This window comes from Panulirus ornatus, chromosome 13, assembly GCF_036320965.1.
Source record: "Panulirus ornatus isolate Po-2019 chromosome 13, ASM3632096v1, whole genome shotgun sequence".
NCBI lineage: Eukaryota > Metazoa > Arthropoda > Malacostraca > Decapoda > Palinuridae > Panulirus > Panulirus ornatus.
This window is the reverse complement of record NC_092236.1, coordinates 4,278,863-4,350,951: the sequence shown is the minus strand read 5'-3', so window position 1 is coordinate 4,350,951 and position 72,089 is coordinate 4,278,863. Positions and strand designations below refer to the sequence as shown.

The 72,089-nt window shown below is 43.9% G+C and overlaps 3 protein-coding genes across 6 annotated transcripts in view; all 3 read right to left on the bottom strand.

The window, feature by feature from the left end:
* The window catches only part of LOC139752682 (uncharacterized), a 128,747-nt gene extending 108,970 nt beyond the window's left edge, over positions 1 to 19,777 (bottom strand). For 2 of the 4 annotated variants that reach the window (XM_071668469.1, XM_071668472.1), the window contains exon 1: positions 19,445 to 19,777. The gene's annotated coding sequence lies outside the window, so the exon portion shown is untranslated. The remainder of the gene's footprint in view (positions 1 to 19,444) is intronic. The other 2 variants (XM_071668470.1, XM_071668471.1) reach the window with 1 other exon arrangement.
* A 23,920-nt stretch (positions 19,778 to 43,697) lies between these two features.
* On the bottom strand, positions 43,698 to 56,817 carry LOC139752681 (sodium/mannose cotransporter SLC5A10-like). Its single transcript, XM_071668468.1, has 10 exons — positions 56,692 to 56,817; positions 53,073 to 53,144; positions 50,685 to 50,789; positions 49,865 to 49,924; positions 48,745 to 48,849; positions 48,277 to 48,463; positions 47,030 to 47,235; positions 46,082 to 46,858; positions 45,660 to 45,777; positions 43,698 to 44,644 (listed from the first exon to the last, which is right to left on the bottom strand). The coding sequence occupies exons 1-10, from the start codon at positions 56,779 to 56,781 to the stop codon at positions 44,340 to 44,342; spliced, it is 2,025 nt and encodes a 674-aa protein (XP_071524569.1). The 5' UTR covers positions 56,782 to 56,817; the 3' UTR covers positions 43,698 to 44,339.
* A 9,117-nt stretch (positions 56,818 to 65,934) lies between these two features.
* LOC139752981 (uncharacterized) lies at positions 65,935 to 70,261 on the bottom strand. The gene is made up of 4 exons (XM_071669141.1): positions 70,131 to 70,261; positions 68,089 to 69,324; positions 67,621 to 67,950; positions 65,935 to 66,429 (listed from the first exon to the last, which is right to left on the bottom strand). The coding sequence occupies exons 1-4, from the start codon at positions 70,143 to 70,145 to the stop codon at positions 65,935 to 65,937; spliced, it is 2,076 nt and encodes a 691-aa protein (XP_071525242.1). The 5' UTR covers positions 70,146 to 70,261.
* Between the last annotated feature and the right edge of the window lie 1,828 nt (positions 70,262 to 72,089).

Here is a 72,089-nt window from a genome sequence, read left to right as displayed (position 1 = left end):
TCACAACAGATATATGATGTTTTACGGATGAACAGTACAAGGGCCGCCTTTCACGGTAATGCTATAAAACAATGTTATTTCCTGGTTGTAAAACGTACTGTGAAGTGTGGAGGACACTTTTTGATGGTAAACACTACCATCATGGGAGGGTCCTTCCGGTATGCAGATGATACGACAAGAGAAATCAATTAAAACGTTCAACTCCCGTGGGCATGGTCGAGGGGGGTTGAGGGTTGAGTTTGATGTCAGTGTCACTCTATAGTTTACAGACTCTCTCTCTCTCTCTCTCTCTCTCTCTCTCTCTCTCTCTCTCTCTCTCTCTCTCTCTCTCTCTCTCTCTCTCTCCCAAAAACAACACTATCCCCGACATAGGGAACCCATTATCCTAGCCACTGTGATGGGGTTATGTTCCATCCATTAGAATCCATTAACAGAGCTGGGGTTAATGCCACATGAAGAATGGTCGTCTCTAAAAGAGACTGAATATCGTCTCTCACACAACAATGCCACATTACCGGGCCTTTGTGCACGGCTAATCGCTCAACGCACCGCTTCACCCTAATGGCCATTAGGCTCCTAATTAGACCCAATTATTTTTTCTAAGCACAGAGGGGACAGAAAAGTCTGGCTTCTGGAATGTTTAGCTTCCCTGCGAGGGAGCACCTACAGATGAGGTTAATGACAAGCAAACGAAGCTAACAACCAACAAACAATGCTAATAACCCCTAAGCGTTGTACATCCATCAAACGAGGCCAATAACCTGCCAGTCTAACACTCTAGAAAATGTCGTGATCAGGAAGAAAACGAAAATAGAGGGCTAGAAAACAGAGCTGACGGTCTGCAAGTGAAGATAAAGACCAGCGGAGAAAACTAGAAACCTGTAAAACGAAGCAGACAGCCAACGAATCTAACAAGCTGATTGGTCATCTAACAATCTACAAACGAAGCTACCAAATCATCAAACAAAGGCAGGAAGGATGGCAAACAGACGTATATCACTGCACTAGTAATTCCTAACATCAGTCCAGTGTGGGTCTGAATGGCATTTTGTCCTGGACAATAACACGTTTAGAATCTCTACAACATGGAGCACAAGGGAGTACTAATGGTTGTGCGGCCAACAGAAAATTAGTACAGGTCCCATCCTATTGTTCTTACCAGGTTGTTGTCCTGAAACTTTTGGAACGAGAAGTACTGTTATTTGTTCCTGCAAGGTATTCTCCTGCTCTGGCGATGATACGAGATGGGTCAGGCCACAGATATACGAGTACTGTGGAAGTTTGTAGGGAATGGGTACTTCAGTCATGCCTGTATTGTGAACTTCAATATTAGAATAATGATTTCTACACAGAGATGAAATATTATCATTTCGACCTCGGAATAAGTGGTAGGATGAATGAACACACACACACACACACACACACACACACACACACACATATATATATATATATTGCGATAAATCTCAATGGTGCACGTGATTTAGTATCTGCTGATAACCGCGAGAAATTCCCAAGTGCACTTTCGTGTAATGATCACACCGTCAGGGGAGATCCGAGAATGAGATAGAAGACGTAGAACAATCGGTTGATATACAAAGAAGATACGTAGCTCAAACGTCATTGGTGTACAAGTCTCGCTGGCCTGGAATGGGCTCCGAAAATTCCCTTAGAGGCTTAGATGTTTCAACCAGTAGTACCGAATATCGGTGAAGGCTCCCGAGCTACTGGACGAACCAGTTTGATCGGGTGTGGTGTTCGAAGGTTTCACTTCGGAAACTGGTGCGTCGGCGGGGTAGTTGACCCTCACGCCACAACACGCGCGCTACATCCCGGACACGATTGTGAAGATATCAAGAAAACCTTGACGTAAACAGAGGATCTGAAACTGTGTGAGACGACCTCTTCTTTATCTGAGATTAGTCTCCTGGTATTGTGTGATTTTCCTTTTCGCTGTAAAAGACATTTTGGTTCAAGTTCGTATTATTTTTCTTTTAGTTCATTCATCTCTAAATTCATACACCAGCCATCTTTGGCCCATATCGGACGAGCCGTTACACTCCTCCAGGTTAATCCCGAACGAAACACTGCCTCTCACGCGCGTGGCACCACAAGAGAACTCGACCCAATGACCTCGCGACTACAGGTCTTTACCGGCATGTGCAAGGTCATGGAGGGGTCAACCCACTCACACTGTCGTGGTTAGTTTGGTGTACTACTAATAACCCCCCTCCCTCCCACGTGACCCCTTCCCTCAGGCCACCTTAAACCACCTGACCTCTTCCACCTTTTCCATGATTCTAAACTCCTTTTCCCTCGACCCACCCAACTCTCCCGACACACCACACTTTCCCCCTGCCACACCCTACTCACACTTCCCCTGCCACGCCCTACCCATCCGTTTCCCATACCTCACCTCACCCGACTCACACCTCCCATGCTACACCCCTAGGGCTATGAGGTTGTAGGACACACGAACTTCCTTGAGAACAGCCACAACCCAGGGTGTGGCCGGGTGTTGTGCGTATGAGGCGTGGGCTTGTGTGGCTACGCCTTCCGCTTGTTTTCTGGGCGGGTGTTGTCTTTTTAGCCTCTGTGGGTGTTGCCGAGGCCAAAGATGGCAACCCAGACCCTACTGTGTCAAGGGGAAGGTTATACACAAGCGGGAAAGGAAGGGGATGTGTTACCTGGTGTGTTGGGTACGATATTGCACCTGCAGACGACTCATGGGCGGAGCATCTGTCATCTAGATACCACATCTGGCCCTGAAATGCCATATCTGTCATCTTGATACCAAATCTCTTCTTCAGACACCACATTTGTTGGCTAGATACCATATCTATCGTCTAGATGCTATACCTGTCGTCTAGGTGATGTATTTTTCATCTTGATGCTATATGAATCCGTCATCTAGATGTCATATCTGTCAACTAGATACCACATTGTCTAGATATGACAGATGTCGCCTAAATCGAGGAGTGGATGACAAGATAACACAGCGGGTGTCTATACTGCGACATTTGTCTCCCGCAACTCCACACGGAGTGCCTCGGCTCGGCACAACACAAAGGCCTCTGGGATGGCGGCATAATAACACCGCCGGGCCGTGAGGATAGCGGCTAAGGGCGTACCGTGAGCGAGAGGTCACGGGGCGGGCCGGAGCGGGTCACGACGATGGGAACCCTGTGTTCCCGCACTCCGTCCTGAGACAGTTCCCATCCACCGCTAGCGGAACTCAGGCTTTCCTTCCCATGGGTTTTCTTCCTTACGCTGCATTCTCTACCGCTGGTCTCTTCTCTTCCGGCTTTTTCTTTCCGCGGGTTTTCTTCCTCTTAGGGCGTTTTCTACCAATGTTTTCTCCTGTTGTTATACTGCTCGACGTCAGTCACTCAGTATTTTCATGTTTTCTCTGTTCCCGTATGGATTTTCTTACAGGTTTCTCCCTCTCTGGTTTCTGTTTCTCCGTGTTTTATTCTCATTTTTTCCTCTATGTCTTTCCTGTTTTCTGTTTTCTACATCAGTGTTCTTAACATGCCATGTTTTGAGCCTTACGTTTTCTCCCTCTTCAGTTCCCCACATCCATGTTTTCCGCTTATCTCTCTGCCATTTCTTTTTTTTTTTTCCAAGTCTTTGTTCTCCTCAGGGTTTCCTTCCTCTGCTCTAGTCTCCTTGGTTCTTTTTCTTCCTTGTGTTATCAGACTCAGACATATACAAACACAGCCGCCTTTGTCCCAATACTCACCAGTGGTATCAAATTCTTTAAGACACTGGATCATGTTGCAGTATGTCTTCTCTTAATGGTGTTATAGATGCTCTTTAAAGCTCAACATTGGAACTGATTTGTACCCTGATATGCTGGTATCTCGTTATGCAAAATGAATAGCCAACAATCTTGAACGATGGTGAGGGGAACGTTCATATCAGTGAACGCTGACATAATGATCGTGGATGTTACACGGTCGTATATCGGTAATGAAGACACTTGCTAATTTGCACCCTCTGTTCAAGAGGGTCCGAGTAATAGGATTGGAACAATGAATATCACAATAGTATCTTGAAGTCTGATTGGTATCATTATCTTGATACTACGATGGATTTAAAGAGCTGGCTGGTGGACGGAAACATCTCGCTAGACATAAAAAAGTTGACTTAGATCCTCATGAGAACAAACGAGAGGGCGTGAGAAGCGTGGGAGCGCGACCCTCTATCACCGGGATGATGATATATGGAACACCAGCTGCCCTGAGACCCAGCCGAACCCAGACGGTGTGACCCAGATAACGATGTACAGGTTCACACTGTAGGGATGTACGTCCTTTGTAGAGGTTGTAGTACACTCGGCTGTACAAAAAAAGCCACGACTGTACAGCCAATGATTACATCCCGTAGAAGACAAGACAAGCACAAGACTCCTCTTTGCAGAGGGATCCGTGGATGGTGTGGCCTGGTGTCCCTCTGGTGGCGGGTCTTAAACTAAGTACGTACGAGGTTTGAAAGTACAGAAGATACAGAGATTACGTCGCGTTACAGGAAGTGCAAGTAGGGTACTGTCAGACCAGTTTGGTAGATACGGTGCAGTAATATGACCCTGGTACAGGAGTAGATTTGTGGTACAGCTTGTCACTGTGGCATAGTCTTATCATCATATCCAAGATAGACCACTCGAGTATAACGTATTATGTATGACATGTATCACAGTGACAGTCCAAGGATTGGCTCACAAATGACATATACATCAAGTCTCTCGAGGAAAGGTCATCTACAAGATGTTCCTGACATTATGGATCGTGTATTTTCAAGGACAAGGACCGAGGCCCAGCTTTGGATGCAGCAATGGAACTGTACGCCCCAAGGCTCATGTTGCCCATATAGCTTAGATCCTCCAGACACGTCTTATGTAATCTCCCAAGGCCCAGGGATGTATCCATCATGCATTCGTAACTCTTTCAGAATCTTGCAGAATATTTCTAACTCTCACAGTTCACTATTGAATCCCTTTCGTTGAGGGATCGAGAGAGAAAAAGCCAAAAACATTGACTCCTACGATGTGTGCCACTGTCTGGCCGATGTGGCAGGTCTTACATAGATTACACTTCTCGAAACAGGTATTAATTCTTTTTTATATATTTATGAAATTGTTCATTATATTCATGGTGAGTGAAGGGTGACGATGTGGGTGCTACATCATCGCTTAAGGTCCCCCAGTTGAAGCTGCTAGAGGAGGAGGAGGAGGAGGAGGAGGAGGAGTGGTCTGCCACCACCTGATGCAGAGATCACTATCTGGGGGCGCGTTGAGGTTACCTACATCGGGACGGTAGAGGGAGGATTGGAGAGTGAAGTTGGTGTTGTAGGTTGTGATGCCGGCAGCGGCGCTGTGGTCTGTGGTGGAGACGATGACCATGGTGGAGGTGATGGTACAGCAGCGTGGTCAAGATGATCGAAAAGGTGGACACACGATCGAAATGAAAATGGTGTTGGTGATGGTATGAGAAATGGCAATGACAATGATGAATGAGATAATGACCATTCTCGCGATGATGAGAAGGCTGATTTTACGGTCAACCTGAGTTCTGATGATGAGGATGATGATGCACATACGAATGGCATTGCCCATTGAGAGTGATAATGGAGACGATAATGGTACTGTTGATGATATATGTGTGATGAGTGATAAAGAAAATCGAGTGAAGAAAAATGCCATTAATTATAGATGATGAAGAGACAATAATGATGTATAGTATGATGATATCAGAATAATTCAAGAGATTATTGTTATGTAAAGATGACGTGAGAACAAGTGATGGTAATGGAACAACAGTTGATGAAGAGGGTACACAACAGGTGATGAGAGTACGGTAGGTTGAGACGACTGGTGATGACAGTACGTCGTGACAACGGTACAACAGACGACAACGGTACAAGATGCGTTTTGTAGGTGTTAACAGGAAAACAGGCAACGGTAGTGAAGCAAGAGGTGACTGTACAGTAGCAGATGGTGACGGTACAGTGGAAGGTGCGGTACAGTACGAGGGTACAGAGGGGCGTGGGTCTCTCAGATGGCAATGGTCCGCAAGAGAGACCAAGCTGTCGTCTCCACCCGCAGTTCACAGACGTAACTTTATCCCATCGTAAGAAGAGACGTCGCAACCTTCCCAATTCCTCTTTTATTATGAACGATCACTTTTCCAACTCCTCTTTTACATAGTCACTCATATCTAAGCCTCTCTCTCTCTCACAGAGACACTGAGTCCACAGTTCTTCTTTCATAAAGTTAGGGATTTCCTAGCTTCTCTTTTACCAATAACGAGGTAAAGATTTCCCAGAGTCTTACCTATTATCACTCACAGGTTTCTCAACTTTCACCACTGGTTTAGAGTTCTTCTAATGTTTACTCCATCAGTCATACTCAACGTACAGTCAAACACAGTAACACTTGTGGTAGAGGAAGTATAATTACTTGCTGATCTTCAGCCACTGTCAAGCAGAGTTCCTCGAGAAAATCTCAATACAAAAATCTTCAGAATAACAATGACCCAAGTCATCACGAACAGCTCCATGAAGGCTCAGGATTTTAGTCTTATTACAAAATTCTCCACAGGAACAATGCCTCATGAAGTTTTATTATGAGGCAAGACTCATATCCGACATGCATGTGTTGTTAAATCCGCAGCTCCCACAGTCCTGCACACAGTCCGTCCTCAGCTGACGACGAGTCCTTACAACACACATCAACACGAGGGAGCTTCATGCGACTTAGTAACGATGATTCCTGTAACATGTAGAAGTAGATTACCAAAATTCAGCAACAACACCAGCAGTAGGATGGGTAAAACTAGCCCCACGACGACTCTCATCATCATCCCCCACAACCATCACCAAGAACGCTACCTCAACCACGAACATTGCCTCAACCACGGCCACGCCCAGGTTTGCGGGTCGCACAGCGACGACGCCCCTCCAGGTCAGTCAAGCAAGGAGCCCAGGTCATGAGCCACTCCTGGTCACGGGCTCTGTCTGTGTGAATGACAGGTCTTTTCGTCAGCAGTGTGAATGTTGCTTCTTGAAAATTCTCTTATCTGTCGAGATGTTCAAATACCCGTCCAACATCGACGGAAAAGTTTAATAAAATAGATAGAAAAGTAAAGAAAAACATAGATGAATCAAAATATAGATAAATGATAGATGAGGTAATAGTCATATAAAGACGTAGATAGATATCTCAAGACAAGAATACGCAGATAAACAGACAGAGATGTATAATATTTCCTCAGTGTTGTTGCTCCGTTATGTTTGCCGATCCTCTGACGGTGCCTGCCGGGTTAACCCTCCTCCTCTGGCTGATCAAATTAACACGGTGAGTCGTCATGTCGTACTTCACTTCCTCGCCAAGTTGACGTTATCATTTCAAGTCTTCATTCTAATTCTCACTTCAAGTCTCTCACATTCTTCGTCGTTGCCTCTTACAGTGACAGATTCCTACGTACATAACGAGCCGGTAAGCCTTTTCTTACATCCCTTATCCTCACTGTTACACCAGCACGGGCCATAAGGTAACGGTATCTAATGACGAGATACGAAGCATGGGTGCCCTTTAGTGGTGGATCTACGATGATGCCTTCCTAACAACCATGAAAGTGGATAACCTCACGACCTCCTCCTCCTCCTCCATCAGCCTTTGAATTTCCGGCTGGGTCACTCTCCTTACCTCCCGAATGAGCATCTTCCTGACTTACGGCTTTCTCTTCCTTTCTCTACCTGCCTCTGCTCTCTCTCTCTACTTCCTCTTCCTGTATGCAGGGCACGCACGCGCCACTCTCCCTCTTCTCATTCTCTACAACGCCTACGTGCGTCCAGCCCTCACGATTCCGCACAACGGCATCCGATATGTAAATATATATATATATATATATATATATATATATATATATATATATATATATATATGTATATATATATATATATATATATATATATATATATATATATATATATATATATATATATATATATATATATAGCGTTCAGAAAGCTTCTGATTCTGCACCAAGAGGATGAATTATAAAAATTGTTTCAAGATTAATGGCTAATAAAAACAATAAAAACGTACTGATACACCCCAGATACGTGACGTAAACACACCTTTGGAAAATAGTAAACTGTTTGAACCAACCTGTTGCATGAAGGGCGGTAGTGTATCATCCACACCACAACTTATATCGTTGATAACTATTACGTAATTAGATGTATCTGCCACGGGGAGACGAGGGAAGAGGATTTTTCTGAAAGCAACTGAAATATGGGAGATAACGTTGAATGTGGGTAGACTGAGAATGAACAAGACGAAGTGTTTTTTTGAGGTTAAGAGATCAATACGTTTAAAACAAAACCGAATCAGCAGATATTCCCACAAACAAAAGAATTCAGATGCTATAAAGTCAAACCATCAGCCACGAGCGGGTATCCAAATAGAAATAAGCGACACGATGAAATAATACAGAACACAGTTATACACGTTGTCCCAATAATTATAATTGAAGGAGAATGATATTCCAAATAGAAGTTGAAACAGGGAAGTCACCTGCCTCTACTGATATATGTTGACTGATAAAGGCAGAAATAATGTCAATAAGAATAACCATGAACAAAATAATCTGGATGATGTGAAAAAATAAAGATAAGGAGAAAAATGTAATAGCCATCGTGCGAAGACTTGACCAAGAAAAGTTGATATACTTGAGACGTGAATGAGTCTCTGTTGATTCACTGGGACGCGACTGGAAGAGGAGGAGCAGACAGACCGAGAAGATGACAACCAGGAGGAACTTTTAACGAAATGCACAACTGGAAGGCTGGATGGGGTATAACTTCCCTTTGTAATGGCTCATTATACTGTAAGCATTCAGTCATATTTGCTTCTTACGTATGAAGTGGTTTCAAAACTAGGTTGGGGAGGGAGGCGTCTGGACATCTGCATACCCGATTACCTATACACGTATCCGTCTTTATCTCTGTCTACTTCCTTGTGTATCTATCTACCTACTTCCTTGTGTATCTATCCACCTACTTCCTTGTGTATCTATCTACCTACTTCCTCGTGTATCTATCTAGCTACTTTCTTGCTATTTATGTATATATAAGTCTAATCTATTCCTTTCCCTAACTTTGTCCGTCTTTAAACACCCATTAAACCCTGCCCCTCTCCCACCTCCCCTCCAGTATAGCACCCTCCCACGCTCAATAGGCACCCTCCCTCCCTCTCTCATACCGTTCTCTTCCTCCTTCCCCAGGTAAGTCGCGAAGCAGCTTCCGGTCTCCGCCCTCGATAACATTATGGTACTGAACACATATCGTGTTCCTCTCTCTCTCTCTCTCTCTCTCTCTCTCTCTCTCTCTCTCTCTCTCTCTCTCTCTCTCTCTCTCTCTCTCTCTCTCTTGTACTGTCCTCCAAATAACATCATCTTACTCGCCATTTTTGTCTTCATTTCATTATCTTTCCCTCTGTATTTTTTTACGAATTTTGAATACTTAGAGAATTTTTTGTGCGCATGGAGCGAAGCGTTCGTTGCCGGGACTTTTGAATACAGCCGTCGTAATATAAATTCAGACTTAATTTCAAGGTTATACATTTAAGGTGCAGCAAGCTCTGGGCTTACAACCTGACCTTTAACAACAAACACAGTAGTCAGATTGCATTAGTTGCTTGGTCACCTTCAGTAACGCGTAAGTCCTTTCTCCTAAATCTCCTTTGATATCTTCGTCTTGTAGCAACCACAGCGTCTGAGTCGTCTCTCATCAGACCACCGTTGTGAAATGCATTTCAAGACTTCTTTCTCATCGAGAAACCTCCCAGCAACCCATTAGAATCTGTAGTTTCTGATTTACTCTTCAAGAAGTACGTTCCAATGTCTCCTCCCTTCACTATTGCTTCCATTAGATTCACTGGTCTCTTCTAAATCTATCAGAACTGTGCTTATCTTCATTGGCTCTTCTCAGTCCTGATTCCCCTTTCTCATACGTTCCGCTTACCCCTGCTATCCTCAACCCTTGGCTGCTACCAGCTCGAAGCTGTCCCCTTCACCTTAGCAGCTTCAAGTTTTATCTTTCCATCTCGACACCCACTGCCCTGAGGGCCAACTTCCACCTAACTGCGCTCTCTCCGTGGCTACCCCTGTCCTCTGAGTTTGCCCCTCCTTCTAGCGGCCTTCCTCCCCTCTAGCTAAGTGGTGCGGAGGGTAGGCAGACTTGAGAGACAAGGGGTGCTCTAGGGGGTGCTGGCCTGCCCACTCACCCACCCATTACGGCTAAGGTTGTTGATCCTCTCACCTTGTACCTGGTCCCCGTGCTGAGCTCGGAGCGGTGCTCCTGGGGTGGTAGGGAGGCGGGTGCGACTGTGGTGGTGGAGGTGATGGTAGGAAGGTAGTGCTGCTGTCGCTATGACAGTATCTGTTGCTTGTGGTGACTGTGGGTAATGGGAGTGATCGTAGATGTCGTCGTAATGAGTGCTTATGGTCGTACTGGTAGTGATGGTCGTACTGGTAGTGATGGTAGTAGTGGCGATGGTAAAGCTAAGGACATAAAATCGGTTGGACTACCAGTAAAGAACATCTTGCTATGGCCAATGTAACAGATCTGGCTCAAACTGGTGATTGGTGTTGAAGCTGAGGAACAAATGAAGTAATAGACGACTGAGAAAATCCAACAGGATAGACGAGCGAGTAGTTAAAAGTGAACAGATCCGGTGACGTGAATTATTTCCTGCTGTATGGCTGGTGTGGGATGTGTCTGTGGTCGAGAATGGCTATGTGTTCCTCGTGCGACGATGATATTGATGTGGTTCGTCGGCAGATAATCGCCCAAGGTGATGTTTAGAGAGTCTTACGATGGTCGTCCGATAGCAGTAGTTATAGCGCTAAGTGGCAGTTGAATCTGACTTATGGCGCTGTTTGGAGTATTTCAAGCGGATGATACTGTCTGATGCTATTTGTGGCGTTGTGTTTGGTCACCTGGGGGTTACGAGAACATAAGTGTCAGGCTGGTTGGCCGGGGAGATGAAGAGGAGGAGGGTTGAGGGTACGGTCGCAAAACACAGACGCCATGGGCCCTGGTGGCTGAGGGAAGCAGTCGTCTGTAGCGTGTGGCCTGCAGTGAACTCCGTCATTTTGCGCAGGCGTCTGTCCTTGTCTCCTCCTCCCTTGTGTGATGCCTACAGCGCACTGGAAGATTGTGTAGGTATCTTCACAGGTGAGACAGAAGCTGTAGCATGGTAGCCAGTGGTACTAGAGGCGGACTGTATAAATCCTGAGGGAATGATCGTTCGGAAGGTGATGACGGTGGCAGTGACAGCGGTGAGAATGGTAGTGATGTTGTCGAGTGCAGTGACTGATAAGCATCTGGTGATGGCGACGGTGATTTCGGCTCGCTGGTGGTGGTGATTACGGGGACTGGTGTGGTGGAGGATGGTGTTGGTGTTGGTGAGTCTAGCGACTGATGGCGGTAGTGGTGGTGGTGGTGGTGGTGGTGGTGGTGGTGATGGTGGAGGTAGCCTCAAGAAGCGAGGGTCGTTCCCCCGGGCCATGAAGCGGTAATCGTCGTAGAGGAACGCTAATGAAGGGTCACGTGTCCGCGGGGGTGAGGCCCGGTTCTTCTGGGATAAAAATCTAACCAAGAAAACAAGAACTTCCGGTTATTGAGGATTATTACACAGTCTTTGCCAAAGGTACAGAACACAGGAGGAGCAGAGGAGCGTCCGAAGAGGCAGAAGGAGGAAGAGGAACGTCCAAAAGAGGCAAGAGGAGGAAGAGGAGCGTCCAGAAGAGGCAGGAGGAGGAATTCGGGAAGATAGAATGAAGGAGAAGAGAGAGAAGTAGGAAGAAGTCCAAGAAAAGAAGATAGACTCTGACTCGGTCACAGTTCTGACCACAGTAACTTCATCACTTCATCACCATCATCGTATCTCTGGTGGTAAAGTATTGTGTTTACACCTCCATAAGCCCGCACTCCCCTCAGCAAACATCGTCTACATCATCTCATTAACATCAATATCAGCATTATCTCTCCAACATTAATATCATCATTACACGTCTCCCTCACTCAAACCCCATCTTCGCTGTCCCTTCCACCAGCACTTTACGTCACATTTCCTCTCCCTCCCTCCTCTATCCAGCCCCGGGAGCTCTATCCGGTTCCCACAGACCTGAGGGCTGGTTGGAGGAACCTATCATACTGCCTATTCCTGCGTTATCACGATGCTCCTTCCACTTTTGCTACCCATTTGCCTCTGCCTCTTGCCTTCTGGGCTGTGTCCCTCTCTTTTTCTTTTCTGTTCCTCATTTCTAATCATTTCTGTTGTGAGCAGGTGAAGTGTAGCAGTACACGAAGCAGTTCAAGGAGCTGTTCATGTACGTGCATTTGTCATGTCTGTCTATGATGACGAAACAATGTTTTATTCTTTGCTTGTCATGCCTCAGGGAATGGCCGGTCACCGTCCGAATCCAGCAGGCGTAGCGTTCGTCCTTGGCTTCCAATCTTTTCTTATGATGAATCGAAACTCAAAAAACAAAGATTCCTTGTTCGTTTATTTCTCCAGTTTTCAAAACGCCCCCGACTCTCGATTCTGAAATATTTAGGTCATATCACTTCATAAAGGCGTAAAGTTCAGTCAATGCCGGTAAAAGTGGTTTCAACTCACGGATCCCAGTAAGACTGTTCAGTCCACAGGATCTGGAGAACTGAGGGGGGTAACTAGAGACAGCACCAGGTAGAATAACCTGGTGTTGGGGCAGACGACACCTTGACCCTGAGGTAACATGACAGCGACTGAGCAACTTGAACCTGCCTGCGACCAGCTCCTCCCCCCACAGAAATCAAGACACTCCCACGCAATCTGAATCCTTCTATCATTTCATTTCATTCAACTTTGTCCCATAGCTCTCTGTTCCTGTAATGGCCATAGGGAGATATTAGTAACTTCGAAGACTCGTCTTTCTTCCATCTTTTCCATCCACACTCACAGTAATGTAGTGTTGTAAATGGTTTACTCACAACAAGGTAGTGCTATAAATGGTTTACTCACAACAAGGTAGTGCTATAAATGGTTTACTCACAACAAGGTAGTGCTATAAATGGTTTACTCACAACAAGGTAGTGCTATAAATGGTTTACTCTCCTCAACAAGGTAGTGTTGTAAATGGTTTACTCTCAACAAGGTAGTGTTGTAAATGGTTTACTCTCAACAAGGTAGTGTTGTAAATGGTTTACTCGTCATGAGTACGTCACCGTAATGATGGTGTCAGTTCATGAAGGTGGACACACAAAGAGCTCCAAAATGCGCTTTTGCTCAGCCATAAATATCACCTTCACTTTCCTTATCACACATCAATTATCTCTGAGAGAACTTTCCAGGCTGTTGAGAGAGAGAAAAAAAAAAAGAAAACCGCTGTCGCGTCATTACCACCCAACACCGCCAAGATCCGCGACAAGTCTCCCTTTTAGCGATACTCGAACCTGTGTCTGTATTACCATCATTACTGACAAGACCATCAGCAGGCGATACAGGAACTACAGGAGGACACAGCTGATGTTCCTGTAGGAGAGGGGGTACCCTATGCTATGCCATCCTGCCTCCGTTTATATACAGAATAACTGAAGGATACTATTACGGTCCTCCAGCGGAGGACTTCGCCTCAGACTATCATCTCGTATGTTATCTGACCTCCCCCATGTAGCACTGCTCTTAACCCTACACCATTCCTCCAACCTGTATCACATCTCCCTCTCCTTCAGTGTCTTGGATCCCATTCCCTCCTATCCTTGCTTCAAAATCTCCTTCACTTCCCTTACCCGCCACTCTCGATTCTCGCTCTTTTACCGCACCAGAGCTACCATCTTCTCCATCAATTTTTGTATTACCGTCTTCTCCTTGAACGTTCTTTCCACCACCACCATCTCCTCCTCCAGCATTACCTCCATCAGCTCATCCTCCTCCTACCATCCTACCCACAGGGCCACCCACCCTCACAATCATGAGGAGCCAAATACTGTGATAAATGAGACAGATAATAACATTAATGCATCATAATGAAGAGCAGTTCGCACGAAATCCTTCAAGGATCTTCCTGTCACGTCAGAGTGTATAAATATCTCTCACGGCCAAGGAGTTAAATGATAGATAAATCATTTACATCATCTCTCCAGAGTCTGATTATAATCTCCCAATTAGGACCAGAAACCCACCCGAGTAATGATCGTGGTCATGGTTACGAAACGTATCAAGATTTACACAAAAATTTCTTAACTGTATAGAACCAGTTGCCGTAAGTCCGTGTGTCTATCATGAAGTAAAAGTCTATTACATCTCGTACGCTGGGGATGAAAGGAACTGCGTTACCTTGCCAGTTTTAACGACCGTGAGTTGTCTGACGAGCAGCGACCAATACTTCCCGCGATTTTCTCTTTAGATTATATTTAATGATATTTCCCTTTGGGTATAATTACTTGAGTCTATGATTACCATTTGTAATTACCTATATTTTTTTTTCAATGAGAGTAGGGGGAGGGGGGTTCTGAACGCGTGGGGCGCCCATCTCTTGAACTTTCTCTCCCGTCATGTAACTGTGAAAATTATGGTATACTTCCAACATGGACGGTACCATCACTTTGTTTCTTCCCTCAATTTACTACCCTTGTGTGTGTGTGTGTGTGTGTGTGTGTGTGTGTGTGTGTGTGTGTGTTTATGCGTGAATATATAAAGCCATCACCACAACCTCACCAGTGTGTCCACTACCACAAACACTCAGACTTTGACCGCTAACAGTGGTTCTCCCACCACAGCTACATCACCACCACCCTCAGGCAGAGACAGTCTGCGTTTAGAGAGTGTGTGGGTCGGGTGTGGTGCCTGTAGTGCCGTCCCCAGCAGCAGCTGTCGCCCGCCCGCCCGCCTGGGCACCTCGGCCCACGTCTGGGATTACTACTTGCTGCGCGTTGAAGTTTCCCCAAATTATACACGTAACCAGTGAACAATCTTCAGTGCTTTTTAAGTACACTTCTCTAAGAACACACACACACACACACACACACACACACACACACACACACACTGTGTGTATATATATATATATATATATATATATATATATATATATATATATATATATATATATATATATATAATAGAATCAGGGTGGGGAAATTTGTCTGACGTGGCTCACAAGAAGTGAGACACCTGCCACAGATTGAATCATCCATTGATGGTTAAAAAGAGATACACTATCTGGGCAGAGGTCTCGCCCACACGGAGCAACTCCACCAGGTCGGAGGGCAGAGAAACCACGGGGTAATTTTTGAACTGGGTTTCTGAGGAAAGCAATTGTATGAGCTTCTTCCCCCTGGCTCCGTGTGGGATTTCTTTACAACTGGGATCGCTGAGGGAGGGAAGTTATTCTTGTAATGCCAGTCTCTGTAGCCAGAGGCATAGTGGGGTGGTTGTGCTAAAAGGGGATTAGATTTTGCAACACTTTGCCTTTGAAGCAAATATGTCAAATATGTCATTGACTCTGACTCACTCTCTCTCTCTCTCTCTCTCTCTCTCTCTCTCTCTCTCTCTCTCTCTCTCTCTCTCTCTCTCTCTCTCTCTCTCTCTCTCTCTGAGTAGAAGGCAGAAATGCAATCTATCTAGATTATATCAGAACGCCACGAGACACTCAGAGATGACCTTCATCCTTCGCGACGTCAGAATATAAGAGTCGGACCAAAATACCCCGGATTTCTCAGCCTGCTTCAGTCTTGATGAACTCTTCATCGTAAGTGGTTCCTTCGAGTTGCGTTTTTTACCCTTTGATTCATCTTTTCTTTCATGTTTGATTGCTGACTTTACCGATACTTTGAAATCGGAGGGAAAACAGTTACAAGCCACACATGAACTTTTTTGACCTTAACAGCGATCGACCATATTTCTCGTGGTAGGCTGGGTGATCAAAATAGTCATCCCTGAACCATTTCCTCCAGAGATTTATTTCTTTTTCAGAATCTACTTTGCGTCTGGTCAAAATCTTAAAAGACACTCAATTAATACCAGCAGAGTTCTTAAGATCAATGTGTTTTGCTCGTCAATGAACGTTGCTTGATGATATTGATCACAATTTCAGCCTTCCGTACGTCTGTAAAATGGGGAATGATTTCAAAGAGAAGGGAAAAACACTTCCCAGGACGAAGTATCGCAAGGAATTCTTACTTGCACTGTTTCATTTTTTCTTCCAGGATGACCTTTACTTAGCCATCCGGATGGACACGCAATCTAAGATTTTGTCTGCATACATCACAGCCTCATACTTCTTCCAGGACGATTAGACTCGCTCCAGAAATTGAAACGCAATGTCTGAGGCAATGGCACATGTCTAAATACGCTGTATCTTTCCAGTGAAGAAAAGCAATATTACATGTCGTTATAAAGCGATAGTAAAGAACACCCAAAAGGTCTGATTTGGGCAGCTGGAGTTCCCAGATTTGGAAAATACATCAATAAACTTCTGTTTAGGAGTTTCCTCGCCCACGCTTCTCAGAAGTTACAAAGGAGTTCATGAGAAAACAAGAGAATGAGTGACCTGCTGGTCTGTGACTAGGTTATCTGTCAGAGGACATTACGTGGAGAAGCCAGATAACAGAAGACTTGCTGGTCTATTACTAGATTATCTGTTGGAAGACAGTACATGGAAAAGCTAGGTGACAAACGACCGGATGGTTCATGACGAGGTTAATCTGCTGGAGGACAATACATTTGAAGGACAGATAACAGAAAACCTGATGGTTCATGACGAGGTTATCTACTGAGGACAGCAATAGTGACATCATTTCTAATCAATATAGATGGAGATAGGATAGTAATGCAGACGACTCTTCATAAAACTAAGTTGTCACTATCATTCACTTGTGTTCACCCACTGTGGACATGTTATATTGTTCATTTGCATGCTTATATATTTCTGTGATTGAAGCCATTATGAAATCCATAGGTTTCCTGTACCTAAAGCATTGTAAATCTCGGCTGGTCTACATGTAATTCATATTGTTTTCCCATTACCTTCTTAAGCACAGACCTTGAAATGAATAATTCCTTATTCTACATTCTTCATTTACCTGATGACACTAAATCAAACCTTCCTCTCCATGTTTCTTCTATACTCTGGTAATTACCAGTCTTCCTCGTTTTCTTCGTGGCCTTCCCCTCACTACATTGTATTCAGGAAACAAATAATGAATGACTTGATGAAGTGTATGATTACAAACCTTCCGTTCCATCTTTAAAAACCATCAGTTTCTTCGGCTCATCTTATACACTTATCATCGTTCCTCTTGCTTTACCGTTCGCTTAGATAACGCCACATCCTCTGAAAGCCCCAGACAAGAAAAATTCATAAACTGTAATGATAATAATCTACGTGATGTATATGTTTATACACCATCAGAGATAAGAACTCTCGACCATCAGAGAGAGATAAGAACCCTCGTCAATCCAAGGTTGATGGTCGGGTTCATCAAATACGTCCCCACGAAAATGCCCTTTCGGTTGGATGATGCCCTTTCACGGAAAGGACGTGTCTCCTTCAAGGCTTTCTCCTTCTTGCCCTTTTTCTTCAGAGGTTGAACTAGAATTATCAGGCACACATTCCTCGTTCCTTCTATCCTCCTGTGATGATTACGGTACATATAGTTCAAGATCCTTAGTGCAAACACAGGGATTAAGGACACGATCCTCTGTACGTAGTGTTCATCTACGCTCAACAAAAGAGAATCTAACATGAGAAATGTTTGGGTTCGAAGCCACTTGCACATTTACAGTATCAATGAAATCTTTACAGTCATGTATTTTTCTTTTGCCCTCCGGTATTACATGATCCTGAAACTGGACACGGAACGCGATATGCCCTTCTTGGCCTTGTAGCACAAACACTGGGAATGGCGGACATGGCCATGTAATGCATGTTGTTATGGCGAGGGCCATTTTTTTTTTTATTGTAGTCTTTTACTTTCATTCTTTTCTTCTTCTACTTTACAGTTACTTTACCTTTTAGGTTCTGTATTTTCCACGTGTCTTTATTGTTTCATTTTGTGCGAGTTGAATTGTTTGCTTCTGCTGCATTTTACTGCATGTAGATCTGTCGTCAGTTGTTCGTGTTGATTCGTATCTTGCGCGAATCAAATGACAACTCGTTTCCATTGTTATTTTCTGGTCAGTGAAAACTGTAAAATTGTTTCTGATTTTTCCTCCTTCGCAGACCACTCGGTCCCTTCTCTCTCTCTCTCTCCTCTCTCTCTCTCTCTCTCTCTCTCTCTCTCTCTCTCTCTCTCCCGCGGCGCGCGCAAGCGTCAGTTCTCTCTCATTCCCATTATCATCACGCGTCTCCTTCCTCGCCTGTTCTGTAGCACCTCCGGTTCCTTGACTCCTTCCCTCCCTCCCTCGCCCCAACCACACTACTTCTCTCTTCCTGTGGTAACGAAGCGGATCACGAGACACACCTGCGGGTCGAGGAAGTTCGTGCTTCCTCACTTGACGAACGCTACCACCACACCGCCACCCGCCTCCTCCTGTCTTCACTCAAGCTGGACAATAGAACCTCCTAAACTATTGGAGGAGACAAGTGAGTCTTCCTCCACCCCAAAGCTTGCCTCGATGACGGCTCGATCTACAAACCAAACTTCTTTCACTCGACTTAACTAGATTTCACTCACTATCGGTAAAATATGACATCCATTAGATGATCGACAAGAATAGGAGACGGTATATGCAAAGGACACCATCATTCTTCCCTCAGTTTTTTTCAAAGACCTTTTCCATATCTGCTTGAAAACAGTATTGAATCCACGAAGCGAACTCATCTCCCATCATTCCTTCTTTCTCGGTGTTTACTCTGCAGGGTAACCCAAGCCACGGTGTCCGAGGCACCACGCAGAACAATCCCTCCTGAAGGAGGGAGGGTCTCGAGTCGCCGCTCCTTCAGGACCATGAACTCCTGACGAGGAAATTACACATTTTTTATGTTTCCGCGTCACCTGGGCACTTTTTCCCAGCTTCCTGTTTCCGACGTCGTCACGGAGCCGAAGGTACACACATCTGGAGTAATGATCTGTCTTAAGATTTTCGAGACTTTGGCCGACCATCCACCAAAAAGCTGATATGCTCAGAGAAATTTCTCTATTTAAGAGGTAGTGATAATGACCAGTAATAAGGTTTAAAGTTGGAGCGGAACATTTTGTGTTCTTCCTGCACACGAAAACTGTCTGGAAATCGTCCGTTGCTGGAAAACCCAGCTCAAGACACGAACGCGCACAACAAATCATAACTGAAACATTTAATTCCAGGTCACAATCCCGGCAGCTAGATGTTTAAAGATTATAGGATTACGGGCTTTTAACACCACTTAAAACTGATCCTGCAAAAGAAACTCACTTGTAATTGTCAGGTGTGTGGGGTAGGTGAGCTGAACAAGCGACCGTGTGGCCCGCCTTCCACTTGCCACTAACAAAAACTGACGAGTATTCACCTCAAACTCTTGTCCAGTCGCGGCTTAACTGAAACACTAGATTTATCTTGCTAATTTCTCACTTTTAAACTTTCGAGATGTCCCAGAGTATTCCTCCAGTCACTAGGCGCTTCCGTCATTTTCATCTAGACTGCAGTTTAATTCTTATATCAGTTAACAAGTCAAATTTCACTGATAAATGAGAAAAGGTCCGATACGGTCAAGCAGACGACCTCCCCCGCCACAGCCAGCTACAGACTGACTGGCTCGGGGAGACGAGCTCTCCCGCTACTACGAGCAACGCGAGTTGCTTAATCCCGCTTTTTTTTACGCTATATTTTTTGTAGGGTTTATAGTTGTCATAATCCATCAACATACAATGGTAAGATGACCTTATGGTAGACACAGTGGACAGGGATGATCAGGGAGACGTCCAATACAGAGCAAAATGTGATCTTCTCAGCTTTGAAAATCTTGTTCCAAACGGAAAATACGAAGTTCAGACCCCGTAGTTCCGTCCGGAGCGTATGACCCCGATACAGCGGCCACTGTGGGAATAAGCAGGTCCTTCCTAAATGTAATTCTTCTTGGGATTAGCAAGGGTTCGAATTACATACTCGTACGATGTCAAAGGATCAAGACAGGTTGATGTTTTCGAGGGTTTCCTATTCTCTCTCTCTCTCTCTCTCTCTCTCTCTCTCTCTCTCTCTCTCTCTCTCTCTCTCTCTCTCTCTCTCTCTCTCTCTATCTATCTATCTATCTATCTCTTCATCTATATATATATATATATATATATAATTTTTTTTTTTTGCCGCTGTCTCCCGCGTTTGCGAGGTAGCGCAAGGAAACAGACGAAAGAAATGGCCCAACCCACCCCCATACACAATGTATATACGTACACGTCCACACACGCAAATATACATACCTATACATCTCAATGTACACATATATATACACACACAGACACATACATATATACCCATGCACACAATTCACACTGTCTGCCTTTATTCATTCCCATCGCCACCTCGCCACACATGGAATATATATATATATATATATATATATATATATATATATATATATATATATATATATATATATATATATATATATATATATGTTTTTGTCGCTGTCTGCCGCGTTTGCGAGGTATATATATATATATATATATATATATATATATATATATATATATATATATATATATATATTATCCCTGGGGATAGGGGATTAAGAATACTTCCCACGTATTCCCTGCGTGTCGTAGAAGGCGACTAAAAGGGGAGGGAGCGGGGGGCTGGAAATCCTCCCCTCTCGTTTTTTTTTAATTTTCCAAAAGAAGGAACAGAGTGGGCCAGGTGAGGATATTCCGAAAAAGGCCCAGTCCTCTGTTCTTAACGCTACCTCGCTAATGCGGGAAATGGCGAATAGTTTGAAAAAAAAAAAAAAAAATATATATATATATATATATATATATATATATATATATATATATATATATATATATATATATATATATATATATGTTTGTGTGTGTGTGAGTGTGTAGCATCGCTTTGTATAAATTCGATTCTTGTAGTTGTGTCCATTTTGTGATCTGACTTACGTCACCTGTACGGTGACCTGTGCTGGTGGGTGGGAACCCTGACCCCTGGTCAGGTCAACATTTCGTATGTATGTAACGTGTCTTGCTCTTGGCTTGTTCAGCCCTGACGTAACACTTGATGATATGAACATCATGGAAGCTCTTGGTGTGATACAGATGTGTATTTTCACACACACACACACACACACACACACACACACACACACACACACAGAGGGAGTCACTGTCACCCATGTCTTATTTTGATCAATTCTCACAAAATCAGTAGAAAATATAGATATAATTGGTCATAAAGAACTCAAGGTATAAGTGATTTGAAAAATTCCCTCATATTCTGTCATGCACGTAAAATCTTATCATACATTTTTTTTTTTTTTCAGTCTTTCACATCAATAGTATTAAAAGAAACTTCGTAATTCCGGAAGAAGTATATTGAAAACATCTAAGAAGATCATTTATCTTAAGACATATATTCAAATGAGTGAGGTCAAGCATCCCATTATAATACAACACACATCAGTTATGTCAGAAATAACCAGCCGTCAGGCGTAACTTTGTCTATGAGTTATACAAACCTCAAAAAAAAACTGCGGTAACTAAACGATCATATTTCTATATAATTATAAACACAGAGGATTTACCTCATGATTTCCTACATACCATTACATCCCATGACCTGTATTGATAGTTATAAGAGTTCATAATGTTTTCCCGTAACTTCTATCGCCTAAGTTTTAGTGTTTAATAACACACTCGGACGTCGCTCATGTAGAGAAAAAGTTCGTCCCAGGCGAAGCTGCCGACGACCCGTCGCCTGAGGTGGGTGATGCCTCCCCCACCCGTCACAATGGCCTCGCCTCCAGACGGCTTCCTTAGCTGGGCTGGGTTTGGTGTGGGTTTCATTGTCACAGTTTCCCATGGATGCTGATGGTGACTTGTGCTTACATCAGACAGACATGTGTTTATCATATATATATATATATATATATATATATATATATATATATATATATATATATATATATATATATATATATATATATATATATAGTTATCGAATAGTCATGTCCCTATTACGAGCAGCAAAGCTGAGTAGTTAGTGTGTCCTGATGCCATACGAATGTTACGGGGTTTGATTCCTTGCTCTTGGAAGGCATTATATGTTCTCTGAGACTGTGCGTTCATTTGCACGACATTTGTGTGTGTTTGTGTGTGTGTGTGTGTGTGTGTGGATACACGTATATGTGTGCGCACGCGGAAGTATACGGGTGCATATTTAAGCATACTGTATATGTTTTCAAAATCATCATGTTTATGAGATCGTAAATCTAAGCATGGAATTTTGCATCTGCGAGTTTATTCCTCATATCACAAGAGATGCGCTACATTCGGTCTGTCTGTGTGTCTTTGTGTGTGTGTCTGTGTTTCCGAATTTCCTTTTGAGCCCCTTGGGGCATCTAGACGACCTTTGACCTACACATGTAAGCGAAGGCCACATTTATGTACACCTGTTCCCGTCTGTCTAACAAAGTTGCCACCATCCTCTTCCGGTTGTTTAACTTGGAGGGAGGTGTTTCCCTCGCTCCTCCTCCAGTGATGGCTTTTTGCCCACGTTTCATCAGGACATAACAAAAACCCCAGAGAGGAAATCTGAGGCCAGGATCGTGGAATGAGCTTCTTATGTTAAATTCTTGTCATGTTTATGATGTGTTGTTGTTACCTTCTCTGTTTATTTCTCGAATGTTGAGTCTGACGTCTACCAGAAGTTTTTTTCTTCGGAATTTTGACTTCTTTCAAAGTATGTTTGTGGAGATGGCTATTCAATTTTCTTTGAGTTTGCAGTTGAACTGATGGAATTGCTGTCTAGCCAGTAATTCATACATAAATATCTCGACTTCACTGATACTTTGTATCAGTTTCGTCGTCGTATTTCAAAAGAATTGAAAATATGGAACTTTTCCAATATCTTCACAGCTGTTCGGTCATCGTAACTTGATAAACAAATTTTTGAAGATAGTCCATCTTTTTCTTCAACAATTTCTTTACAAGGGAGAGTGATCATGGTAATTCAGATTTTATATGGACCTAAGTCGTATTTCTACCTCGTAAAAGTTAGCCATTGACGGATACATAAACCAACGTCTCTGGCGTTCTCTTCATCAACATCGTACCGTCCCAGGTAACCAGATACAAGTCACTACACATTAAAGAACTATATTCATACAAGTAGGAACACACATACACACACACATATGTATTATTATTGTTATATCCTATACTATGTTTCTGAGAAGAGGAAAGGGATGTTCTCAATTTCCCTTGGGAGTTCCCAGAATCTAACGTCCTGCCAGAATGTGTTCTTAGGCAAGCCGATGATTTCCTGCAGGATGTTTCTTTGTGTCCTTCCATTCCCACGAGGCTCATGAGAACTTCGTAAACAGCTCGGCACAAAATTTTTGGCCGTAAAAATTATTATTTGTGTGGACACTCTGCATATCCTGTTGGTGGATGAGGGAATCCTGTGAACATCTTAATTGCAGGAACTTTTTACAACTGAGAGAACACGAGATGGTCTGTGCTTTCACAGGTACGAGAACATAAGCCAATGCTTGTTCCTTCACCACAAGGAAAACATACGCGACTTCCTTTATCACAAGGAAAATGTTAGCCAGTGCTTGTCCTTCAGGACTGGGAGAACATAAACCAGGAGTTCTTCTGTCACCACAGGTGTGAAACTTAAACCAATGTCTTCTTTTCACCAGCGGGGGCATCATAAACCATTGGTTGTCACAACGAGGGGAAAATTAAACCAGTACCTTGTTTTTTCACAGCGAGGAAAACATAAACCAGTCGAGGACGAAAACATTTTCATCCATGTTCGAGCAGCTTTTTCGCGAGACCACAAGCAGTTTGGCTGGGGCACGAAGCGGACACTCTACACAATGGCGTGAAATCGTCTTTGAAAACTGGATACCACTGGATCTGAACATCTTGTTGTGACGCACATCAGAACGTACGAGAATCCGTCTATCCCGTAACCAATAATTGAAATTGAAGTGATTTATCTTTTTCCAGCATTGCCTTCAAGGTTTCTTGGTTCATCCGCCGTTATCCTGGGTTTTTTATTATAGTGTTCTGATGACTTCTTGGTCGATAATCATGGCTGGTATCCTGTGTTGTCAGTGTGGCCATATTAGTAATGGGGATTTGACGAGGACATCGAATGTGTGTGTGTGTGTGTGTGTGTGTGTGTGTGTGTATCCGTATATGTGTATGTGCGTGTAGGTATAGACGTACTTGTGTATGTGTGTATGTATGTTCGTGTCTTTATCTGTTTAATGATTATCTTTGTCTATTCTTCACTTCGTTAGGATGTGTATGTCTATTGAGTATAGGAATACATTTACTTTTCAAAGAAAGATATATGTATAAATCTAAGAATACATATATGTATGTATTAGAAGACAAGCATGTGTTTATACATGTATATGATGATGACACGTATGTTTACACGTGTACGCATCAAGGTATACACAGCATACGTACATACATAGTATATGTCCTCCTCCTAGGACACACCTTCCCCAGCTACCCTACCGTTGGACATTCCGATACCCATCCGACATCCATTCACTGAGGACTTCACCGAAGTTCTTACCTAATCTTTCTATTGCTTCTCTGCGTCAGGTGTGGACTCTAGGCGGATGAGAAGCAGCGAGAATCTCATCACAGGAAGGACGGAACGCCAGACACCTCAGAGTGAGTCGTCTGTCCGGCAGGAAACATTCATGGTCATGCCTCACCCATGTCCCCATCCTTACCTTGATCCTCGTCAAGTGATTCTCGGTGGCTTGGGAACCTTTCCAGACATTACGATCACGGTGGCGGTATCTTTAGTTACGTCACGATGCGTCAGCCATGGAAATTTCCTCGTGATTAAGAATGATTTTTAGGGATTGTCCTTCCTTCGTGTCCTACTCAGTACGGGCGCTGGAGTCTATCCCTCGAACACGACGGTACGATCCTTAGGCTAAGGGTCAAGTCAAGGGTCGCGTTATCATATCCTACGCTCAAAGACTGTACCATCGATCTCAAGGATCGTCCACGTCGTCCTGAGGAAGTTGACCACCTGAATATAAACGTTAGTCATGTGTGACTTACATTAACTCGGGGTCTGGTCCGTTGGCACTGAGGTGGGGAAAGGAAAATGTGATATCAAATCTAATTAACCTTCAACCCTGAGCGGACGACTGTTACAACTACATGGCTTCCATAGATACGATATCTGTGATATCTCAAGTGTTCGTCCACCACAGCCACTCACACCCAGCCTCACTCAGCCTTTACGAAAAAACACACAGTCCTAGATATATCCTGCAACAGTGTATTCCTTCACACCTCGCGGTATCAAAGGTCGAGAGATTTTACCCTGCTCGACCGACTCAGACAACAATCCTATTCCTCGTCTTCCTCCTCCTCGTCTTCCTCGTCCTCGTCTTCCTCCTCCTCGTCCTCCTCCTCCTCGTCCTCCTCCTCCTCGTCTTCCTCCTCCTCGTCTTCCTCCTCCTGGCCATCCTCCTCCTTCTCTTCGTTTCGTCTTAATTTCTCCCTTGAGTGAAAGCTCTTCACCACCCAGGTCGGGTTGCCTGTCGTGTTTGTTTCTGACGATCAGTGACGGTACCAACAGGCTCTTGTTCCTCCACCCTCCCTCCCCCAGCTGCGCTTTCTTCAGTACCAACAGGCTCTTATACCCCCCAGCTGCGCCTTCTTCAGTACCAATAGGTTCTTGCGCCCCACAGCTGCGCCTTCTTCAGTACCAGTAGGTTCTTGCGCCCCATAGCTGCGCCTTCTTTAGTACCAATAGTTTTTGGCGCCCCACAGCTGCGCCTTCTTCAGTACCAGTAGGTTCTTGCGCCCCACAGCTGCGCCTTTCCCAATACCTACAGTCTCTTGTGCCCTCAGGCTGCAACGTCTTCACTACTTCTAGGCTACACCGCTCCTTCCATGGTGCCCCGAGGCAGTACCATCTGCTCTACCAGGCTGTTTGACTCGCTTTCCGTCCAGGCATCGGGTAAGGAAGCAATTAAAGGGAATAGCTATGGAGGGGAGGCCATGTGGTCGTCCGCCGTTCCCCAGTAGGTGAACCTTAATAAGGGAGACAAATGGTCATGTTTAGGCAATAATGTGGTGACCGTACAAGGCGCTATGTTACGGTGAGGACCAATCACTGATGATTTCTTCCTGCTCGTTGTACTTTCTAGGGTTGTGATTAGTGGAATTTTCTGTCAGTCTTTCCCTGAAGGATTATGAGGAATAGATTTCACAATATCACGTAGAAAACACGGTCAGTAAAGTCTCCATTACACACATACACACACACACACACACACACACACACACACACACACACACACACACACACACACTAGACTCACTGCTTAGCTCACACGTTACATATCATAAGAGCAAGTGTATGAGGGTGATGGTAGGAGGACAAGGATGTGTTCTAATAAATACATATATTTTCCCACCACATGAATTGCTCTCGTTGAAAATGGAAATTCACTCCTTCAAATTGACCCACATCGTTGCCCTCAGTCGAATATGGTTGCTTTAGTGTCATATCTATTGTCTGTGGGTTATATTCTTCGCCACGTCTGTCTATCCATCTCGAGTGATATTATGAAATGTTTTAATCCTTTAGGTAGAATATTTCTGTATATAAAGATTACTGCACAGTATCTTTGGAATTAGTCATAGAATATTTGCTACTACATAAATTAAAAGTTATAGATCGACAGTATATACATAGATCAATTCATTTATTTATCCTTTATCACCACTCCAGCAGTAACATATTTCACCTGAGTATATCAAATGAAAACATGATGCTGAGTCTTCCTCAATTCACCCCAGTCAGTTTGCTTTAGTTATTATAACCTTTTTCTTTTTCATACATTAAAGCAAATTACTTTAATTTTTTTCGCATTTTATTGAAGAATTTCCGCTGACATTTTTCGTTTTCGATAAACGTATCTTATTTTCAATATATATTTTTCTCTTATTTCCATCATTCGTTATCCTTTAATCTTTCAAACGCAATCAAATGACGTAGGCTTTGTGACGAGATTAATGAGATTCATGTTATTACAAGGTTAGTGACGGAGATGTTGTATAAATGTGGTAGATGAGATGTTGTATTAATGTGGTAGATGTTGTACGAAGATTAACTGTGTCGCTTAAGTCTACGACACACGACCACTGTCGACCAGAGAACTTCCGAGATGATCAAAATGACGCGTTAGTTGCGTCACGACTGGCTGGCTGTGATAGTGATAGCTTTAAGAAAACGTAGGCTACCAGATCACCATCACCACCATCATCACCACCATCATCACCACCATCACCATCATCACCATCATCATCATCATCACTAGCACCATCACCACCATCATCATTAGGCTCTCAGATGCTTCCCTCCCTCCATCACTGGCCACACCCCGACCTTCAGCCACACTCACACGTCGGTCGGTTCTCTCCATCTTACCCCCCCCCCCCCCCCAAGTCATTTACTCTCAGTCTCCCAACCATCCATTAGGTCATCCAACTCCAGTCACTTGGCTTTCTTGTCGACGATAACACTGGCTGGTTCGGTCATATGACTTTCCCTCATGAGCCAAGCAGTGGGTGCCTGACTCCTCTCACTCTGTACACACCACCTTGCTCGTCTTGCGTACGCAGGTGAATCAAGTCAACGCAGAGAATCACACAGCGTATGAATGTGGATTATCCCCGTCTGTCCAGCTATAGCGGTACATAAGGAGACGCCACCATTACTGTAAACACTTAACGTAAGGCTCCACATACAAAGATGATCTTGTGACGTATAAGAAGATAATGTTTTCAAGACACAGTCGATTGAGCAGAATTTTTCCTCTCTCGTTCTAAGTTCAAGATGTAATCATAGGAGTGGATGTCAGTGCTTTAGAAAAAAAACACAGTTAAGTTTCAGGATATAAGTACGAGAGGGAGGAAGATTTCAGTAACATGATGGTTCAGAAAAAAAATATGTGACGAAAGGAAGAGGCTGAGGGGATGGAACTCCTGAATGAGAGAGAGAGAGAGAGAGAGAGAGAGAGAGAGAGAGAGAGAGAGAGAGAGAGAGAGAGAGAGAGAGAAGTCGTCGTGAGAGAAAGTAGAAAGAAATTCCAAAAAGGATGGTGGTAGTGGCAACAGGAGGAGTGAAAGGAGCGAAGAGTCTCAAAGGAATCAAGGTTGCAAGAATTAAAAGACAGACGAAAATATGAAGTGTTGAGAACACTGAACTATCGTGATGGCAGGTTCTCTGTACGGGTCGTACATGTCTGAACTAAACTTTATCTTAACACATGATGATCTAGGAAGACGCTGAAATGAACGTGGGGGTAATAGAAGCTTTCATGATGATGATGATACAGGTGTGGGTGATGATGATGATGATGATGATGATGATGATGATGCAGGTGTGAATGATGATGATGATACAGGTGTGGGTGATGATGATGATGATGATGCAGGTGTAGTTTCGATACTTTCGTTTTCTCTTAGATAGTAACGTATAGCCGTTGGGATCAGCCACTGAAGGGTGACAAGACTGGTCCTGGTTGGGACACGTTTGTGTGTTTTCATTAAACCTGTAACCGAAAGATACCAATCATAATGTATGACTTTACGGCGAGCGGTAAACGAAAGATGTGTCGCATGAATAATGATTTCGTTAACAAGTATCGAAGTGAAAGTCGAGGTGGTGCCAGGTGCATGTGAGACGTGATGTTTATTGCATGCGTCGCGCGGCGCGCGTCTCTCTCCTGGCCATGGTGAGCAGCAGCCTGGCTGGGGAACTGCGTCCAGGGGAACCGGAGTGAGTGTCGCTCTGGTCAGCAGACATGGGATGACATATGGACCACCTAAATTTTCCTTTTAACTCCTCTCATGTTCGTTAATAAGGAAGACTCACCTCCAACCCCAGTTGTGTTTTATCTTAACAATTCTGTTTTGTAAGGTTGTCTGCTACGGTCATTTATAGATTGCGACTTCGAGGTGTTTTTTACGCTACTATCAGCATTAACTAAACTAGGCAGAGACCATTTGTTTTTCTAGCATGGACCGTGTTCTCCTTAGCAGAGGCCATCATCTCCTCAAGGTGAGACGGGACAAATGTTGACAGCAATAAAAGAATATTTTTCACTTGTTCTCTGCTATGGATATTTAGTTTTCAAGTTCAGAGATCGAAATTTGTGGTAGATTCATTTTTTTTTTCAGTTTTTAGAGAACTTGAGACTTCATCATACCTCAGGTAGCTGGGTGTAGGTCGCGCCCCAGGCATACGTCAGGTACCACCAGGTGTGGCACAGCAACTGGGACCAGGTCATTCCTCAGGTACCACCAGGTGTGGCACAGCAACTGGGACCAGGTCATTATTCCTCAGGTACCACCAGGTGTGGCACAGCAAGTGGGACCTGGTTAGTAGAGCCTCGGACTCGCAGGTCGTTTACCTCGACCCCCCAGGGGATCCTGGCTCCTCCCCCTAGTGTGTAGGGAATGCGGACGGAGGTCAGAGAGGTGATACCTTACACATCGAGCGACGGGAGACTGAACCTGTCTGAGAGTGAATACAGAATCATAAAAGAACTAACCGGAATGCACAACAGGAGAATTGGAATACATAACAAACTAGATATCTCTCGAGGAGGAGGATGAAACACGACAGGTGATGTTCATAACTGTTTCGATATGTACCAGAACAGATGAAACTGAAATGGTAGCTTATATGGTATGGCAAGACCCTAGGAAACGTAGCAGCCACCATGACATTTGTATGGCTGTATGTAAACCTGAATTCATTCAAACATCACTTACAGCTTGTATCCATATAATCAGTGCAGTTAATATCTACAATCCACACAGTTGATATCCACAATCCACACGGTTTATGTCCACAATCTCACAGTTAATATCCACAATCAACGAAGTTAATCTTGAAGATTTACCAGAGTAACAGATGGTTCTAAGATCCCTGGTGTATACCACCTGCAACCCTGCAAGGACTGAGAGCCTAAGCAAGACTTAAGATAAATGTGTTGGTAATATGTCGTCTGATGGCACCTGCAACAGGTGAATTCCAACAGCAATAGACCATTGGGTCCTAACGAGGCTGTTTGTGATCGTGGGAAAGAGGAGAAACCTGCAGATCATTGTGGGAGGAGTAGAAAGACATACAGATGTTTTAAAGGGGAGGTCAAGTAAACTTATAGTGTAGCTACGGAAGTGCAAATAATGTCAGTCGTGGATTTAAAGCAAAATATGTATAATCTATGTTGAAATGAATCTATGGTTCTGCTTTTCATTGTTCTAATTGGTAAATCATTCTTGATGTTGACACTCCTGTTGGAGAAAAAGTTCTTCGCCTCATTCGAGGTGAGACATTTGTCACCGAGTTTATGTTCATTACTGAGAGTGAATCCAGACGAATCCCTCCGTAAGACGCTCGTAAGATCGAGGTTATCGAAGCCTCTAATGATTTTGAATAACTGTATATTCCTACACACACACACACACACACACACACACACACACACATCTGGAAGATCAAAACAAGTAGACATTAGCTCGAGAACAGCAGCTCACCACACGCTTACCACAAGATGTTTTCTCCACAGCAAAGTGTCCACAGGTCCAGTGAGAGTGTGTACAGGTTGTGATGACGTCGTATACCCTGGTGGATGTCTTGTGTGTCATATGATTTGAGTACGTCACTTGATACGGTCACTCCGGTAGGCGACCTCATCTGTAAGCGTCTGACGTGAAGGTGTGTCAAGCCCGACCTGAAGGGGTCACATATGACCTGGTGGAGACATATGTGACCTGTAAGCGTCATATTTGACCTGGGTGTGTCAGATCCTGACCAGAGGGCGTTATTGCTGTCTTGGAAGTATCTGACCTGGGGAGTCACCCTAGTGTGTCTTTCACACTGAAATTGTCAGCTGAATCTGCCATTTGAATATGTTCAAATTAAAGCTTGAAAGCCTTTCCTCTTACCCTCAGCCAGAAGCATTTGCATATGTGAAAACTCCTCCAAACCCTCTCAAGACACTCACTCAAACCTTATAAAAAGAAAAAGGATTCTCACAAGATGTCATCGTTGCCGAACATCTAGTTTCAGAATAACTTCACTGTCCTCAGAAGAATTATTGATTCCCATGTCACCATCAGGTGCTATAAATGCAGGACCCAAACGTCTTGGAACTAGGCTGACATCCAGTGTAACTTTAACTATTCATAACCTGTGGCATCCGAGTGTTCTGAATCCCTTTTAAAACTCTTTGATTGTTTATTCTTGGCCATTAGCTCGTGGTGGCTGGAGTATTCTAGACACTTGTGACGGAGTTCGTTTGTAGTGTCACCTTCTCAGAGATGTCTGTGTGTCTCACTTCGTCCTTCTCTCTGTCTCCAAGCCAGTTAATAAGACTTCGTTCTGATGATAAAGCATGCGTTTGTCTTATCCATGTGTTTTTTTCTGCATGAAACTCTTAACTATCAAACTAGCACTTATTTCCCTTTCTATATCTCTTTAAGAAGGTCACTAGCTTCATCCAGCATTGGTTCACTAGTTTACCCCAAACATCAACAGCTAGATTTCAGTTCTTCCCCTTTCCACACACCTTCCAGAGATGTTCCAGCCTTCATCAGTTACTCACTAGCTGCCTTCCTTCTCAGCATCAAATGGGGACCAAGTCCTCATTATCCCTTCTTGCCCTCACCATCGGCATGTGGGGACCAGGTCCTCACTCTCCTTGCCCTTACATCGTCAAGTGGGGACCAGGTCCTCACTCCCCCTCCTTGCTCTCACCATCGGCAAGTGGGGACCAAGTCCTCACTCTCCCTCCTTGCTCTCACCATCGGCAAGCGGTGACCAGATCCTCACTCTCCCTCCTTGCTCTCACCATTGGCAAGTGGTGACCAGATCCTCACTCTCTCTCCTCGCCCTCACCATCGTCAAGTGGGGACCAGGTCCTCACACTCTCTCTCCTCGCCCTCACCATGGTCAGGTCTGGGCTCACTCTCCCTCTCAACACACCCCCGGCAGTTCTGGTACGACGCTGCAGCAGACCCCTGCCCGGTGGTGGTCCCGGCACGCTTTCACTGTCTGCGCCATCGCCGCCGCCTGCCGCATGCCTCTCCCCGCCCAGGTTTCTAAACACCGCCGAAGGGGAGTATCATCTGGTCCCACGTGGGCGAGGCGCAGGCTGCTCTCTACTTAGTCCCCCTCAGGTTCCTCCTGCTGACATTAGAAACACGTCCCTCCCTCCGTCAGAGTACCTTAAATCTATGTCCACCTCTGTGTACTTGCAATAGCCTCCATGTTTGAGCTACGTCCAGGTCTTTATCATCTTCATCTGGCTAAAACTTCCAAAAAAGTATATTTGTATCAATGGACTCCATTATCCTGCTACTGACGTAACTGTGCCAACTCAGCGACCTCCTCAGTAGATCAGACATTCAAAGAAAAGTTGACAACGCGAGAATCATCGTCAAAAACACGACTTTCTGTATTTGCCGTACAGAACGAAAACCCTCACTATTCACTTTTTTTTCCATTAGCCTCTGTACCCTCTGCATGACCCTTTCTACCCTTTCCATTACCCTGAGTACCCTTTCCATGACCCTCTGTACCCCTTCCATTACCCACTGTACTTTCTCATGACCCACAGTGGGAAGCTCATGTCAAATTATGTTGATCTAAAAGTAATCTGGACAATGCAGTCCCATCTGTCCCTTTCCAGACGACATGAAATCAGATCAATCGTAATGAAAGCATTCAATCCATGTCAATTGCCCGTGACTGTTACAGGCCATCAAGGATAATAAGCTGACCATAAGCAAATTCCAAAATGATGATGATGATGATGACGCTGTTGAAAGTTAGGGAAACGTGCAGTGAATAACAAGGCACCCCACCTGTTGGAGAATCATTCACAAAGGAGTAAAAAAAAAATTCTCGTTGCAGATGAAAGAGGCAACATTGTTGTGTGTTGCTCAAGGAGAAAGTGAGGCCGTTCCCTTCCCTTAGCTTGGGGTAAACAAACGATCAATTCCCAGTTTTTTTTCTTTAATTTCTAATGCTTTATTTTATGTTTACCTTCCCTTTGTCCCGTCCCGTCTGTCAGTCAACCATCACGGGGGAAGGCAGGATATCGCCGTGTGTGGTGGAGAAGTCCACATGTCTTTGTTAGTTCTTGAGTCTCAGTCTTTCTCTCCCTCTCTCTTCAAACATTCCTCCTTCAGAAGAATGCCCATAGACCCTCAGTGAGAGTCAAGGACTTCCGCCATATTGTATTCCCACTGTCGTCAGTAACTTCATCTCCGTGAGAGTCGGGATTAAAGAATAACTTTCACATTCCATCTGCGATGATGAATTTTCACCAGCGTATACTTCCAGAGTCTTGAGGTGCTTGCATGACTGCCTGGAATGTTGGCTGCGCCCTCCGCAGGAGCTTCCAAGCCAGTGTATACAACATCTTCGTTATGTCATGTAACTCCCCAAGCAAACATCTCTGGGGAGAGAGGGAGATTTAGAACCTCAAGTCTGTGAGGAGCAACAGCAGACTCCTGATGTCTGTGAAGATGTCATTTAAGAGATGTAGAGGAGCGGGTGAGGTCTGTATCGCGCTGGGCATTGAGGAGGTGCCCCGTGGCTCGTGTGTGGGGGGGTCAGGCTTTCAGGTCATCGCCCAGGGACCTCCGTCAGGGTACTAGTGGTCGTCATCCTCGGGGTGATGGACCAACCACATTGTGGGATTAAACTCTTTCTCATCCAAGTATTGTTGTGTTTTGGTTTTATTGTCATTCTTCACTTGCGTACTTGGTGTTAGTGGGGTTTTTCTTGTATTTTAGATGATTTCTAGGAATACAGGAAAAGATAGAAGCGGAAACTATGATGATCAAGAACTACATCTACTGCAGAATTTACGAGTGCAACTGTTTTTTCTTACGATCCAGACTTGTAGAGGGATTCAACCCTCTCCTGAAATTGGTCTTCAGCAGATATCAGCTGTAAAACTGAGTCTTATTATGTTTTCCTTAAGTATCTCTATCCTACCTTCATCTCTCTATGAATCTCTACGTCCATGATCATACAACAGTGTCGGCCATCATTACAACAGTATCGGGTCTTCTGTTCTGTTCCAAGAACGGGAAGATATTAAGATATCTCTGAGAACTAGAATAAGAATCTCTTATCTTTTTTGTTACTGATCATCGATCAGTAACTTTGTAATTATCAAAAAAAAAGATAATGATTGATATTTTACATATTTGTGAGCACAAAAGCTTTATCATATTTTTTTTCCCCTTCAAAACAATCGCGAAGTCTTCTCCACACATCACATTACTAAAATGCTAAAATGATAAGGATCAAACTGCTGACAGCCTTTTCAAGAACGTGATATGAACTTCAAATTCCTTTAGTCTTCTTACAAATTTTCTGAACCGTAAAATATTGCAAGATCTTTCGCTGTGGATTTATTTTCAAAGCCGATTACAATACATGTTCTAGCTACGAAATGAAAATAGAACACAGATTTTCATATTCAAATTCATTTTGCATTATAGTCGGAAAAAATCCCAATTTCTCTGATATGATTTCAATATCAGTATTACCTTCACACCATATATGAAACATATAGTCACTCATGGTGACCAGGCCCTAACAACTGTAGTTACCCATTCTATTTCAGAATCATTATGTTCTTTCGAGTCACTAATCTATTCTTAGGCAATAGGATTCAAATATGGATTAGGAAACTCTTGAGATCCTCTTTACATGTTCGCACGACGTGGCTCTGGCTGGGATGATTCAAACTTCACTGAACTCCACCAAGACGCTGATCAGTTTGCCTGAAGTTAAACTCAATGAAGCGTTTGACACTGACCCTGCATACTAACGGGAGATATCACCAGAGGGACAGAAATCTTTGGACACACAGAGAGAAAAGGGAGATTTTTTTTTAATACTGTGTTGGGATGTTTGTTTGGTCTGTAGTTGCCTATCAGCTGCCGGGGTCATTAAAGTCGTCAAAGTTAAGTTATAAACACCAAACGAAAATCCTGAACATTTTCGTCAAGCGATCTAGATGAATTTCTAAGACGAAACGCGCTCTCGCTGCACACACACACACACACACACACACACATATATATATATATATATATATATATATATATATATATATATATATATATATATATATATATATCCCTTGTATTGTGTTGATATTTGCAGTTTCTCATTCTAGGTTAAATTCGATTTCTGGATGACAGTGATTCAACACGATCATCAAACATCATCATGAAGTCTGGCGCACCAGTCCGGATGACAAGAATTCCTTCATGTGAAATTCAAATTTCTTGCGAACGCACTTTTCAATGGGACTTTTTTTTTTTTCCTTTTTTTTTGAGAGACGTGATCAACTTCCTCAAGGGAAATTTTTTAAGGCTGGTTTTCACCTCCTTCGAGTGAATGGAATCTCTCCTTACGACGTAGCTACAGTGTGGAACTGGCATTGCTTAGGACCATATGAAGTTCCTCGCCTGAACCGGAGAATGAATCCAGGTGTTGAAACTCCCTGGACAATGTTGTATATGGAAATCTATTTATACTAACGAGTTAAATTTCTCTCGACGCATTCCAGACAGGTTTGGTCCCCACATGCCTCAGAAACTGACGATGAAAAAAGAAAGAAAAAAAACTGGTTTGTTTAATACTTTCCATTTTCGTGTGAGGAATGCACTCATCTCTCTCTCTCTCTCTCTCTCTCTCTCTCTCTCTCTCTCTCTCTCTCTCTCTCTCTCTCTCTCTCTCTCTCAGCACGGTACGTGCTAGAGACAAAATCGTGAGAGATTGACCAAAATGCGGCATCATTGTACCTTGCTGATAAAGAGTTGTGGTTGAGGACATGAGTGTTGCTCAGGCCTTCAGTGAAGATCATGACCGAAGCTCCAAACCCAGGTGAGCAGATGACGTATTATGGATGGAAAGTCTTAAAGGAACGTAAAAAAAAAAAAAGAAAAAAAATAGGTCGTCGTTTTCAAAAGGAATATTGAAAAAAAAAAAATCACGAGATAGAGAGAAGAGGATTTGTTTATATACGAGGAGTTGGTCTGCCTCTCCAGCGTTGAATGAGAGAAAAGCGATGGAGCAAATGACTTGAGCCAGGAGAAACTATGGGAGCCCCACAAGTCGACGCCATTTTTTATGCGAGTTTCACTTTTGCAGGGTTGTGTTGCTGGCCGGGTGGGTACCTTCACCAGCTGGGGCACCTGGTATTATACTGAGAGCCTCCCGTTCTCACCTGGTATTAAGGTATTCTGGTATTTTGCGTCGGAGTCTTACTAAGTAGCACCTGGCTGTCTGATGTAGTGGGAACGCAGGAGTGAGAGAATGTGGAGTCGCATGACGGAACGTAAGTAGGAATTAATATATGTCTGGACGTGAAGGAATGTTCCTCTTGCCCTCACATTCCTGGCTGCTGCTGCTGCTGCTGCTGTGTCCAGGCCTCCTCTTGCTTCAGTTGCCTCTGCCAGGATGCTGCTGCCTCCTCTCCTGCAAATTGCTCCTGCGGCTGAGTTTGTACGGCCAGTCAAACGGTCTGTATTGTATTAGTCAATATGACCTCTCTCTCTCTCTCTCTCTCTCTCTCTCTCTCTCTCTCTCTCTCTCTCTCTCTCTCTCTCTCTCTCTCCCATCATCATCATCAGCTTCCCACCATCACCTTTTCTGTCGTCTCCATCCCATCTCTCATCTCCGTATGTTCTTTCTCTCCTTCTCCACCTCTCCCAGCACCGAGCCCCTCTCCCTCACACCCCCAGTGAGGCCTGCTGAGGCATGAGCCACGCGCATCGAGCTGCCTTAACCACACAATGCGGGACAGGAACTTCGCTTATGACTGACGTCAATATTGCGTAGGTCGGTCGAGTCTTCGGTCCCCACCCGCCCGCCGATTTCTGCGCCTCCTCCCGCCGCTCTCCTGGCTCGCCTGGGGGAGGAACTGTACTGTATTTACTCACATTACCCACCTGCTTCAGGCTACCTTTGGGAAGGTCTGTGGGCTACGTTCAGGGGAGTCTTTTCTTTTCAATCGATCGTCATTGCTCCTCTGGTAATGGGGAAAATTGCAGGAAAGTTCAGTACTGTGCGCGGTTTAGAAAGTGGTCATTACAAGGGTAATTAGTTTAAGTATTCCAAGTCTAGTGGAAAGGAAACAATCATAGATATCACCATTCAGAGAAAATGCGCTACTGGTCATAGGTCTTGCAGTGAACATTATATATATATATATATATATATATATATATATCTATATATATATATATATATATATATATATATATATATATATATATATATATATATGTGTGTGTGTGTGTGTGTGTGTGTGTAGTAGTGTAACCTAGGGTCAGGTTTTCTCTAATGATCAAAAAGTGAATACGACAGCATCCTTACAGTTATTATTCTTTCTTTTTATGTTCTCTAGTTTTCTCAATATTTTTTGTTTACCATTAGGTGGGTGCTCAAACACAAATTGTCCAAAATGATTCTTCTTATTTTAATCAAGATTTCGCCTTCACACAGGCATCATCAAGAATCAACAAAAAGGAGAGAAAAACCGTGTCACAAAACTTGGATGTAAAACGCAGACATGTATATAAGAAACAAATCACAGTATATAGAACGTACAAAGTCCTTATAGTGTTTTTTTCCGTATATTCTACGTTGTGTGTACTGTGGTTTGTTATTTGAGTTTTACATTTTACATCTACCTTGTTAATGAGATGTTTTGTTAGGATGAAGAATCCCATTCGTTGTCGTCCCAGTTGAATCTCGGTCCGTACACACACGAACGTCCACTCTATTCCTAGACCAGAAGAAGAAACTCTCTTAATTACCCTGGAAGCGTAACACACTGGAAAAAAATTCCTGTTCAAAATTTTGATAATGGCAAAGGAAAACCTAAAGTCTTACATCACGACTTCTTCACTTGAAATCAGCTTGCCATACAACTGGCTCACGTTTATGAACAGTGCTTCACAGTCTGGCCAGAGAAGGTAAAGCTAAAAGCTAAAGCTATCAAAGAAGAGAATGGTTGAACCTTTCCTTACGCAGCAAAATGAATCAGCCTCACTATATGACCAAAACATGTCGCCAGTCTAACAATATTCCCCACCAAGAAATCAATCCAGAGCCGACATAGTTTGGTTACTCTTTATATCAGTGAAAAAAAAAATGTTTTGTGAAATATTGTGCCATTCAGGTTGGTGTTCGAGAACCTCCTTCTTCGGGCAGTTGAGAGACTATGACGGTTTTGTGTAAGGATGATGTGGACGCTCTGCCCCTCCCACCACAGCCTCCAGCTCCTGACCTTTACCCCCCCCCCCCCCCCCCGCATGACCTCTACTTTCACAAAAGAAAGAAGGAAGAGATAGATTCTCACCACAAGGGTCACACTTCCTCCCACGATTGCAGTTCAATTGCACGGGAGCAGAAGTCGTTTCGTGCTTTGCGGTTCGGCTGTTGATACGCCTCGACAGGAACCATTTCAACCCGTCTTTCAAGAAAAGAAACGCGTCTGTTCCTCGATTTTCTGGAGCATTTAGCACGTAAATGTTCTGATTAACAGCAGGTTTAGACATGGACACTCAACCTCAAGCGCGATGATCTGGTGGTCTTGTTTGGATGAAAACAATCACACGGAAGTGAAGCTGTTAAACAGATGAATGAGTTATGAAAATAATAATACAATTACTGTGAGGAACAATGCATGTATTGCAGGTCTGTGTGGTTGAACGAGGAGGCGGCACGGAAACTGGTCTCTTCAAACTTTGATAATGAAGTTGACAAACTAACAGATCACGAGAAGATAACCACAAGACTTGAATAACAATAAATTTTAGGAGCTCAGAAGTCGAAGGTCTCTCTGGGAACCGTTAGAAAATTTAGAGAAGCAGAGATTAATCGACTAGCGCATAAGATAGACGTTCTTCAACAATAACTTTTCTATGGCAATACGAGGATAAAACGTAAACAATGTTCAGACGGAACAAGAACACAAGACAATTTGAATATAAACCTGTCGTGGATTAATTCCTATCGTTAGACGAGGTTAGAGTTTCTGTGGACTCGAATTGTAGATGTCACTTGAGAATAAGAAGGAAAAGATCCTAAAAACAGTCACCAAAAGAATTAAATCTTCAGCTTCCTTTCTGTCTGTATGTGTGTTCATTATACATTTAAGGATGAAATATTTCCAAATTATTGAGTGTATTCCGACAGCCACGTTGTCACAGCCCTCATATTTACATATATTCATTCGTTACATTTCATGTTACATGAACTAAGTGTGAAGTCGGTAAGTCAGGCTCTGATATATGTAAGTGTTGCAGAATGTAAAGCTTGGCTGGCAACAGTAATGAAATACGAAGCAATCAGATTATTTAATAGAAAACGAGTCTGCCTTTTAGGTACCAGAGAAAACGTATTTTATTCTGGTTAACTTAGCTATATTGCCACTTCTTTCAAAATTTCATAATATTCAGAAAAGTGGCACGTTTATCATTTTTACCAATGACATAAATTTGCACGAGTGTTATATATACTGTATTTCTTGTGAATTAAAAACTCCCAGGCGTTTAATCTTTTGGTTATGAGTATCGTGAAGGAGGTGGCTTCATACAACCGCAACATCTATATATAGAAGCTTATCCCTGCTTCACACTTCAACATCATATGCCTACAGATGCCCTTTTCTTCCCCCACTCCCTCAAAAAGAACACGCAATGGAATGATTCCACAAACACAAAGCAACTGCCTTCCAAACCTAGCATTAAACTCGGCTCCACCACTCATACATCCAACTGAAACTTCACTCCCCCCAAAGCATGTATTTCCGTCTGCTGTCAGGACACATCACAGCATGACAAACACCCATTCAACATATCATAAGACCACCACCCCTCCCTCCTCTTGTGTGATATAAAACACAGATATATGAATATATAATCGCCATATTTCTTTGACTTGTGCTTCCGCCTAGTGGACGTGGCCACCTCCCCGCACGCTGCAGGAGTCCTACCCAACACGGATCCTGGAGCAAGAAGGTATCATAACCAAGAGATAAACATGAGATTTTGTTTAAAATAAGAGAATTTCAAACTGATTAGTAATGAGTTCAAATCATTTGTCAAAATATGAAGCCGAAATCAGCCCTTTGTAGTCTTTGGCGATAGCTTGTCCGGTTTTATAAGGAATGTACAGGTTTCTCGTACCGTAGAACATTGTTAGCATTATTTAGGTAATCAACTCGATGTAAAAGTTTGTATTTATATATCCATCTAACATTATGTAAGCACCTTCCGAGCGAGGATGACACAATCCAGCGAACAATGTTGGACATCTCGCCTACTGTAAAACGTTTCTATATCAAGCAGGAGGAAATACACGATGGAGAACGAGTCATTCCTATCATTTCAAAATGTTTGCCGTAGGTACAGTTGGACGATGATGATGATGATGATGATGAGGAGGAGGAGCAATTATTCGGTACATAGTAAGCAGCCAGCACACAGCACAGTGGAAGCTGGTTTCTCAGCAAGCAAGAGGACACACCACAGCGTCTAACCAATCGAACGCCATTTTCGTTGACGTGAAACATTCTCCTTTCATTTTGAACAATATCGATCGATCAAAATTCGTGATTTCTATCTCTTATCAACTGAAGGCGAATGCAATTTTATTTGTGATCCACGTCATCGCAATACGATCCTGATGATCATTAATCGCATTTGTCCTGATAACCTCATTGCACGTTACTGACCAGCGGCACAAGCTGCCTGGACCTGTGAGGCACGGTGGAAGCTCTGCATCCCCTTGTTGAGTCACTAGTGAGTTCCCTGATACACGTTACTTGGCAGTCTGCTGGAGAAGTCCTGCGCAGCCTGTACGCCAGTAACTGTATGCGTCACGGGCAAAACATGCTAGGAATTCTGTGCGTTATTTGCGGAGGATCGAGGCCATCGCCTTGGCATGATGTTAACGGGGGGGGGGGCGAGTTGTATTCTCCCAGGCGTCGTAACACCACGTGTGGGTCGCTGGATTAACGACCTGCTTACCTGAGAAGGTCATTAGGCCCGACCATATGTATTCTTACCTGCACGAGTTCCTCTCTCTCTCTCTCTCTCTGAACAATTGTAACTATGAACAACCATCTTATTGGAGGTTTTCGGCTGTGGTAGGTGTCATCTCCTACGTCATGTTATCATAGGGTCATAAAAAAAAATCGAAATAAACATTGTATTAAAAATCTATTAAGTAGAAAATACAATTTCTCGTATTACAGTCTTATGACCAATCAAGAGGTAGATTTAATGTTTGTTTTCTACAGATAATTCCGTAAACTGCTCTCATTTGATACGTGTGTGTGTGTGTGTGTGTGTGTGTGTGTGTGTGTGTGTGTGTGTGTGTGTGTGTGATATCGGACGAAGAGAAGTATGGTCTCGTTGACCAACTTCTTACTCCAAAGTTCTTCATTCTCCTGCTCCTGCCTAGATTAGGGATGATGGGGTTATAAGACATCATTATCTTATCATGTAACTCCTACTTGAAAAATTACATATGCATAAATATTTCAGTATGTCATTGTATAACAGATAATCGTGTACATCTTCCGTAGGTATTAATGAGAAAAGTCTTATTACCCGTAACTCTATAATCTATAGATAATTGCCCATATCTGTATGTAGTTAAGTATGCAAAAAGCCATGTGCAACATTTGTACACTACTGACGGACAGAACGAAGACAAGGGAATTAAAAAGACTGTCCAGCAACGTCTGTTGAGGAATATGTGGTCAAAAATGGTCATAACTGCAATGGTATATATATATATATATATATATATATATATATATATATATATATATATATATATATGTGTGTGTGTGTGTGTGTGTGTGTGTGTGTGTGCACTCCTAATGGACCGCAAAATATTTTAAGAACATCAGTGTAAGTAAGGCTTCACCTCCTAATATCTTGTACATAGAGTTAAGCCTTTATATACATATTGCGCACATACATAATACAATATGTGGATTTCTTAAGCTTCATGGCATCAGTTTTACTTAAGAGATATACAGAAAAAAGAATTCTCAGAACAACCACACAGCTTGTACATCAAAACTTGTAAATCAGAAAAAAAAAAAAAAAAAGGCCATACAAAATACTGTTACAGAATCTATGCTCGATTTTCCCCGTCTGACTATTCGATATTTTTCGGTTGAATATATATCTCAGGTTGAATGTCCTGCACACAAGGGGCAACGTACCGTTGCTGTACTGAACCAGAGGATATGAAGCAGCTTGGGTGGGTAGACGCCACGTCTGAGGGGCCTGGTCGTGCACAGGGGGTGCTGTGGTTTCGGTGCATTACACATGACAGATTATACGACCGAGTACGCGCGAACGAGGCCTTTCCTTCGTCTGTTCCCAGCGCTACTTCGCTGATAAGGGAAACTGCGAAACAGGTATAAAAGAAGGAAAACAATGCGCTATACTTCTGGCAAAGTTGTAAAACTGAAACGATTACTCCTTGTAAGTCTGAAAAGAATTTTCACGCGTCCTTGAACAGAATTTAAAGTATGGCTTCAGATATGATTACATTGGCTTCAGATATAATTACATTGGCTGCAGATATGATTATACTGGCTGCAGATATGATTATACTGGCTGCAGATATGATTATACTGGCTGCAGATATGATCACATTAGCTTACCAATTCGACAGTAAACCTGAGGATGAATGAGATCAAAGAATTCTTTGAAGATTCCTGAGGCTGTCCACAACTATTATACTCAAACTATTATTCTCAAGAGTTCACCCCAACCAATAATGTGAATCATGTTCGTTTCTCGCTTCAGACATTCATAATTGGTCCCTAGCATTAAAGATCACGAGTTTTAAGCTGTACGCCACTCAGTCAACATCTCTATGACAGACGAGAAAGAAATAAAGAAGGTATTAATAGGTTTGGAAAATCTGCGGAATGATTCGTACGTGTCAGATGCTCCGAATGAAACTGTTTCAAATGAACTTTGAACTTGCGACCTGGTCTGTATCCGTACATGGAAAGATTTATCACTGTATTGAGTTCATTTGTGAATAAGGCTACCTCGCTCAAGTGGGAATGGCAACTGAGTAAATACTTAAAAAATCAACTTATTATGAAATACAATTGTCTGCTAAACTAACTTAATAATCAAAAGTGTAGCTCCCAGAACCAGCCACTTACATTTGTACTTCTAATTTTCCATAAATCAGTTGGTTCACAACGTAGTACTTTTTTGTATTAAATTTCATAAAATTATTCATTCTTGATAACAATAAACTTAAGCAGCTTTCTATGTAGCTTCCGTTGGTTTTACTTCGTTGTGTTGATCAGTTTTGCAAACATGATCTTAGCTATTTTTAATCATTTTTTTGATCATTTTCAGAGCAAGCTAAGCATTTAATCAGCAAGTACTTTTTTCCCCCATTAGTACGAAAACGCTGCAATAATACTTTTAAAGTGGAGAATCTGGACACTTACATGCCCTCTTTTACAAGCCAAGCAAAGCAAGGCACAGAAATATCTTACGAACTATGGAATATTGAGAATAACTTGGATTATATACCTTGATTAAAGGTCTTAAAAATCATTTAAAATCGCGTTGAGATAAACCTGAGGAAGTCTGGGAAGAACGCTTTAAGTTAGCGATTTAGCCTTCACGAATGCAAAGATCTTCCCCAAGACTTTAGCATAACTCGTACAATAGTGTTTCCCCAGAACCATCTCGAGAAACACCTTATTCTCTAGATACAGGGTCAAAGGTTACATCCAATGCAGTTTCCTCCGTAAGATGTTACCGTAACAATACGGGTAACGGGAAATCAAAGAGCAGTTGATGTGCTTTGGCTACCAACACAAGCCTCACCTCGACAATCGGGATACTGCTTCTGATGTAACAATATCCACAGCACGCTTATTATGGTCTCCTAAATCTAATAGCTAAAGTGGAAGCTTGCAATACTGCAACTGAAGCCTCGGAAACGCTTCAGTTAGGAACATAAGGACCGATCCCAAAGATGGCTATCCACTCGCCCTGGCGGTGTAGTTCCTGGGGTCGAAACCCTCGGGGAAGGGGTCGACGGTGAAGTAAGCAAAGAGGCCGATGCCCACGGCTACCACCAAGACCAGGTTGATGCGAAGGATCATCTTGGTTCGAGGATCTTCATCCAAGGAGGCCATGCCGGAGAGGTGTTCCTCCTTGGTCTTTGGCGATGAGGTCTGGGAGGCCGTCTCCAGGCCACACAGCCACGAGAGGGACTTCTTCGTACACCGCAAGCAGCTGTTTTCTTCACTTTCCGCCCTGGTTTCTTCTCCCACGCCATTCTCTGGAAAACAGATTCTGGATTTATTCCAGTTGATGCAAGATCTCGAACCGTACCTGAATATCAAAAGTAGTTAACTAAAATTCTTGTCAGTGTTTCCCGAGAGTTCACCTTCTGTCATATGGAAACGTTATTGTTGAAGTATGAATTATAATAAATTGTCACTGGACACACGAGAATCAGAGGAGCAGCTAAATCATTATTACTGAATAAAATCTTCACACAGAGTAGCACGGAAAAAAAGAAATATGAACGATGGCATCAACCTTAATCATGAGGTTCAAGTCTGTGGTCCATGAAGAAATAACAAAAGAAATCATTAAGATATCCAAATGAAATGAGATGCATGGAAGGAAAACCTTACAGAGACGAACAATTTCTCTAAGAACATAAAAGAAGGACGTGGAATGAACAGCTAAATTACGGAACAATGTTACGAGACGTTGCATAAAGTCCGTAATAAGGAAGTCAGCAGACTGATACCAGTGGCGGAAAACTGAGGAAGAGGGACAGATAAAAGAGACGTGGTTTAGTAAGAGATGTTCAATGGCAACAGAAATTTGAAACATTCTGATAAAGATACCGACAGCAGGTGGCAGCCAGATACCATTTGAAAGTTATAAGATGATAAAGAACGAGTAAAGTAGAGACAGAAATGAAAAAGAAGAATGATCTTAAAAGGAAACATTTTGGATAAGGCAAGCAGCTATCAAAATGTTCCTAAATCTATGAAAAACAAGCTGCCAAAGAGCTTTTTAAGTGCGTGGAGGTCTCAAAGGCAAGAGTAGTTGAAGCAGGTAAGGACATATGTGAGGAACTGAATGACAAGTTCCAAAGTGTATTCAGTTTCGAGGGCTCGTTGCCTTCAACACAAAGTAAATGACATGGGAAAGAGAAGTCCCTGAAAGCACAAGATACAAGTAGGTTCACGAATGTTCTATATGCATGTTCCTATGACCTGGCACTTATGTAATGTGTGGGTAAGCAAGTTGTATACACTGTATGTATGTAGGCTCACCTCGGGGAGAAACATTTTGCATGAGTGTGTCGAGCCGGATATCCCCGTGACTCTTCGTATCCCTCTCATCTTCCCGTTCTCTTACATCAAAGCGGCTCCAGTAAGTCGTTCGGATCAGCTGAAACAGAGGGATGAATTAGGATTTTGAGTACCTGAATGGTAAAGGAGATTAGTGCCTTCAACGTACATAGGTAACATTGCTCATTACGCCTATTTACACCACAGTAGCACATCTTAAGCAGCTGAGCCAGTCTGTGGGAAAAGGATGACATGACTATACAAGTGAAGTAACCCAAGATTTCCACGATGTCACTGAAGCAGTTGCTCTTGTGTTCCCTCTGAATGTGCCAGTAATCACATTCTTCAATGATTTAACGAATAATTAAACGTAGAGCTTTCACCTCACCACACGCCTGGCTTACCTTGTAGCTCTCGGGGGGTTGGGTGACGAGCGAGACGACCACAGCAGTGAGGACAGTGAGCCAGAACAGCAACACAGCGAAGTACATGAAATTCAGCTGAACAACGAGAGGTCGGTACTCGTCCTCCCAACAGGCCGGAGGTGGGTAGGAGAAGTCGAGGACCATCCGTATGACCCCGACGAACAGACCCGCCATCAGTGCCCAGAATGCCCCCTGCTCGTTCGTCCGCCGCCAGAGGACAGCCAGGGCGTACACTCCTGCGATGGGCGGTGACAGGTAAGCCCCAATCTTCTGAATGTAGATGAACAGTTGTCCACCTTGGATCGCCTCGATAATGGGCACCCACGCTATAGACACGGCAACCAGGAGCACGATGAACACTTTGCCTACGATCAGCAGCTCGCGGGTCTTGGCTCTGGGGCGTAAGCGAGGCCACAGGTCCAAGGTGAACATGGTCGAGGCAGAATTGAAGATGGAGGTGAGATCGCTGACTAGCGCGGCGAGCATCACCGCCAGCACGAAGCCCTTGAGTCCGGGAGGCATGATACCCACCACCAGGCGGGGGTAGGCTGAGTTGTAACACGAGTACCTGGAACCACAAGCACGCATGCACTCCTCAGGCAGCACACAAGCAACATCCCCTGGGAAAAGAGCCCGGGAGATCATGCCAGGCAGGATAATGAAGAAGAACGGCAAGATCTTGATGTAGGCGGCAAACACTGTCGCACCTTTGGCATGGGACAGGGACTTGGCTGCTAATGCTCGCTGGATCATCATCTGCAATACATAAACAAATGTATTTCCTGACTGAAACCTCCAGACTTCGCATCAGTGTATTACACATTGCATCTGCTCATCACCACACTTCAAAGTACATGGAATGAGTTCGTTAAAGCCATATATAAAGATATATATATATATATACATATATATGAAGTGGAGTCATACCTGATCGGCACACCAGTACCAGATAGAGGCAGGTGTCTGACCCAGCAGAAAGGCTGGCCAGGGAAGGTCGGAGTTGACTGGATCTCTGAGCATGATCCAGGCGTCGGCCCGTGGCACCCCACAGGAGGTGTTCTCATACGTCATGTTGGGAACAGCTTGCATGTACCTGTACTGCAGGGCTTCGTAACCACCCACTGCCTGGAAGGCTGCAAGAGATACTTTATGAGTCGTGATCCAGCAAGATAAATAAAATGACATTGAGCTTTAAAAGCCATACAAAGATCCCGGTCATTATTATAGGTTAAAAAAGCAAAATGTTAAACTAGTGACGTTTATGTCTATTACCCGTTTAATTGTGAGCTTGGCTGTCTGACCTCTGACGCTAAATGGGGATCGGTATTTCCAGTACAACACAGTGACAGTATTCATTCCAGTAAAAGTGATGGAAAGTATGGAAGCTTGACCTAAGTGAACCATTGATGATCTGGCTGAATCAAAACTCCAAGGAATAAAGAATTCACTTATGGATAAGTTCAGTAAGTGTTTTGCGAGTTTTTATGCAAGAGATCGAATGTTCGCCCTCAGATATCGGAATACAAAAGTTAATTCTTTGAATGTTGCCATTTTACATTTACATTCTATATACTTACATCTTTTAACTTCATTTAGTTGTATCGTAATTTGCTCTCTTGCTATGTACTTATATCTTGCCAGTCAGTCTATACCCTTACATCATAGTGTTGTATTTCTTTGGAGTTATATCATGGTATGTTACCTTCTGAGTACTTATATTGTAGCGCTAAATTATTCTATGAAGTCATACATAACATGTTATTCTTTGCTGCCATATTTCGTGGTATGTTGCCATTATGTGCAAGATGTGTTGCCGTCAGATGCATCTTTTGAGCTATTTCATGAATGTTATAAATCAAATTACTGAGTAAATATCTACAACACACATAGAAACTGTTCTCTGTATACTCAAAATGTACTTTATATAACAATATACCTGTTAAAAAGAATCAACACTTCTAATATTTATGACAGGCGTAAAAGAAAACGTTATTTCAAAAAAGAAGTCATTTGACAAACTCATCTCTGAATGTAAGGTTTCCACTTTGAAAAAAAAAAAAGAGGGAAAGGCAATGAGTCGTAAAGCCTCATCATAAATGGAGCTCCAGCAGCCTTTGAAGCAGACATAGAGCAGATTAACCGACAACCCCTGACAAAGAGACCAGCCAGCCAACCTTTGAACATGACGACGAGGGAGCCGCTAATCATGATGAAAAACTGCAGCGTATCGGTGTAAATGACGGCGGCCAGGCCCCCCGTCGTGGTGAAGAGAGCAGTCATCACAAGTAAGGCCAGCATAGAGCCGTAGATGTTCCAGTGGAGAGCCTGGTTGATGAAGAGAGCGCCCGAGTACAGGTCTACCTGCAGGGAACGATGAATAAGTGCGATGATGATGGAGGAGGAGGAGGAGGAGGAAGAGAAGAGGAGAGTTGAGTCAAGGGTAAAATCATCGTATGATACGGGTTATCGTATCTTACCAAGTGATGTTATCATACTCTTGTGTTACACTACATCATGATGACAATTTCTCAGTGTAAAACTTGGACATTTTAGCTTCAAAGAATATTTCGTTTTCACCTTAGATAACAAAGATGATACAAAATACAGGAAGTTGCAAGGATTAAACTGGGGCGGAGGCTTACCGAGATCTTGGTAAAGATGTAGAGAACGAGAGACAGCAGCGCCAGGTACGTCTGTATACGCTGCCCTCCGAACCTCTTGCTCATGTACTCCGGCACGGTGCAAACCTAGGGAGTGGGAGGGAGGACATGTGGCGGGCGCAATGCTGACCGCGCATGTTATACATTACAAAAAAGAGCGGGAAGTACCCATGCTACCAGATGCGTCTCGACAAAGAAGGTGGAAGGGATCCACAAGGTACTGGATCACCTTATCAACAACTTCAAAGACGGGCACCATACTGGTGAACACCCCTGTGGTAAACATATGACATGAACTACACACCGTGATACTGTGAGATCCAGGACTGCAATGGCATGCAAATATAGCTTTCAAACCGAATGCGATCCTAGCGGAGATTGTTGTGTGATGCATCACTTTAAATATTTCACGATCACTGACGTAAGAGAGTGATGTCCTTCTCCTGAAACTGGACTCTGAAAGTCCATGGTCTTCATTTATGAAACTGTTACATGTATACCATCCCACAATATGTCAGTGGCCCAATGTAGTGTTTTCCTGTCAGTGTATGAGTGTCTGCTGACCCAGACTATGAGTGTGTGTATTTAAGTATTCGTTAAATGAGGCCTTCATCCCACACATATAACTTTAGTGTTTATTTACTGAATACAGAGACCTAACTCTGGTCTGTCAAGTGCTGCAATGTCTTCCCCAACACATAGCATGTACAGTGGTAAATAAAGTGATTTAATCCAAGAAACTATACATACTTGTAAGAGATCAGACCACTGTGTGTAACTCGTACCTTTAGGAAGGAATTTCTTAACACGATGATATACCATCTGCACTCACAGTATGATAAAGACTCCGAAGGAATTATGCTCTTAAAAGAAGCCTTTAATTTAGCCTTTAGATCAAGTCAACCCTTCCAGTATCAGAATGAAATACTATTCCTTATGATTCCCCAAGACTTCCTTACAGAGAGAGAGAGAGAGAGAGAGAGAGAGAGAGAGAGAGAGAGAGAGAGAGAGAGAGAGAAAGCCAAGGTTCTTTACTGTATTCTTGGCTTGCTCCATGGTGGAGGTCTGGGAACATAACGATGAATAAGAAGGTCTGACTCACCCCGCTGGCAATGAACACCGGGAGGAAGACCCACGCCATCAGCTGCAGCAGGACGATCGACTGCGGACGACACCAGAGGATAAACTTCGAAGTAATAGCAATCAGAATGATTCTGGGAACTTCTGTGGTTTTGGGGACAAGGAATGTTCGGGAACTCTGAGAGTGCTGAGGAATTGCGACCACAAAGGTGGCGAGATGAAGGTTGGCTTGGAAGAAGCTGAATACTGGGATCTGTGGGAGGTGGATCAGAGAAGTGTTGCAGGTTTGGCAGGTCTTCATAACTACAGTCATAGAGCACTGAGTTCGAAGCACTCGGGAGAAGGAGGCGATGAGGTTTAGCCATGTTCTCGGGGATGAGAACCAGGTAGTGACTTGATTCGTACTGGGGACTTGAGAGTTGCTGGAGTCTAAGGAAACACGGGGGAATAACGGGATGATATGTGGAGGGTGAGTACGTACAGAGGACCTACAAGATGGAGGAGTTCAGCATCTTCCCCCCGCCACACAACCCCCAGCACCTTCCAACCACGAAAGGTCTAGGGATCAGGGGCAAAAACTGGGGACTAAGAAAGAGATGGTGGACCAGGGGAAAACTGAAAATCAGGAAGACACCGAGAGGAAATGGAGTCCTGAGATGCTTAGTCCTCGGGACATACTGTAACCAGGCTAGAGAACTCGGCAGGTGTTAGGGGAAGAGGCAGAGGTTGGGATCTTTAGTGACCTTTTGTTATGAACATATTCAGCATCACTAACCTTCATGACTTTATGATTCCATATGACACAGTCGTGCACATCGTGCTGGTGGAGGGTTTGAACTCACGTTAAAGTTGAAGGCACCCACACCGATGCCGCCAGCCGCCCCCGACCCAGCCATGCCAATGAAGTGCTCAGACCCGATGTTGCTGGCGAAAAGCGACGCGCCCACCTGCAAACGATCGTAGTTGTGAACTCATTCTCTCTGTTTGATGTCGTTTGACGTCGTGTGCCCAAGGAAGCTATCCTCTAACCTCTGGCGACCTCCCTTTCCCGACGGGTGACATGTAGTACGCACCGGTGACACCGATGGCCAAGACCCATCCTCTAATGGAGAAGCCACGTCCGTACCCCCAACCCGTCCCTCTCGTGTATACTTGGTACGGCACACATACCCTGAATCCTTGAACTCTAACACAACCTACTGAAACTAAGTAGACAGTCTCCGGTCTCTCCTTCCCTTTATCTTAAGGCTCCCCCACACCCCTCCGGTCACTATCATCCCTCCTCTCCCGTCACACACACACACACACACACACACACACACACACACACACACACACACACCTGAGTGCGCCGCATGCTGCATATTTATATACTCGAATTGTAACAATAACTTAGACTGTAACTACGTAAAGCTAAGAGTGGCTCATCCTGTGGCTGTGTCCGCGAGCGAACACCCATCATCTTGAGCGGCCATCGAGTGGCAACGTCGACATAAATCAATATATCATGTGATCGTGCAAGCGAGAACGGTATGAGGAATAATAACACGGGGCTTTAATAAGGTAGCCCCCTCCACCCGACCATGCCACACCGGGTGCTAACAGTGCATACACAACCTGATCCTCTGCTGTCGGTGACTGGAAACTACTTACGGGCGCATACACAGAGTCCAACAGATATGGCATCAGCCAAACGAATACTAATCTGAATACACCCGAGTAGATTCAATGGGTACTTCAAAACTCCCTTGAGGACGGCGATGTTACGCTTACAAATCGGTGCTTTGTCGTGTTTCCTTTGGCTTTGATTACCGTATGCAGACCTCTGGGCATGGTATGGAAATGGTAAGATTCCTGGAGTACTTCAGGTCGATGTTTTGGGTCCACAGGGTCTTGATCTCTAAAGAATGAGACGAGGCATTGATGAGGTGTTGACGGAAGCAGCCGCCAGATCCTTTATCCCAAGTGCCCAGTGTTCACAGAAATTCTATCTCGCGTATCTTCCAAGGTGAGCAAAGTTTAAGGCTCTATAGTCTTTCCCCGTAACTCATCTCTCTTACCTCTGGTACCAGTTTTGTTACACTCCCCTCTTTGGTAGCCCCCAGCAAAGATGGTACTAGAATTAAAAGAACTGTGTTGCGGGGACAGACTAGAAGCTTTAAATCTGCCCACGTTGCAAGACAGTCGAGTGACGGGTGACCTGAGGACAACATCTAAGTGTATAAAAACAAAAATCGATGACGTGGACAGCGAGCAGTTCATCGAGACATGTAGGGAAAAACAAACCAGAGGACGTACCATGAAATTAAGAAACTTGTTAAAAAGGATGGAAAGAAGGACTTTTATAATATCAGAATGGTGGGTGCATGGAATAGAATGACTAAGGACAAGGGTAATGGAGACAAGATCCATAAATTCAAGAGGTTATATAAGAGAACGTGCATGAACGTACACCAGGGCACGCATACACACATACACACACACACGCGCGCGCAACCACATTCATAGGTAATCATCCAGTGACATACAAGTTGCCCGTACGGCAACACGCAACAACGGAACGAAGAATGTCTTCCCGCTCATAATAACGATTTTCATTGGACGTAAGACCAACACGTGAAACTGAACAAAACAACCGCATACTTCACCCACAGACCTCGCTCTTGACCTTGACCAAATGATGAATTCTACTTTGAAACATCAAGTGAGCGTACAAGCTAGGCCCAGGGGCCTGTTCTCCTTAAACTTAACAGGTCAAAAATATGAATCTTTTTTTGATTTTTTTTATAACCAATATGATAATATAAAAGAAAATAATATTTATCTTCAACTTATAATTCCAATAGGTCTCTTCATATCTCTTCTTACGAACATTTTTCTAAAACATTTTAAAACATTGAGCATAATACAGTTGGGAGAACGTCATAGTCTTTGGAAGAGAATTTGTAGTAACTTAGATACAGACAAGACATGGGTAAATGTTTGTCATCGTGCATGAGGAAGCTATAGTTAGGAAGAGACAATGTCATACGTCTGTCATGAACTCAATGTCATACAACCGTCATGAAGTCCAGGTCTACCAGCCGTCATGAAGTCTAGGTCATCCAGCCGTCATGAAGTCTAGGTCATCCAGCCGTCATGTCATCCAGCCGTCATGAAGTCCAGGACATCCACCGTCATGTCATCCAGCCGTCATGAAGGTTGCGGACATGAGCGGGCAAGCAACTCACCGGGAGCCACCACATGAAGCGTCCAGCCAGAAAGTAGCCCGAGATGGTCCCTCTGTTGGGTCGACACAGCGACTGTGGTGGAAAATAAAAACATTAGTCATAACTCCAGGGCTCTCTGTCTCTCTCTCTGTCTCTCTCTCTCTCTCTCTCTCTCTCTCTCTCTCTCTCTCTCTCTCTCTCTCTCTCTCTCTCTCTCTCTCTCTGTTGTAGCGGCTACCGTTACTGATCCATGAATCCTCACTTGGGGTCGGGCCCGCAGTCGGCCCACACCAAACCCAGGTGTTCATCCTCCCTTCAAGACTGGTCGATAAATGGGTACCTGATTTATCATGGTGTGTGTGTGTGTGTGTGTGTGTAGAATGCTGCCGGTGGTACGTGGGGTCCTTGCCTGTTAGCCTGGCTATAACCAGCCAAGCTCGGCGATTATCATCCCCAGTGAAGTTGCTTACGTTATTCAACACGCCCCGCATACCTCCACTACACATGGAAGGAACTACCTAATTGTTTGGCTGACTACTGTGAAAGGATTTCTGACGGGAACATTAATGGTTATACATTTTTACTGTGAAGTTAACGGTTGAGAGAGATCGTTGCACAGAGGGAGCGAGCAAGATCCATAAAGAAAGGACACGAGCCAGGTCCCTCTACTTAAGCGGGATATATGCTGAAGGTTGTACAACAGAGGGATAATAAGGGCCGGCTTCTCGTAGAACTAGCAACAACAACGATAAGATGTGACGCGTATGGTAGGTCTACACATGAGACGCCTTGGTAACGAAATAGTTTGCTAGGCAGATCGTTAGGAGCTGTTAATTCTACACGGTCGAACCGCTGGACAACAAACAGTGTTGGATGATATTGGTGGCAGAATGTCTGTTGCCGTCGCGCAAGTCTGTCGGCCGATTCAGACAAGGAGCTGTGTAGAATGTTACGTAGTTTAGTCGAAATGTGGAAGATGTTCAAGAAATTTTATTCATACAGTCACCGACAATAGTATGAGCCTAATCGAGGCGATATCGGGTGAAGCGAATATATATATATATATATATATATATATATATATATATATATATATATATATATATAATATATATATATATATTCTTTTTTTCTTTTTTTTTGCTTTGTCGCTGTCTCCCGCGTTTGCGAGGTAGCGCAAGGAAACAGACGAAAGAAATGGCCCAACCCACCCCCATACACATGTATATAAATACACGTCCACACACGCAAATATACATACCTACACAGCTTTCTATGGTTTACCCCAGACGCTTCACATGCCCTGATTCAATCCACTGACAGCACGTCAACCCCGGTATACCACATCAATCCAATTCACTCTATTCCTTGCCCTCCTTTCACCCTCCTGCATGTTCAGGCCCCGATCACACAAAATCTTTTTCACTCCATCTTTCCACCTCCAATTTGGTCTCCCACTTCTCCTTGTTCCCTCCACCTCCGACACATATATCCTCTTGGTTAATCTTTCCTCACTCATTCTCTCCATGTGCCCAAACCATTTCAAAACACCCTCTTCTGCTCTCTCAACCACGCTCTTTTTATTTCCACACATCTCTCTTACCCTTACGTTACTTACTCGATCAAACCACCTCACACCACACATTGTCCTCAAACATCCTATTTCCAGCACATCCATCCTCCTGCGCACAACTCTATCCATAGCCCACGCCTCGCAACCATACAACATTGTTGGAACCACTATTCCTTCAAACATACCCATTTTTGCTTTCCGAGATAATGTTCTCGACTTCCACACATTCTTCAAGGCTCCCAGGATTTTTGCCCCCTCCCCCACCCTATGATTTACTTCTGCTTCCATGGTTCCATCCGCTGCCAGATCCACTCCCAGATATCTAAAACACTTTACTTCCTCCAGTTTTTCTCCATTCAAACTTACCTCCCAATTGACTTGACCCTCAACCTTACTGTACCTAATAACCTTGCTCTTATTCACATTTACTCTTAACTTTCTTCTTTCACACACTTTACCAAACTCAGTCACCAGCTTCTGCAGTTTCTCACATGAATCAGCCACCAGCGCTGTATCATCAGCGAACAACAACTGACTCACTTCCCAAGTTCTCTCATCCACAACAGACTTCATACTTGCCCCTCTTTCCAAAACTCTTGCATTCACATCCCTAACAACCCCATCCATAAACAAATTAAACAACCATGGAGACATCATACACCCCTGCCGCAAACCTACATTCACTGAGAACCAATCACTTCCCTCTCTTCCTACACGTACACATGCCTTACATCCTCGATAAAAACTTTTCACTGCTTCTAACAACTTGCCTCCCACACCATATATTCTTAATACCTTCCACAGAGCATCTCTATCAACTCTTATCATATGCCTTCTCCAGGTCCATAAATGCTACATACAAATCCATTTGCTTTTCTAAGTATTTCTCACATACATTCTTCAAAGCAAACACCTGATCCACACATCCTCTACCACTTCTGAAACCACACTGTTCTTCCCCAATCTGATATATGTGTGTGTGTGTGTGTGTGTGTGTGTGTGTGTGTGTGTATCTTTAACCACCTATCTATGCATCTAAGGAGAGAGCTTTACACTTGTGAGGTCCCACTTCTCATTTCAGCAATGCAGTAACTGAAATTTCATTTGCTGTCCATATCTTATTCTCCTGAGCTGAAGTTTTCCCTTACGTCTCTCCTGGTCTCAACTTTAATCCTTTCTTGTTACGTCATTTGGCTCAAGGACCTCCAGAGACTCCATAGGGCTCATGTAAGTTAATGTCACGACTCAGCGTGCCAAGTCTGCTCTTTCCCTCCTCTCTTGTGTGTGTGTGTGTGTGTGTGTGTGTGGGAGTTTTACGCTGTAGAGGCGTAAAATCATTTGCCACTCGTTTCCTTTAAACAATGTTTGAAACTCCATAATCGCAGAATTTTCCGCATATTTAATGCATTCCATTTCATCATTATACTTTGGCATTACAGTGAAAAGACCAAATTGCTCAAGATTACGGTATATTATTTTGGGTCTAGTATCAATAGTCGGTCAGTTTCTTCTTGAACACCTACCTCACTGTCCATGTACGTACTTGAGGGTGATTTTGCATGTGCCAAAATCCGTCCCGCCTTCCTAGGTGTCAGGTATTACGTGTAACGTTACAGTTTCTAAGAATCATCATGCCAGTGTGTGTGTGTGTGTGTGTGTGTGTGTGTTTTCCTTGTCTGTCTGTGATGATGCTTGTTGGAAGAAGGACGTCTCTATGGGGACCTAATTTGAGCGTATATGTATTAGTATGTTTACATACTTTTTGTTTAATGGAATACTTTGACAGTAACGGACATCCATCACAGCCCCCGTTGGTGAAAGTTGGTTTCACTCTTATCCAACCTGTGTGTAGGCTCAATGTTGCCCTCAGAATAGTCTACTTAAATATTTACTTGTGACAAATGTTACATGAAGTATATATATAAGTATCAGCCATAGTGCTCCCAGAATGTCAATAGTTTCCTAGGTGTGTAACATTGCGTAAGGAGGTAGAGCGCCTACGAGTCCTATTTTCCCTTATAAAACCGTTATTCTTGCTGTACTCTGCTTTCTGTATGGTATACTTACATAAGCTCCCACTGCCAGGTTCAGCAAGAAGTAGATAACGATGGCCAAATAATCCCAGAGCATTAATTCACTTGACTTCAAGTCCTCCATTGTGCGAGAGAACAGAGCGATAACCAACCTCACCAACGGTAGAGCGTAGACTGAGGACTGTTAGGAACAGCGAACAGGATAGATGCTTTTACCGGGTGGTTGCCAGATAGTGTTGACTTTCATCATCAGGTATTTTGTAGCTTCGATTACATCGAGGATAATTACATTTTCCAGTTTGCCATGCTCTTTATTATAATCTTAATCATGTCCTTTACAGTAAAGCGATTTCATTATGATCGAGAGCAGTTATAACAGAAAATTATGTAAAGTATATTGATAGATTAAATAGATCAACGAAATGTACACATCATCTTGTAAATGAATGTATGCAAAGATCTTGTCCCTTGTGTAACATTGATTAGTTGCTTACAATACTAGTGCGACAGTTAAAATATCAAGGAAGAAATGATTTATGAAATATGGGAAATAGAATTGATATTTTCCTATTAAAATGGAATTTCATGGCTAGGTTTAAATCACAACAGCTTATCTTCAATATTACATTTCACTTATTCTTTATAGCTGAGTGACTAAGCTCTCCACATATGCAAAACAAGGCAAATTATACTGATAAATGTAGAGTGAATCTCTATGAGTTTTGAAATATGACTACCATGTTATATTTTATAACTGTGCCACAACAGTCTAGTTGTGATTCTTGAGCTGGTGTGAAAAACTGTTTCTTGGAAGTGATAAAAACACTTTCTTCATATATGATAGTACAAATAATATGGTATAGTTTCGAAGGATTTGCACGGATGACCATTATTGAATCCAAAAGCAGCATTTATTTTTCAACACACACACACACTCACACACACACACACACACACACACACACACACACACATATATATATATATATATATATATATATATATATATATATATATATATATATATATATATATGGTCAAATCGCATTTCAATAGGAGTTCTTACAATTTTGTTTAACATGTAATTTTTCTATTCATGTATGTGGCACGACATGTTTCGTGCAGACAATCCTCCTCATCAGGTGCTTCTACTTAACAAAGTTATTAAAATCCCACCATCACAAATGGTTCCCGCCGTCCGACACCAGTATTTCTAGGCCAAGCACCAATGCCAATCTTTTAAGGCCAAGCACTGAGTGCTTGGCCTAGAAAGATTAAATGTTAAATAAATTTGCATGAACTACTGAAGTGCGATTTCACCTTCATACTATCATCATGGACAAGTGTGATCATATATATATAATCGCCAAAAGAAAGATAAGATAAAACGGCGAGTACGTTCGTGTAACACACCGTCAGATGAAGTGGGGGCAATTAACTTCCTCTTTCCAGTGGTGATTGTGCATATAGCTCTTCAAGGTGTAAGTGAAGGTTCTGTGTGTGTGTGTGTGTGTGTATATATATATATATATATATATATATATATATATATATATATATATATATATATATATATATATATATATATGTATATGTGTATATATATATATATATATATATATATATATATATATATATATATATATATACATATATATATATATATATATATATATATATATATATTTTTTTTTTTTTTCTTTTTTTCTTTCAAACTATTCGCCATTTCCCGCATTAGCGAGGTAGCGTTAAGAACAGAGGACTGGGCCTTTGAGGGAATACCCTCACCTGGCGCAATTCTCTGTTCCCTCTTTTGGAAAATTAAAAAAAAAAAAAAAAAAAAAACGAGAGGGGAGGATTTCCAGCCCCCCGCTCCCTCCCCTTTTAGTCGCCTCCTACGACACGCAGGGAATACGTGGGAGGTATTCTTTCTCCCCTATCCCCATGGGAAATATATATTCGCCATTTCCCGCGTTAGCGAGGTAGCATTAAGAACAGAGAACTGAGCCTTAGAGGGAATGTCCTCACTTGGCCACCTTCTCTGTTCCTTCTTTTGTAAATTAAAAACGGGAGGGGAGGATTTCCAGCCTCCTGCTCCCTATGTATTTTTATGACATCAACGTAATTACCAGTTTTTTTTATATAAAATTTCTAATACAAGGAAACGGGTAAAATAGATACTCATTTATGGGTCATCTTCCATCCACGAATAAATGTCAGATTAGTGTATGAGTAAACATTAGGAAAGTATTCAAGATGATTGTAAGCATAGTATTGATTGGAGAGAATCTTTTGCTGGCATCATAGTTCGAGGAGTAGATAACTGGTTCTGCCCATTTGCATACCACTGACAAAACCCCTTACCAATAATAAGAGGTAGACAAACCTTCTCTAGTATAACGCTATATGGACGCGCTACCGCATAGCATCTGTAAAACTGTATCAATATCGTTCTCAGATGTTTCTAAATGGACCCAGATGTACGAGGTCCTTGCTGCTATCTTCAGAATATAAACACCTCGATGTCTTAGATCAGCAATAAGCTTCATGCGGTATGATTACAACATAGAATAAAGGCATAATTGTGAACGCCATGGGGAAAGCGTGGCTCCCCTGAATATCTCTGTTACACAAGGAAGAGCAGGACAAGTTGAAAGTAACCTTGTCATGCAACCCTGCGTCTCGGGCAATGAGGTGCCACACGATCCCTCTCAACGATTGGTCCAGTTTATATACGTATAGACACACACACATCTCCGCTATAGATGCATGTATGGGTGTTGTTTTGAAATGATATATTTATCATTATTATTATTATTATTATTATTATTATTATTATTATTATTATCATCATCATCATTATCATTATCATCATTATTATTATATATGTAAAAATTTAGTTAAGATTTCTGAAATTCTCGCATCTATTTGCTAAGTCAAAATCATTAATCAGGAAGTCAAGTATATCTGGCTACCTCAGGAGGGAGTGAGTGTGGTGCGGTGGAGCTAGAATAGATCACAGCCGTTCCTACCCGTCCTCAGAGCCATCTCATGTTTTGAATACCTCCTGAGTTTTACAACTTAGGATTTAAGCACTTGAGTTTCGCGTCGGAAGGTGCGTAACTTTATTGCTCTGAGGTACGACAAAAGAATCCACTACTCTTTTGAAACTCTGTTGAAACTGGACCTGGAACAATCTTACGTTCCCATATTTACAGCGTATAAGAAAACATTTTTGTACCATTCATAAAGGAAAAATTATTGAGAGAAATGCCCACCAGAATAACCCTGTCCACACGTAATGGAAGGAAAGGAAGGTCAGATGTCAGGTCACGTATTTACTGCCCACCTGCACTCCACAGGGATTATAATGCCCCGCCTCACTACTCCCTCTGTGCTTTTAAGGACCTCAATACCTGTACAATCTCCCCCACTCTGTCTGAGGATGTAATAAACGAAAGAACTCACCGTTTTTTTCCTCTTTCCAGTGGTGATTGTTGCATATATATATATATATATATATATATATATATATATATATATATATATATATATATATATATATATATATATATATATATTCCAGAACCCCTTTGTCAGAAAGAGTCCTGGTATTACTGTTATAATTCTAATCATCATGATTATTATCATCAATTATCCTCATTTTTACTGAAAGAAACAGTGGTGGACAATTGAAGTAAATCCCCAAAAAGTTTACAGAAAAGACGAAAAGTAGAACTAAGAAAGCAAGAGAACACGAGGAGAGATTACCCAACACAGAGAGAGAGATAGACAGTCGCTTAGCTTCACCGTTGCTGGGTAGAAACGTCAGCAACGTCAAACAATTACGCTTGATGTGTGAGGCGGAGTATCGTTTCGTATTACTATGTGCTGCAAACAGTCATGGGTATTGTTACTCACTAATATGTTCTAGGGGCGTATACGTATCAAAAGCTGTACCCTTGTAGATGAATACAAGGGAGTTATGGTACCCATTTACATCCTGGCTGAGGGAAGTTCTTCGTCTGAAGATCCTGCGCAGCTTTCTGCCATGTTGTCTGTTTTGACACAGTGTTTGTTGTCGGTTCGAAATGCAACTTTGTGCATTGAGTGTTTTGGGCTGCAACTTTACGTTCATTACGTATTTCACCGAAATGTCCTACAAGCTGTTGATTCTAAGGTGGTATGTTGCTGCACAGGGAGCTGTTTTGAATCACTCTCTCATGTTTACTGTTGGACAGGGGAAAGTAAACTGTTCCACGCTTGTGTGATTCACAGTTCACCCAGTTCAGGTAATCTGAAAAATTCTCTACGTAGCGCGACGCTAAGGGGAGCGCACGTCTCGCAAGGTCCTCCCTCAGGTGGCTGGACGGGTCTTGGTGGCGTTTCGTGTCATTTGTCACAATGCATGTTGCTATCACATGTTATCCAAATGAATAGATTCAATGCGGATGAAGACGAGAGATTATGATAACAAACCATCCCCATGTGACCATGTCTATACTGAGAACATTCTATAGTGTTACAATGTTTCCATCATCACCATGTTGGTAAACACATATATGTCTGTTCGTGCTAAACATTACAGTGTCTCAGATTTGTCGCTTAATCTTGGCTGTCATTATATATATATATATATATATATATATATATATATATATATATATATATATATATATAATGCAGTTGCTGCACCAGTATTGGGGACGCGAATTATACTTACGGATATTGATATAATTTCTACTCCGATTGCTTCGGTTCCTGACTGTGACGTGCAACGACGCCCTAAACAAGTCGTATTAGGTAACGAGGAGGCGATTCAATACGCTATACAAGAGTGAGTACTGTACCCTGTGGTGAGGGTATTAACCTTTAGATCAGAGGGAAAATTCAAGCGACCCACCATCACCATTACCCACAAGGTTCTCTTGTCATCTGTCCTTCCCCTGTACTGCCATGGATTCACCTCCTGAGATATAACAGTTCAGAGGTTAGTTAATTGCTTGATTGTCATGACCATCAATTACCATGCGTTACAGACAGACGGACACATCCAGTGTCTGGTTGTCTAAGGTCAACTGCGGGATTTGTCTTCGCTGTTCGTGGAACAAAGTAATTTCTGGAAGTTGGGAAGATAATGATGAGGAAAATATAAAAGTGTGACTTAAAAAATGTTATGTACTCGATTTTCTGAAGTTCCAGTCATTAGACTGGGCTACTCAGCTCAAGACTCCATGGATATGCTTTGAAGTCTTTGTAAGTCAGAGCGAGTGGTACTGTACTTTCGAATCTGTAAAGTGAATAAACTATAATCAAGAATATCTTATGTAATGACATTAAACATATTTAGAATACTGATGTCAATGGTATGAATTTAGAGCAATCAAACCCACATGTGGTAAAATATGTCACTGTACTGCTTGCTGTTATTTCTTGGTAGAACAGAACTAAGGTGAAGTGAAGCTGTTCCTCAACACGTAGCAAAAATACGTACAAAAGCCGCGAAAACATCAGGGGCGGTGATCCTCCTGCACAGTGGCCAACAGGGGAGTTACATGTTACATCTAAAATAGTTCTACAATCTTGTACCCTCCTTTGCTACGGCCGATCTTAAATGGACACAATGTTTGTGTTTTTATACATTATTTCTTCCTTGACTTCCAGAAGCTTACTGCGCCACATCTGGGTATTGACTGTAGGAACTGACGCCACAGCTGACGTAAAGATTCTATGCCACTTTTCGTGCTATGTAAGTTCTGTAAGCTGGACTACATTTCGGTATTCTGTTCATCAAACTTTAAGCTTTTACGTACATTTCTCCTCTGTCATTCTTCCATTCGCTCTTTAATACGTAATCTGTTTTCATTCTTTAGTTCTGCATATCTATTTACGTAAGGAAACAGTCACGGATGTTGGTGTTGCATTACGCCATCCTTTTTCGCTGTCGAGGCATCTACACGTCAGCCACTCCTCTGTTCAGTGTGGTGGATGTTGACAGATTTTCATTTACTGTTGTGGTTGTCGTGTCATCACAAAATTGTCACTGCTGTCGGTATCTGGCAGCTCAGTAACGTCTGCACTGTGGGTTGTTTTTCGTGACGTCACAGTTCCAAGTTGGCGGAATTTTCAAGTCACACACACACACAGAGCTGGACCGTTGTTGACAATCATTAAAGTTAGATGATTGTCGCAACTTAGACTCACAAAAGAACCTAAGAGTGGTTAACCCACTGCAACAGCGTAGAGAAGTGCCACTTTGTGTCTGGCGTGAATAGAGTAGAAAAAAGTGTGAATTTCTATAGCAAACGTTAAGAAAGCCGACATTGTGCTGGATGAAAGTAAGAACAGTGCCGTGAAATGCCACCACTGGAGAGGAAATAAAGAAAAAGAAAGCAAGGAGGAGGATCTTTGATCATGGTTACCATTCACTGGGTAATAATCTTAACATTTACGGTGTACCGTGTCTGCCACTGTACGTGTGCACAACGGGGTTTCAGAAGGGGTAATAGTTTCCACGTACAAGAGAGGATTTTGGATTACCACCGAGCCACACAGCAACGAAATTCGTACTATTATTTTATTCCAGATTATTTTCGATAAACATCTGCGGTCGTGCCGATCTGTCGGCTCCGAAATCATCCATATATGAGGCAAGAAATGATGAACAACAGTAGGAAGACTTGATGTTTTCAGGAAGAATATGATAACACGAAGTCGTGCAGAGTAATCAGTAGGTTCGCGTGAGTTGATTCTAAAGATGATGATCCAGTATGATCAAAACAAATCAACTGAGAATCAGATGAGCGAGTATCAAGCACATGTTGTAAACAAACTGATATTTATTGACAGATAGAAAGAGACAGCGAGAGATAACCTACATCAAACTGAGCTAAGCTAGTTTAATCTATCAGGCTATTTAACTATTGCTCGTCAATGAAATAGAATTTAACTACACAACAATTTAAACACAACCTAATACCCATACGTCAATGCTGATTGGCCCAGCTTAATGTCCTCAAATAACTTATGTTTACGACATAATTTGACATCTAAAAATAACCCCTGTTTTTCGAATGTCCCGAGGACCTGCGCGTGCGGTAAGATATAGGTGTCCGTGTATTGACGTTTGAGTGTAGGGGAGTGAGAGGCCGGGAGGAGTGTCAGCTGGCCGAGGAGAGGTGGTGGGGGTGGGGTAGGGACGGAGGTCTGTCGGGTCCCTCATACGGGGGTACATAACCCCCCTTCCCAACCACCACCTCCCTCCCTCCCTTCCTCCTCTGCCCTCCCCTTCTGCCCCGTCCCCTTCGCTTTAAAGAGGCTGTGAGATCAAAGGATCTGAATAATAGGAAGGCACCCAGGGAGGTGGCTTTTGAAAGTTCGGTCGAAGTGAAAATGGGAGAGGATAAGAGGTTGGATTTCGGGGTGTGGGGGTGGATGGTTTGCGTGGTAGGGTTATCTTAAGAGGTTAGGGGTGTGGTTTAGGGACGTAAACAAGAAGTAGAGCTTTGCTTTAAAGGACAACAGTATCGTTAAGATCTGTAGGTGTTGTTAACAAGCGCATCAGAACCGTGGTTAAAAGATTATGGGACCAGGGTGTCGTTAAACTTACGATGTTGTTAAACTCCATTTGGTGACGTAGTTAGGAAACAAGCAGACGTGGCTCGCCATAGCAATAAGGGGCACCGGCGTAGCTGAAGGACAAGGAACGTGGTTGGTAGACACAATCAATAAAGGTTAAGGGTGGTATTTAGAGGTAAGTGGCTTATTCAGGGTGGCAAGGTGTAGATGATAAGGTGCAGCCAGGACGTGATTAACGGAGCCTCTTGGCTGGCTGTTGCCGCCGTCATCCACCATAAGTTTGGAGTGGAAGACCCTCTGGCTCACGTAAGAGACGTGATCAAAACGTAAGGACATTGGAGTTGGGACTGAGTGAATGCTTTTGTTGTACAGAGTCATGTCTTTGTTGACGATGAATGCATTTATACAGGGAGTGAGACCAGCCAGCGTGGTGTGACAAGTAGGCAAGCCTGATGTATTGTGCCGCATAGTGTAGTGCGTCAAGTGAAACCATTCGTCCTGGGTTTCTCTGGTGTAGAAGCAAGCCGAGTGTGCGCTCTGGATAAAGAGTGTTCACTCCGGTTGAATTTCATCAACCCGGATCAAACTCGCTTTGGAGTTTGTCTTGGTCCCTTTGTAAGTTGATCAGATCCTTCTTGCTCTTATACCTTCCTCATGACGCGTGCGCCATCCGTTAGGAGTCCAGTCCCTCTGACAAGTCATTTACGTAGATCAAGAAGAGCAGTGGTTCCAGAAGAGCACATCACTAGTGACCTCAAACCATTTCGATAAGGCGGCCTCCCTGACAGTCAACCTTTGTTCCCTATCTTCAAGATGATCATGCTTTCTGGCAGCATAGATATAGACAATCCACCCAGCCTCCTCTTTTATCTAGAACGAGCCTCACTCCTCGTTGAAATCTAACACCTTCATTTCACATGACCATACTTTTCCCCGATACCATTCTCTCTCTCTCTCTCTCTCTCTCTCTCTCTCTCTCTCTCTCTCTCTCTCTCTCTCTCTCTCTCTCTCTCGGAACTTTACCTTTCCCTCGCAACATCTTCCACAAACATGCGAAGTGAATGTGTGTATACACATCCTCAGGACATACTGTGAATTTTCATGGGGACCTTGACACGCTTCACATTGGTCAAGACCATCTATTATTCTGTTTGTCATATGCTTTTCAATACTTCTCCTTCCCATACCATCTCACTGTTGTTAACAAGTGTGTGTGTGTGTGTGTGTGTGTGTGTGTGTGTAGCAGTAAAAGCACGAAATATGTATAGCTTTATTAAGTAGTCAGTCAAACAGTTATTCACCTTAACATATCAGTATGAAAATATATACAACAGCAACAATGTGGATCTCATTCATCAACAATAAACGTAAATGAACAATGATGTCAGACTGACAAGAAATATGATAGACGTGTAGACATAGTGCCCATCCAGAGACTGACGTAACTCTTGCTGTGCAAATAAGAAGACAGACGAGTCAGGATACTGTCAAGGCTACCAGCTGGACATACCAAGCTCAGGGAGAAGGCAGACTTTAGGATGAGGACACAGAATAACTATATTCAGAGACGTGGAGACTCGATCAACAAGATCTCATCTGCTGCATAAATTCGTGCGGTGGTCACCCGCGTGCATACCCGGACCTCTCAAATCTGGCTGGCAGTTCGAACCCTTCTTATAACGAAGCTCCGTTGCTCCGGTCAGGAGAAGAACCTCTGAATCCCAAACCTTTGCCCTCCTGTGCCGCCACTTCGGCCATTCAAGACGGGTAATTCGACTGTCCTTGCGGCAACCAGTGTCGCTCTTTTCCTCTGCAAGTTCGCAGGTGGTATGGAGGCGCTGGTCATGAAAGGGAAGCCTAAGGGGTCTCGGATGTCCTCTCTTGGAACCATAGCACTCACTACCTGCTGAGGAAACAGCTGGACGACTTCTCCTCCTGGTGATGACTGACGAACTCCGGCGTCCACTGAAAAAGACCCAGGCGACTGGAACCCTATTCCCGCACGTGACTGCTGACTGGTTCCAGCGTTCACCAGGGCAGATGCGGGTGACTGGAAACTAACCGATGCAATGGACTGGCGACGATCATCAGCGTTTGTTGGACTAGATGCTGGTGACAGGGAACCTATTGATCCCGGAATGAAAGACTCTGCTTGTGCATTTATTGGAGCGGGTGCCTGCTGTGTGAATGTGGACTGTGGAGCAGAGGAGGGTGCCTGCTGTGTGAATGTGGACTGTGGAGCAGAGGAGGGTGCCTGCTGTGTGAATGTGGACTGTGGAGCAGAGGAGGGTGCCTGCTGTGTGAATGTGGACTGTGGAGCAGAGGAGGGTGCCTGCTGTGTGAATGTGGACTGTGGAGCAGAGGAGGGTGCCTGCTGTGTGAATGTGGACTGTGGTGCAGAGGAGGGTGCCTGCTGTGTGAATGTGGACTGTGGAGCAGAGGAGGGTGCCTGCTGTGTGAATGTGGACTGTGGAGCAGAGGAGGGTGCCTGCTGTGTGAATGTGGACTGTGGAGCAGAGGAGGGTGCCTGCTGTGTGAATGTGGGCTCTTGAGCAGAGGAGGGTGCCTGCTGTGTGAATGTGGATTGTGGAGCAGGTGAGGGTGCCTGCTGTGTGAATGTGAACTGTGGATCAGGGGAGGGTGCCTGCTGTGTGAATGTGGGCTGTGGAGCAGAGGAGGGTGCCTGCTGTGTGAATGTGGACTGTGGAGCAGAGGAGGGTGCCTGCTGTGTGAATGTGGGCTCTGGAGCAGAGGAGGGTGCCTGTTGTGTGAATGTGGGCTCTGGAGCAGAGGAGGGTGCCTGCTGTGTGAATGTGGGCTGTGGATCAGGGGAGGGTGCCTGCTGTGCGAATGTGGACTGTGGAGCAGAGGAGGGTGCTTGCTGTGTGAATGTCGACTGTGGAGCAGAGGAGGGTGCCTGCTGTGTGAATGTCGACTGTGGAGCAGAGGAGGGTGCCTGCTGTGTGAATGTGGGCTGTGGAGCAGAGGAGGGTGCCTGCTGTGTGAATGTGGGCTGTGGAGCAGAGGAGGGTGCCTGCTGTGTGAATGTGGGCTGTGGAGCAGAGGAGGGTGCCTGCTGTGTGAATGTGGGCTGTGGAGCAGGGAAGGGTGCCTGCTGTGTGAATGTGGACTGTGGAGCAGAGGGGGGTGCCTGCTGTGCGAATGTGGTCTGTGGAGCAGAGGAGGGTGCCTGCTGTGTGAATTTGGACTGTGGATCAGGGGAGGGTGCCTGCTGTGCGAATGTGGACTGTGGAGCAGAGGAGGGTGCCTGCTGTGTGAATGTGGGCTGCGGAGCAGAGGAGGGTGCCTGCTGTGTGAATGTGGGCTGTGGAGCAGAGGAGGGTGCCTGCTGTGTGAATGTGGACTGTGGAGCAGAGGAGGGTGCCTGCTGTGTGAATGTGGGCTGTGGATCAGGGGAGGGTGCCTGCTGTGTGAATGTGGGCTGTGGATCAGGGGAGGGTGCCTGCTGTGTGAATGTGGGCTGTGGAGCAGGGGAGGGTGCCTGCTGTGTGAATGTGGACTGTGGTGCAGAGGAGGGTGCCTGCTGTGCGAATGTGGACTGTGGAGCAGAGGAGGGTGCCTGCTGTGTGAATGTGGGCTGTGGATCAGGGGAGGGTGCCTGCTGTGTGAATGTGGGCTGTGGATCAGGGGAGGGTGCCTGCTGTGTGAATGTGGACTGTGGTGCAGAGGAGGGTGCCTGCTGTGCGAATGTGGACTGTGGATCAGGGGAGGGTGCCTGCTGTGTGAATGTGGACTGTGGTGCAGAGGAGGGTGCCTGCTGTGCGAATGTGGACTGTGGAGCAGAGGAGGGTGCCTGCTGTGTGAATGTGGACTGTGGTGCAGAGGAGGGTGCCTGCTGTGTGAATGTGGGCTGTGGATCAGGGGAGGGTGCCTGCTGTGTGAATGTGGGCTGTGGATCAGGGGAGGGTGCCTGCTGTGTGAATGTGGACTGTGGTGCAGAGGAGGGTGCTTGCTGTGTGAATGTGGGCTGTGGATCAGGGGAGGGTGCCTGCTGTGTGAATGTGGGCTGTGGAGCAGAGGAGGGTGCTTGCTGTGTGAATGTGGGCTGTGGATCAGGGGAGGGTGCCTGCTGTGTGAATGTGGACTGCGGAGCAGAGGAGGGTGCCTGCTGTGTGACTGTGGACCGTAGAACAGGAGCGGGTGCCTGCTCTGTCACCACAACCTGAGGAGGAGGAGCGGGTGCCTGCTGTGTCACCACAACCAGGGGAGCAGGAGCGGGTGCCTGCTGTCTCACCACAACTTGAGGAGGAGGATCGGGTGCCTGCTGTTTCACCACAATCGGGGAAGCAGGAGCGGGTGCCTGCTGTCTCACCACAATCAGAGGAGCAGGAGCGGGTGCCTGCTTTGTGACTGTGGACCGTAGAGCAGGAGCGGGTGCCTGCTGTTTCACCACAATCGGGGGAACAGGAGCGGGTGTCTGCTGTTTCACCACAAGCTGGAGAGGTGGGGCGGATGGTATGGTAGGGGTTCCTACAGGGCTCACAGCAGGAGCCTCCTGTTTGACGGAGACCAGAGCAGGAGCAGGTGACTCGAGGGCAGCAGGAGGAGAAGCAGATAACTCGGCGTGATCAAGGGAAGGGGCATGGTCCTCTTCTTCCCCCTCTGATTCGTCAGTGCGAATATCCATCGGAAATTCTTCATCATTCTGGTGGCCATTGGCGTCGCTCTCAGACGAAAAGTCCGACTGGTCGACCAGGGGAGGATGGAAGCCTGGGGTTAGGACGACCGATGATCCAGGATAGAGGAAGGACTGGAAAGACACGGTTGAGACCTGTTCTGGGGGCGAGTCTGCCTGGTACCTCCTGATCATGACCTGGTGACCAAGACCTCCACCGTCAGTGTAGATGGTTTGGTGCCAGAGACCGTCAGCGCCAAGGAAGTAGTAGGATCCTTCGACTTGGCCCGTCTGATGCCGGATCTCCTGGTGGCCGAGGTAGTTGTTGTGCTCCGGGGAGGCCACGGCGTAGGAGAAGTTATGGTAGCCGACGTGGGATCCTTCGGTCTCCTCGGATTCATCAGAGGCGGAGGGGCGCGCCCAAGTCACCACCCCGGCGGCGGCAACCAGCACCTGGAACGAAAGAATATAGCAGGTGATTCCTCGCTGGTCAAGGTGGAGGAGGGTGGGTAGGGAGACGAACCCTGTCTAAAGACAAGGACCAGACCAGACTAAGGCCAGTCGAAGCCTTAATAAAGAAAAAAAAACTCTCCGTCATCGAACATATCACACAAGTGTTTATACAGCTAGTTGTATTCTGGCGTCGCAACAGGTGTTCATTCGTACAGGGGAATCATCGTTAGCAGGAATCAACAGCACCACATCACCTTCAGAAGCTGTTGTCATCACGCTGTAGAAATGACAGAAGCGCAGGCGCGCCAGTGATTCTGATATGTGGATGTTTGTTGCACAAATTCTAACGAGACGGAACTAGGCTCAACGCTCGCAAGACCTATTATCCTCGTCTTGACTACAGACATGCGAGGATGACGTAGATTTAAGTCTTGAGTATCATATTACCCCAAATACGGAAAGAACAGTTTTACATTAACATCTGACGGTACAATTGCAGTGTTCAAAGGCGGTTAATTCTGATATTTGATAATAATGATATTATTTTGAGTTCATCACAGTCAGACACACACACACTTGGTTTATTGCCCGTATTCCACTCCTGCTGTACCAAAAACGTTGGCGTAAATAGTCCATGGCTGAGGCACTGTATCTTCTGCAGGTAAGAAAAGTAAGTTAATTACGTTATGGTAGTTGACACATCATCTATTGATTACAAGATTCAATTCATTAGTTTATGGTCAGTTGGAAGGTAAACGAAAAATATAGATTAAATTATACTCGTATAGCTTCAGGTGCAGACTTACAATAAGGATCTTCATATCGCTGACGAAGCTCACATCGACTGCAAGGTGAAGTGACAGTTGGGGGCGCCAGTTGCTGCTAACCCGCCATATATATATACTCGGACTCCATACTGAGAAAAACTTGTTCCCCACGCGACCTGCCATGATTCCCCCATACAACTTTCATATAAAGGCGTTCTCTTTACTGGAGGTAGGCAAACAGTAGGTCAAGCTTACTGTCACTGGTCGAAATGATTATTGGTTTCCGCTGATGCAAAGTCAGGAGTGCGCGCGCGCGCCAGAAGCAGAGAAACTGTCAGAAACGGTTTCTTGGGTCGTCTGTCAATCGCTTTTTGCTTGTTTGCTTTTATGTTCACTTCTTGCAGGAAGTTTAGACTGGTGGATGACATACTTACAGCATCTATGCCTCTCAAATTCAAGATTTATCCTAAAGAGTTTCGCTTTAATCAGATATCGTTTACCTTAATGAAGCAATATGTAGTTGGCATGTGTACAAAATGTGTAAAACAACAGAATGACTTTTTCCAAGCATGCAGTGTATTGACTAATTTCATACATTACGGAAACATGAAGTCGAGGAAGTTTTTGTTTTTGGTTTCTACTCCGACCTCGTTTTAGGATCAGTTAGTTAGTTTGTTGGGTTCACTGGCCAGCGATCTATGAGGAAAGTCATAAGGCTTTATATAAGATCAGGAAATACCGTTGTTGCAGCCGTCAGTTGGAAATTTGCGAGTATTTTCATTAACTAAACAATCTGTGTTGAATCTAAATGGTAGCATATAGTGTCACAAACAGATCATTAACATTACCTATTTACCATTGCGACAAAATTATATGTCAACAATAAACACTAAAGCAGCATGTTTCGATGAGGTTGTAATCAGTAATCTTTGTTTAATAGTTTCATTGTTATGTCCGGATTAATTCATTCAAATCAATCTTTCGTATGAAATGTCCAGAGTAAGACGGTGTTAACAGGAGTTGAACAGGTTTCGCAAGGAACATCAAAATATGGAGGTAAATAAAGGTAAATTATCGCCAGTTTTCAAATTATCTACAAATTATGTTCCCTGACGGTAAGGAGCAGGGAGAGCGATGCAATGATCAGGTTCACAATATCGAGCAACTCAAAGATTGCGTTATTTGTGTGACAGTAGCTGTGTAGCTGTTCATCTAGACCAAATTCATACCAACAGCCGCTTTGTTTTTCTGTTGATTTCCGAGGGCGTTCCCTTCGGCGTGCCGAGGAACATAGCGAGACTACCTAGAGACGCTGGGGAATCCTTGATAACTGGTTTGCTTATGATGTGCAAACGGAGATTAGCGTAACGATGACGGAGATTGGCGTCCCGATGACAGGCTAATGGACTATCGCTGTGGAGGCGTCAGAGGCATCGAAATCACAAGGAAGGCTCTGTGTCTGGCGACGTGAGGTACGGCTTCACTGCCTGCAGTAAAAGAAGTAAATGAAGACCAGCATCAGCTTGTGGATGATGGTAACAGAGATTTAGGCTGGACGACAATGAAAGTATAAAGAACATGTCTGACGTTCAAAAGGTACACACTTTGATATCCTTTTGCACAGCCCTAGCCCGAGACTTTTCATCTCAAGGTGGTATAGATTGTGAATCGCCTTGTTGCCAAAAATGAGTAAATTACAGCAACAGGCCTATTTCATGTGTGTGTGTGTGTGTGTGTGTGTGTGTGTGTGTGTGTGTGTGTGGTCAGGTTGATGGCAAAAGAGACACCTCTAGTGAAGGTGAGCAACGGATGGGCGGGAAGTGGTGAGTGTAGGGGAAGGAGGAGGTGATGTAAGGGGGCAGCTAAAGGTCCCCAGGTGAAAGTCACTATCATAGGTGATGGTGTGAAGTTGATGACGACGGTGATGCACACCCTGGTGGTGATGATGACTCGTCATATTCATGGAGGTGGCAGGAGTGATGGTGAAAGTTTGTTTAA

Bases quoted from the DNA above. Each gene is read 5' to 3' on its own strand.
- LOC139752681 (XM_071668468.1), bottom strand. From the start codon at position 56,781: ATGGAGGACTTGAAGTCAAGTGAATTAATGCTCTGGGATTATTTGGCC. The intron at 48,464-48,744 runs GTAAGCCTCCGC...CGTTCCCTGCAG, and splicing joins ACATCTTTACCAAGATCTCG to GTAGACCTGTACTCGGGCGC. The intron at 44,645-45,659 runs GTGAGCCTACAT...TCTGTTTTCCAG, and splicing joins GCAAAATGTTTCTCCCCGAG to AGAATGGCGTGGGAGAAGAA.
- LOC139752981 (XM_071669141.1), bottom strand. The intron at 67,951-68,088 runs GCACCCTCCTCT...CCTGATCCACAG, and splicing joins AGCCCACATTCACACAGCAG to TCCACATTCGCACAGCAGGC. The intron at 66,430-67,620 runs GCACCCTCCTCT...TCTGCTCCACAG, and splicing joins AGCCCACATTCACACAGCAG to TCCACATTCACACAGCAGGC.